General features: G+C 33.2%; 6 protein-coding genes, 2 long non-coding RNA genes, 3 other non-coding genes and 1 pseudogene across 13 annotated transcripts; 6 read left to right on the plus strand and 6 right to left on the minus strand.

Annotated features, from left to right (window-relative positions):
• The first annotated feature begins 7,097 nt into the window (after nt 1-7,097).
• Nucleotides 7,098-7,200, plus strand: LOC146910651 (U6 spliceosomal RNA). Its single transcript, XR_015020889.1, has one exon. It is a non-coding gene; the product is annotated as a U6 spliceosomal RNA (small nuclear RNA).
• Nucleotides 7,201-9,158: 1,958 nt separating this feature from the next.
• LOC146910652 (wall-associated receptor kinase-like 15) lies at nt 9,159-10,434 on the plus strand (annotated as a pseudogene).
• A 1,330-nt stretch (nt 10,435-11,764) lies between these two features.
• PP2-A15 (phloem protein 2-A15) lies at nt 11,765-14,793 on the minus strand. Its single transcript, XM_085731088.1, has 3 exons — nt 14,399-14,793; nt 14,191-14,309; nt 11,765-12,478 (listed from the first exon to the last, which is right to left on the minus strand). The coding sequence occupies exons 1-3, from the start codon at nt 14,705-14,707 to the stop codon at nt 12,016-12,018; spliced, it is 891 nt and encodes a 296-aa protein (XP_085587214.1). The 5' UTR covers nt 14,708-14,793; the 3' UTR covers nt 11,765-12,015.
• On the minus strand, nt 12,639-12,898 carry LOC146910654 (uncharacterized). The gene is made up of 2 exons (XR_015020707.1): nt 12,778-12,898; nt 12,639-12,742 (listed from the first exon to the last, which is right to left on the minus strand). It is a non-coding gene; the product is annotated as an uncharacterized LOC146910654 (long non-coding RNA).
• Nucleotides 14,794-19,996: 5,203 nt separating the features above from the next.
• LOC146910655 (uncharacterized) lies at nt 19,997-21,887 on the plus strand. The gene has a single exon (XM_085731089.1). The coding sequence runs from the start codon at nt 20,346-20,348 to the stop codon at nt 21,723-21,725; it is 1,380 nt and encodes a 459-aa protein (XP_085587215.1). The 5' UTR covers nt 19,997-20,345; the 3' UTR covers nt 21,726-21,887.
• Nucleotides 21,888-22,118: 231 nt separating this feature from the next.
• Nucleotides 22,119-22,191, minus strand: TRNAR-UCU (transfer RNA arginine (anticodon UCU)). The gene has a single exon. It is a non-coding gene; the product is annotated as a tRNA-Arg (tRNA).
• A 2,027-nt stretch (nt 22,192-24,218) lies between these two features.
• LOC146910657 (putative FCP1 homology domain-containing protein C1271.03c) lies at nt 24,219-25,806 on the plus strand. Its single transcript, XM_085725769.1, has 6 exons — nt 24,219-24,567; nt 24,669-24,750; nt 24,854-24,923; nt 25,038-25,211; nt 25,293-25,353; nt 25,449-25,806. The coding sequence occupies exons 1-6, from the start codon at nt 24,291-24,293 to the stop codon at nt 25,625-25,627; spliced, it is 843 nt and encodes a 280-aa protein (XP_085581895.1). The 5' UTR covers nt 24,219-24,290; the 3' UTR covers nt 25,628-25,806.
• A 1,103-nt stretch (nt 25,807-26,909) lies between these two features.
• Nucleotides 26,910-35,218, minus strand: LOC146910658 (pyruvate kinase 1, cytosolic). Of its 2 annotated transcripts, XM_085731090.1 has the most exons (17): nt 35,044-35,218; nt 34,859-34,955; nt 34,258-34,355; nt 33,955-34,110; nt 33,719-33,796; nt 33,155-33,286; nt 32,959-33,039; nt 32,764-32,835; nt 32,566-32,655; nt 31,499-31,643; nt 30,532-30,620; nt 29,636-29,731; nt 29,239-29,306; nt 28,954-29,053; nt 28,328-28,372; nt 27,688-27,747; nt 26,910-27,368 (listed from the first exon to the last, which is right to left on the minus strand). In XM_085731090.1, exons 1-17 carry the CDS (start codon nt 35,110-35,112, stop codon nt 27,216-27,218), a joined length of 1,629 nt encoding a protein of 542 aa, XP_085587216.1. In that variant the 5' UTR covers nt 35,113-35,218; the 3' UTR covers nt 26,910-27,215. The 2 variants fall into 2 exon arrangements, with proteins under 2 accessions (XP_085587216.1, XP_085587217.1); XM_085731091.1 differs by lacking the exon at nt 28,328-28,372.
• A 4,939-nt stretch (nt 35,219-40,157) lies between these two features.
• Nucleotides 40,158-43,022, minus strand: LOC146910659 (leucine-rich repeat receptor-like protein kinase PXC1). Its single transcript, XM_085731093.1, has 2 exons — nt 41,617-43,022; nt 40,158-41,014 (listed from the first exon to the last, which is right to left on the minus strand). Exons 1-2 carry the CDS (start codon nt 42,995-42,997, stop codon nt 40,332-40,334), a joined length of 2,064 nt encoding a protein of 687 aa, XP_085587219.1. The 5' UTR covers nt 42,998-43,022; the 3' UTR covers nt 40,158-40,331.
• An 8,581-nt stretch (nt 43,023-51,603) lies between these two features.
• LOC146910660 (uncharacterized) lies at nt 51,604-54,139 on the plus strand. 2 transcript variants are annotated; one of them, XR_015018995.1, is made up of 5 exons: nt 51,604-51,765; nt 52,620-52,699; nt 53,212-53,315; nt 53,415-53,526; nt 53,644-54,139. It is a non-coding gene; the product is annotated as an uncharacterized LOC146910660 (long non-coding RNA). The 2 variants fall into 2 exon arrangements; XR_015018994.1 differs by having other exon boundaries at nt 53,438-53,526.
• A 12,710-nt stretch (nt 54,140-66,849) lies between these two features.
• Nucleotides 66,850-69,838, plus strand: LOC146910661 (cytochrome P450 76A2-like). Its single transcript, XM_085723878.1, has 2 exons — nt 66,850-67,837; nt 69,088-69,838. Exons 1-2 carry the CDS (start codon nt 66,917-66,919, stop codon nt 69,709-69,711), a joined length of 1,545 nt encoding a protein of 514 aa, XP_085580004.1. The 5' UTR covers nt 66,850-66,916; the 3' UTR covers nt 69,712-69,838.
• A 1,257-nt stretch (nt 69,839-71,095) lies between these two features.
• Nucleotides 71,096-71,169, minus strand: TRNAV-AAC (transfer RNA valine (anticodon AAC)). The gene has a single exon. It is a non-coding gene; the product is annotated as a tRNA-Val (tRNA).
• Nucleotides 71,170-71,391: the final 222 nt, after the last annotated feature.

A 71,391-nucleotide genomic window follows, 5' to 3' on the forward strand; every position in this document is an offset into this window, starting at 1 on the left:
CAACATTTTTAATTGAAGATGTGTTCTAATGTCCAACACAACAATGACATTTGTGATTCTATTGAAATATGTCATTTTCTCAATAGAAAAAAATTGTTGTCAATGTGTCAGTGTCGTATATCATATTTGTGTATGTGCTTTATAGTAAAACAATTTATTAAAAGAAATTTTGATTTGAAAGTATAAGTTAAATATTTATCAAAGTAATAACATATCATTCTCAATTAAAAAAAACTCTAAGATAAGGACACTTGTTAATATTTTTGTTAGAATAATTCTGTAATTGACGTTTGGTTCGAGGGAAAAATTAATCATATGAAGAGGTTGATTTTAGAACTTAAGCTCATGAAGATAAACAACTCAATGTGAAACTCTTAAAATTATCCATTTTAATGTGAAACTCTTAACATTATCACCCGCATTAAAACCAATGTTTACGAAAATTTTCACTCTATCATTCTCGATGGTAGTCCTTTATTTATTTATTCTTTCTTCGGTTTCACTTACATATAGGTTGGCCTTTATGTGACTCAACTCAATGAAAATATCAATTATAAGGACATTGATTAATCAATGAAAAAAGTCCAACGCAAAAGATTAGTTTATTAAAAGAGAGTAAAATGATAGGTCAAATACAAACATTGATTAACCAAGTGACCGAACATAAATGATTAATAGGATCCACTATAAAACAAATCATTAGGGATAACCCGAGTTCGATTTTTGGACCTCATATTATTATGATCCATTCTCCTTAGAACCAGGTTTTCACCTAAAAATATACAGCATTGATAATTTTAAATGCTAAATCTAAGGCTCCCTTATAGATGCATGGAGAGGGGTTGAATCCATATTAGGTGCAAATGAGTCCAATTAAACGTTGCACTCATACCCATTAATGAATTTGCAGCCGCCGCATAAACCAAAATTTTGTGAGAAAGGTGATTGCAGAATCCAATATCTAATGGTGGATCAATCGAAGCTTGATTTTTGATTCATGTCCCATAATAACAACGCCACATAGTTTAATTTTACAGGTAGAGCCTCAGTTCTGTTCTGGCATACGGATAGGGCTAAAAATAATGAAACACTGAGCGTAATTCAAATGGGAAGATTCATCAGACAGTGCCATTAATTACTCCTTCAAAATGCCCCGAAATCCTTCTATACCATTTTTTCCAAGTTTTTATGGTTAAACTTTCTCTTGTTTTATCTTATACTCCATCCGTTTCAAAATGATTGTCGTTTTAGGTGTTTACACACATATTAAGAAATGTAATGATTAAAAGAAAGAGAATGATTATTTTACCAAATTATCCTTATTAACTATTGGTTAGTTTTAAAAGTAATACTTTGGAAGTAGTGTGCAGAGTATTAATTGGAGGGTACAATTGGAAAGAAAAAGTTATTATTGCATTGGAAACTAAAAGTGACATTCATTTTGAAACAAATTTTTTTGGCTAAAGCGACACTCATTTTAAAACGGAGGGAGTATTACTCAGTTTTTTTTCCTTTCCGGAGAATAATGAAACACACATTGAAAATATCAAATGGAAGGATTAGAAATATGTTTTGAATTTTGATGCTTTGTTCTACATCATTGACCTCACCAAGTAATCTTGGAGGAAAACAGTGTTTCTTTAAGGGGTGTCAAGTATATGACAGAATTTTTTTTTTGAAGAAGCTAAAATGGAATATATTACTGAATGCCTGAAGATTTCAGTACAAAGAATGCTAAAAACCGAGCTGAAAGAGGGTATATGACAGAATTTACCTTTCATTTTGAAAAGTTTCCATGATACCTTAGCAGATTAAAGGACTTTTTTTGGTAGAATGACAGAAGAAAAATAAGAAAAGGAAAAAAATCTTAAAAACAAGGCTCGGAATGGTGCATCAAGCTTCAACACTGACTTCAACTACGATGGAGGAGCATGCCAAAAGTCACACCTAATCTTGAAAAGTGTCCGAGCTTGGCTAAGAAATATGCACAATGATTGCACATGTTGGAAAGAAATGTTAGGAATATGCTCCTTTAACCCAAAAATCTTCACCAACAAAGAATGAGAGTGATCTCGATCTTAAAGAAGACGGAGGACTTCTAAAGAATCTGTTTCGCAAATAACTCGTTGAATAGAGTTGTTCATTACCAACATCAGATCAAACCATGGTAAACCTCAAATAGCTCAGAAAAAGGACTTTTGATTCCATACAAAAATTAAAAGATTTTAGCATAATTTTTTTAACTAATAAATTAATTGTATATTTTTTTAATAAATCAACAAGCTATTTGCAAACTCTCGTTTTCAGAAACTTGATCATTTCTCTTTCAAGATTTTTTTTTTGATTATTTCATTAAATTATGACTATTATACTAATTTTTTTATATTTTTCTTAAAAATAGTTGGACTCAGACTTTCATGTAAAATAATAAAAAAAATCTGTAAATAACATTTCATATGACACGATAATATGGAATGATTAATATTGTAAAATTATGAGAAATAATGTCGCTAAATTTTTTGGTTTCAACTTAAAATATTATTTATTTTTGCAATTTAATTAATAACATGTAAATAATTAATTCACCTAGTTGTATGTCACATAATTTAAAATATGACACATTATTGTTTTTAAATCAAACAATTTGAGGGAGGGACCCAAATCGAGTGATTTTAAAATAGAGGGGCTAATTTTGTATGTCACATAATTTAAAATATGACACATTATTGTTTTTAAATCAAACAATTTGAGGGAGGGACCCAAATCGAGTGATTTTAAAATAGAGGGGCTAATTTCACGAGTGCGTGAAAATAAGGGGACTAAAATTGTAGTTAAGTCATTTATTTATTACAATTGCAAAATATTAAATAGTTTATTTTGCACACGTAACCCAAAAATTCTCTTCATTTTATGAATAGCTCTCTCCCTTTTCTTCATTAAATTTGCCCCTTCGTTTCTTTAATTTAGGCTTATAGTATAATCTCTCTATCTTATCAATTCAGGATTTTGATTCTTCTATTTTATTTTTCATGATTTTCATCCCGGTTCATATTATTTTTGCAAATTTGACCCCTGTATTTTATTACTTGTAAGGTAAAATCAATTCTAATATAAATAATAAATTAAACATATATATTGAAAAAAATAAAATAAACAAATGCATTTCCAAAGTTTTTGAAAATCATATATAGTGACAGGAAAGGTGGGATTAACTGCACCAATCACGCCATTTAATATGTTCCCAATTCACACGTACATTAACATTATATTTACCCTTTCAATTGGAGACAAATGTAAGTAACATATCTAGTTAGAGCTTAACTAGATTCCCAACATGTTTTGCTCAAAATCAAGCAAAATTTTATTTTCTTCGTGTTGTAATTTTCGTGTCATGGAAGAAATAGAAAGATCGAGAGCTCAGCCTGAGATATTTAAGTACGTCTACCTTAGATAGGTAGTAGAGAGAGCTTGGTCCCTCCTGAATTTAGGCCATGGAATGGAGCCACACATTTTAACCTATACTATAGACTATATATATGCCAATGCCACGAGAGATAGCAAATTCTGATGGAATAAATTTATACACACGTCAAAATTTAGCTTTGACCTTTTTATTAAGATCTAGAAATATACGTGGTCCTATACTTTGGTTGCTTGATAATTTTAATTAGCATTGAAAAAATGTAAACTTTATGTACATGTATAGGGTAAAACAGAAGGGTAAGTGTAGGGTAACAACTATATGTGAGTCCACGCAAACGGCGCCGAACACGGTCGTGGACCCCTGCCTCATCCTGGGGGGTACCTGCTTTCTAGTACTTAATAACCCTCATCCAAATACCACAGGTATAGAAGTGGTTCATTATACACAAGAATTTAATCCTCCTAAGAACGGTACTTGATTTGTAATTCTAATATCTATATGCATAGATCATGATCCTATACTAAAATAGTTCTTTATCACTAGAGCCTACTTTATAAATTACATTTACAACTCTAAAGTGTTGGGTTGGTGTGTGAAACATGTTTTGGACGTCGATACTTTTTAGATTTGTCTTAAATACGTGGTGTGGCGTCCAATTAAAAAAAAAGAGTAGATGTTTGCTAGATATACATATTAACTCTTAAATACACGTTAAGAGATTGAACTGATGTCTGCTCTTGTTTAGACATTTTTCGGCCACTGATAACCTTGGATTATGTTTTTTTTGTTGTTGATATAAATAGAAAAATGATGACTTTTATCAAATTTTTTGAAATCCATTATCATGGGATTAAGTGCTTGTATAAAAAACACCTATCTTAGGCGAGGGTCACATTCATTAACTTTGTTTTTAGAAGACTAATAAGTTAATCTTGGCTCTCAAATTATATTTTATCATTTCATATATATATAATTGTAATCAATTTACTTTAGTTGTTTATAAAATTATTTTATCATTTTACAAACAATTAATTTTACCTACTTAATTACCATCAAAACAAAAGTTTCTTATTCAGCAGATCAACTCCACAAATTTTCATAAGTTTTGAATATTAATTGATCCTTCGTTACATAACTTTTTTCCTTTTTTTTTTTTACTAAATCAACATATAGTGACTTTGGAGTTTAGACATTATTGTTCGTGAATGTGTGCACTGTCATTATATTCTATAGAGTAATGATGTAACTAAACACAAAATATTTGACACAAATACAACACTATGGGTAGTTTATTACACACGTTGCGGTGTCCGTGTTGGAGTCGGTATGTAATTGTTTCTAGTTTTTTTTTTTTTATTCCTCACTCATCTCTCGTATTGCAAGCATCGAACCAAGGACTTTTTAAGGTTGAGGTAAGAACATCTTACCATGTGATCACTTGGGAGAAGGTTCATCGTGCCTATATTAAATGTTGGGAAGAAACTTAGATGCGTTTCGTTATGTATTTTTCGTATAATTCTTAATTAAATTTATCATTATTGACTTAAATCCACATTTTTCTCAAAGTTTGTTACATCCAAAAAATTATATATGCATTTTTAGTTAAGAACTATACAAAAAACATCTAAAAAAATACACCGAAGTTTTAGTAGTTGAAAGCGAAGAACACGCTAAAGATACACATGAATAGTGCAAAAGATAATGGAAAATTAACAAATCAAATCTTAATTAATCCTAAAATTCCAACAACTTTCTTCCACATATGATCAACGGGTCAAGAATAATATAAGATCTATGGTCTTTAAACTCGTCCATTTTAGAAAGAAAAAAAATATTTGCCAATCTTTGCCCAAATCTACCATAAGCATTAAAAAGCTTTCTGAGTTAAGAAGAGTCCAACGTCTCAACCCCCACCGGTCCTAACGAGGAAAAAGGAAATGCGGTGTAGCCGTTGAATTCAAAAAACTACTCTAAAAGTGTTTGTTGGATTAGTGGGATTATTTCAAACACTACTCACCAATCCGAACGTTACAATTTTTAAGAAAGCATTAGTGTTATTAATATATAAAGACAAATATTAATCAATAAGATGATTAATTTGTCTCAATTAATATTTTCAAAATATAAACTTTTTATAATATTTTGTAATAGATAATATGATCGAAGTTGTGCATTATTATATGTGAAAGTTGAATATAACAATTATTTTGAGCCGAGAGTATTTTAAAAAGTTCATTTAAAAAAATAGTTTAAAAACCGAAGCAACCAACAAAGGTATTGGCCAAAGCTTGTTTTCTTCGTTCTTTATCAATGTCATATGATAAGCCTATATCTGATACAAAAGATATGATAAAAGACTATAGAACAGGTAAATGACTTAAATACATAGAAATTGTGATTACATAAAACTAGTGGGTAGACGCATCATACATGGGCATGCAACTGCAGGAAGAAAAAAACCCAGCAAAAGATGCTATCCTCCACATTCTAGATTATTTTCACAAGTCCCGTAAGTGTATTCATATGGTAACATTCTGCGGTAACATTTGACATGCTAGGGGGCGGTTCAAACCCACAATATCTCTCTTCTGCGCATATAGTGTGCGAGTTTCTCCACCAGGGTCTTTGAAATAAAAATACCGAGATGTTTAATGTACAAATACCGAGATGATTTTTCATACAGAAAAATAACAAAAGGTGGACAATGATAACTTAGGGTGGGAAAGTAGAACTTAACTAGGAATGTCTTTATTTGTGCTTAAACCGTGTGAAATGTTGGTAAACCGAGCCCATAAGAGGAGGAAGCATGGGTCTAAAGCAAGTTCTACTGTGGTCGGCTTGGCAGGGAGACCAAGTCATAGAACAGAGTGGGGCAGTATTTATGTGTTTGCAGAACAATTTTGTATTCTTTAACAAACTTTCGGATAAGTTTTATTCGGAGGCAAGCTTACAATGCTGCTCACCTTTCTAGCCAGAGCAGCATTGTCTTATGCTAGTCGCAAAGTCTGATTATATTCCAATGTATTACTATTATTTTGATGAACGAAAATATGAGTGAAGTTTGTTGCCGTAAGAAAAAGTAATATAATACCTAGCTGTTAACAATATAGAGAACTAGATAAAAGAGAGAATAACACAACAAAGGCCACTAGTGTTTTATTAGATTGTGCAAAACTTCTAAATAGTAAATACTAGTGTTACCCTAAGAGTATATAATGAAATATAAATAAATTAAACTACCTTTAGCCCAATTATAACAAAAGGTCCAATAATCTATTATCAAACATTAACAAAAAAAAATTGTAAAAAAAATAAATAAATTAACAAATTTCTATTGCTTTACATGAAGCTTGAGTTCAACTTTCAAATGTGAGGAAAATCATGATTTCTCTACATTTTCAATTTTTCAAGCACCAAGTTCCATCAGTAAATCTCACAAGGATAGAAACAAAGCAGAACTAGTATTTGGAGGAAGTGATGAGCACCAAGTTCCATCAGTAAATCATAACAATGACGAGGTAAAAAGACAGTGCTAAACTTTGATTCACATTGTGCGAAGCATAACCATTGCTCGCTTCAGTTGTTAAGTGCGTGTTTTTGTTACTTTTGTCCCACATCGCTTAAATATTATGCATATTCAATGTTTATATATCCTCACATAGCACTAAGGATTGTCCCTTCGGGGACATCCGATAAAATTGGAACGATACAGAGAAGATTAGCATGGCCCCTGCGCAAGGATGACACGCACAAATCGAGAAATGGTCCAAATTTTTTTTTCCCTAGATAGTTTTGTTTGTTTCATTTTATTTTACTTTAGTTGAATACTGTTTTGTTTCACGATTAATATGCGTTGATGTTTTTTTTTTATTTCTAGAAATCCCCAAATGGCCAAAATCCTAGATGCCCCTGCGCAAGGATGACACGCACAAATCGAGAAATGGTCCAATTTTTTTTTTCCCTAGATAGTTTTGTTTGTTTCATTTTATTTTACTTTAGTTGAATACTGTTTTGTTTCACGATTAATATGCGTTGATGTTTTTTTTTTATTTCTAGAAATCCCCAAATGGCCAAAATCCTAGATTACTGTTCTTGTTTTTCATCTTTAATTGAATAAGTAATTAAATGCTAAGAATTCTGAATTAATCAGATTATTTCACTGTGTGTTGTTATACATGGATTTGATGAAGGCCAATCAATCTAGGTTGGAAGAATATTTACAGATGCAGTTTCTACTTTCTACTTTCCAGTTAGCACCTGATCCTGAACCTGAGCATACTGTTTCCTTTTTCCAGAATTTTAGTACGTGAAAGGTAAATTCGTCTTTTTTACTGATAGTGCAAGGAAGAATTGTTTTGGTCTAGCCTCTTGCATTTGTATATTTTAATTAGTAATATAGTGTGTGCGTGCGCATGCTGCTTGACTAGAATGAAAGGAAGAGAAACTCTCAAACTCGAGCAAGTTCCATCGGGGCATATTTATGTTGATTTAGATTGTACAGTCAAGATCAGTGAGTGTGGTAACTAGTTTGTCACGCGGTTACTGCAGTGAAACTGGTTCTGTTTACGTGAATCTAGATTCAATGCTTTAACTGCATCGTGCAAATAGACTGGTGTTGTCAAATAGCGGGCATAGCGGCCCTATAGCACTTTTGCATAGAGGGATTTGAATAAACTGATATTTGTCACGACCGTAAATAATCTTGGCCATTAATTAGAGATTTGACTGCTCAAATTACGTTTTTACAAATAGTCGAGATTGGATAATGGTATCATGCAATAATGTAGCCAATCCGATTCAATACGTGTCCTCTGCGATTGTCGATATTTCTTGTTGCCAAAATATTGTGGTTCAATTTATTCAACTGTTCTTTTCCTTGCTATTTTGAACATTATCCAGCTTTTTTTCTGTATTTGTGAATTGACTTTGGTTGACTTTACAATTGATCAATGTTGATTTTTGATTGTAGGTTTGGGAGCCAATATCGATCTTGGGTCATTGGAATGCTAGTCAAAGGAAGCTTATCAGAATGTGCAAGTGGTCTTCACCCTCGTTGCACATTTGTTTCTAGTGGCATGCCTTCAGCTTACAAGATTCACCTTTACAATTCCGGTTGCAAAGCATTCAGAAGCACCCTGTAATGACTCAGAAACAGATTGAAATGGATCACTGTGTTCTTCAATTACTGATAGCAAATAACTCACTCCTGCTCTCCTGGTGTATGGACTAAGGAGGATTAGTGATCACTGTGTTATCGTGGCAATGGAGTTTACAAAGATTGAAGATTCCCTCATGCCTTTTCTATGAGTGGAGTTGGGATTCTAGGGATTTTGCCTCCTTAGATGGTCTTTTTCTGCGTGTTTTTTGGTGGTTTTTGGGCGTTTGTTGCTGGTCTGTGTCGCGGCTCTGTTGCTGTATACTGTGTTCGTCAGTGACAGAGTTTCTGCTGCACAGCTTTTTGTGTTTTTCTATTAGAGTTACGCTATTTCGGGCCCATTGTAGTAGCGTCTTTTTTGTGCCGCTATTGTACGCTTTGTATGATATAAGGAGGTATGAATATGTAAGCTGTTTCAAAACAAAAACAAAAAAACTGCAACCAACACAGAGGAAAAGAACTTCTCACACAGGATAAGGTACAAACGGAGAATAGAACCTAAGTGCGAAAAAGTACATCACACTATAACCCTTTAGCGTTGAGTTAGTTATTTTGATCCTTTGGCTCTTTCATGTTTCCATGGATTCCCGGAACCTTCCTAACCAAAATGATTCCTTGGGGTCCTATCAATCATTGGGGTCCTTATACATCCTTCATTTGGCCCAAGACAAACCTCCTAATCAAGGGGAAGGAGGCCTACAGATTAGATGGTCTCTTCCATCCGAACCTGTATGCAGGACACAATGGGATTGCTCTAGAGACTCGATGTTCCCCTTTTGGTAGAGACGATGCACTCTTTTGCTTTGTAATAGTGATTCTGTTGGGACTCTTTTGCTTTCTTCTCATTGGTCCTGGTCTTTGTCATCATCGCTGTCCTTCAAACGTTTTAAGCAGGTCAAGGAAAGAGAAATTGTGCAGAAATCAAGCGCTGGAGAGGAGAAACCTTATATGATGTTTCAACTGACAGAGTTGAACAAAGTAACAAACTGTTTTTCACACAACAGCATCTTAGGAAGTGGTTGCTTTGGGGAAGTTTACTATGATGAACTAGAAGATGAAACACATGTAGCTGTCAAGAAAGCGAGAGTTGGTAAACTTAAAAGCACCCAACTAGTGCATAATGAGGTTTCAGTTCTTTCACAATGCAATCACAAGAACCTAGTCAAGCTTTATGTAGAATCTGAGCAGCCTTGATGATCTCTAAGTATTTCTCAAATGTGGCCGTCTATGACCTTATTCATGATAGGTATCCCAATTGGAAAAGAGGCTTAAGATTGCTTTACATACAACTGAAGCATTGGCTTACTTGAATTCTTCTTCACACATTCCTATCTACCATAGAGATGTTAAGTCATCATATATTATATACTATTGAACGATAAGTTCAACACAAAAATTTCGGATTTTGTATGCTCCAGATTTGCTAACCCGGTACTTATCCATGTGTCACCTGTGCTCAGGGAACACTGTGGTAGCTGGATCCCAAATACGACTGCAACTGCCGGTTAACCGATAAAAGTGATGTTTATAGCTATGGAGTTGTGCTGCTAGAGTTTTTGACTTCACAGAAAGCAGTAGATTCTTCTCGTGATCATGATGATGTCAACTTTGTAATCCATGTGAGTCTATATGCAATCAATGGTGCTATCATGCAAGTGGTTGATCAATGACTTCATGACCCTTGATAAAATTATTTTGGGTGCTTGCACATGATTTTCTTAGGGAGAAGAAAGTTGAAAGGCCTAATATGAGGGATATTGTTTAACACCTCATATGCATAATTAGGATTGAAGATCAAGAGTGAAGTATATACATAATGTGGTTTCTGCTTGATAATGATAAGTGTATTATATAATAGTAATCCTAGTATTTAATTATTTATGCTGAAAAACTTAATTGTATAAATATCATTTCTCTATTTGGAATGGTTTGTCTTGTCCTCCAAAGTGGTCTTCCTTTTGCAACATGGGAAATTGTTTTCACTTAACTAATAAAATGGAAATTTCATTTGTTATACAACTGGAAATTTCATGCATAATACTAGGAAAGCGTTTTGTTTCCGTTTTTTTTTTTTTTTCGTGAGTTAGTTTTTATCATTATTACCATTTTCGTTTATCTGTTGGTGTTAGTAAAATATTGGCAAGCTACTTACCCAAGGAAAAACCTTGGCTCCTATAATCTTTTATTACTTGTGGAAAACATTTTAACTTGATGATAACTACTTTTAAAAGAGTGGGATAAGTCAAAAGCCATGTCATTAGCTCCTATAATGTGTTTCATAATTGTGTGAAACTTTAATTTTCAATTGATCATGTCTTCACAAATGGATTCGCAGTGATACAAATGCAACCTAACTAGGGGCGACCCATAGTAGTTCTGATATGGATGACTTCGCTTTTCTCTCCATTGAAAGAAGTAAAAAAAAAACAAAAAAAAAAAAATGTGAACATAGTCACTAAGTTGGTAGAGACATTACATTATATATGTAAGAACGGAGGTTCGAATCCCAAATTCCCCACTTATAAATTTATGTTTTTGATCACTATAAATATTTCAGTTTTTGATCACTATAAATATTTCAGTTTGATCACTATAAATATTTCAGTTAAGCCAACTCAAAAGTTAAATATGTTTTTGATCACTATAAATATTTCAGTTTTTCGTTTAGCCCCCTAAATTTTTTCTTAACTTTTAGTCACTCAAAAGTTTTTCATCACTGCTTTTTCACTGCAGTTAAGCCAACTCAAGTGTTTCATTCAAAATTTTGAATTTTTTTTTCCAATCATGTTTAATACATTATAAAATTCTCTCTTGCAAAGTTTTATTTTTTTTGTAATAAGAGATGAATTAAATATAAATAAATTTTTATATTTTTGGTGCTTTAAAATCATAGACATAGATTTTTCGAAGGTGTTTCGCCTTCTACAATGATGTGTTGTTGCTCTAAAAGTTGCATTAATGCACAAGTCATTATTGCAAGGTATAAATGTCCAACGCTCCAACTTGAAAGAAAGAAGGACATGCAGTGCAGCGGTTGAAACTATAGAAAAAGGTAGGAAATTAATCATTTTAGGGTTATGTTCGTTGGATTAATGGGCTAATTTCAGAAACTGATCTACAGACAGCCTTAAAAAGCTCGTTCAAAAAAATTGTTTAAAAAATGGAGCAGACGAAGCAAGCAGGTCTTGGTCAAGCTTGTTTTCTTAATTCTCTATCAATTTCATCTGACAAACCTATAGAACAGCAGGGAAATGACTTAAATACATAGAAATTGTGATTACATAAAACTAATGAGTACACATTCTAAATGATGTCCATCACATCCTAAATTACCTTAACAAAGGTAGCTGTGTAAAAGATCCCAACAAAGTATTCTGGGATATTTGACATCACCAAGGTAAAAAAAAAAAAAAAAAACTCCCTATTCTATGTCTGATCATTTCAAAAAACCGCCTCCCTTGCGGTCTCTCAACTCGCTAGGTATGATAAATACAGAATCTACACAAAGGCCACCTTTTGAATGTGTACAGTCAATCTGTTTCATGGAGAATCTAACTTTTGTTGTAGGTTCTGATCCAGTCACAATAAACTCACCCACCTTGTAATCTACCCAATATCCACGCTTATGATTGCCGTATGTATCATCGTGGACAGTTTCATCCAAGCAGCACTCAGATGATGCTTCCTGACCATCTGAAGTTGACAGCTTAAATATGACTGGCTTTTGATCCCAACCATGGGTCTGGTCATAGCTGCATACGCGCCGACCGAGTCTTTTGGAAAATCGTCCAAGGTGAAGCCTAAAGGAGAGAGTATAATTATCAGCAGGAAATGGAAAATCGACCTCCCCATCCACTTCAAACCACCATATTTGCTGCAAATATGCTACAATGTTGAACCTGAAATGAATGATAATAGAAATGTAATTCAATACGCAGAACAGAATGAAGACAGATTAAGCAATGCAGCTTAAGTCTCAAGCTTAATAGTGCTACTATTACTGGAAAGAAGCACATATAGCTTATAAGCAGTAGATTGGAATAGTTTTACGAATGGGAATGGAAATTTGGACAACTGTCCATAATAAACTACGCAGAGCAGCCAAACCTACATGTTGATGTTTTATTAATAGAACAAACATTTCCTTTTTCTGTGAGATTAACCTGTGTTACACTATAGGCTGTACTGTGAGATTAACCTGTGTTACACTATAGGCTGCATTTTGATGTGAACAAGCCTCTTACAATAATTTGTCTATCTCTGCAACGCGTAGCATCATTTCCAACAAGTTCTGCTAAACTTCGAGAACTCGTGAAGACTTCAGGTGAAATTTGAAAGATGAAAGTATGCATGTTTAAAACTTCATTTAATCTTCTCCCTAGCATTGATAACAAGATGTTTAAAATTAACTTCCTATGACACCAAAAGTCGCAAAGAGAAGCACCTTTAGGAGGCTCAATTATAATTGCCGGTCATCAGTAAAATGTCGCAAACTGCATCTATAGTGAGAAGGCAGTGTAGTTTCTAATATTGGAGATGAATGTAGTACAATTTAAGCATCTTTAACATTCGAGTTTTCAACAACTCTATCATGTTAGTCATCTTTAGCATTCTGATTGACCCAATTAACAGTTCAATTGAATTCTTGAAATCAAGTTCTACAACTCAAACTGAACTAAGTTTCAATCAGCTTCCAGCAATTTAACATTCCCATTGAAAATTAAGTTTACAACTATTAAATAAAGCAGTTAAAAGCACACAACAAAACACATAGAATCAGGGAATTTAAACAAATGAAAGATAGTAATTTATAATGCATATAGAGTAAATATTCCTATGTTTGAACCAGAGAAATATTAGCAAGTCGCTCTTTTTAGCAACTCTTCTTGAAATTGAATGGTTCATTTCCTTAAAAGTCAACATATTTTTTAAAATGTGATCAATTCACAATGTTACTAAGTTGATTTTTCAAAACATGAACCAACCATAAAGACTATATTCAAGAGTGTGTAAAAAAAATGTGTTCCTAGCAATCCTCTTGGATTAAAAGAATTTAACACCAAAGTAATAATCCAATTTCCACTTATCTCAAAATTACAAGCAAAAAACAATCAAAACAAACCAAGCAAACCAATCAGGAATTGTTGAGACTATAACAGGTTAGTCGTGCACAAATTATATAACTTTATGATAGATTACAAGACTTGAAATATTTGGATCTTAGGATGCATTAGGACAAGTTTATTTACAGTTTAGCTAGGCTAATCTTATGTCAAAAGCTCATGTGTAAGTGTAAAATAGTAGCTCATGACATGTTCATAAGCTACTGATTCCAATAATATTTCCATCTTAATTTAACTTATGAAAGCAACTTGCAGCTTAAACAAGATCATATACTACATAAATGTGTATGATAAACACTTATTTAGAAAGTCTTTAATTAATCAGTTTATCCAAAGCCCAAACATGCTCTCAAAAATTACAATTGTAATTAAAAACAAGTATTGGGAAATTATAACTACATCCAACTTTAAATGTGAGAAAAAGCACAACTTCACAAATTGTTATAAATCATAATCATAACTAAATTAAAAAGTTTCAAGAATGTAACCTAGATTCTTCAGTAGGAACCCAAGTCCAGTATCTCCGATCATCAATTCCAGTAATAGACAAACCTTTCGCCGAAATTGACATGCAAACCCTACCAGTAACCCTATCAAGCCACAATTGCTGCAAAAACCTAATTCCATCATCAATAAAAATAAACCGAATGATTTGAAACAATAAACACACAAGCATTCTAAACAGTAAAACCCTACCTTATTACCATCATCAAACGGTAAAGGTTTAGACAGAACAGCGAAAATATCTTTCTTAGAAAGATTCCGACAGCGTAGTTCTTCGGGCATTAACCTTAGAAGATGTTGATAGTTAGAAGGTAACTTAGATTCCCAAACGGAATCAGCGGAAGCAGCGCCGCGAAAAGCGCGATTTAAGCGAGCTAAGTTACAAATCTCGGGAGGAGAAAGATGAAGAAAAACACGAGCAACACAGTTTTCAGGGATGTCGCCGAGACTTGGAGCGATGGTTGAACCGTTGGATCCAAGATTCGACAACGAAGCACCCATAACACGCACGCGAGCGAGTGTGTCACTTTTTCAGACCATAGTAAGAGAAGAACGTTGAATTTGATTGTGATTATTTAGTTGTCGTTGAAATAATTTGGTGGAGAAATGTAAATGTAAAGCTGAGTTGGTATGATTTGGTGTGGTGTGGGAACATGTTATTGGCGTCAACATCAAAGGATTACACGCGTTTCTTGCTTCGCTGTGTATCATATCCATATCCATTTGTCTTTCCAATATAAATATTAGTTTCAATTAATTTAATCTAAGATAACTTGTGCTCTTAGGACATGACTTATTCTAATTACACCCTGTAAACATCCGGTTACACCCATTTTAGACAAAAATACCCTTAATGGGTTATTCTCGTGTTCTGATTTTGCTAATTTATAGATATACTAGTATATACGTCAATTAAATTTACATACTTATGGAAATTGACGTGAACTAAGTTCACGTAGGTATCACTCAGTTTTTATAATTCACATAAGTTATTTCATTGCCGTTCAAAAAAAACATAATTATTCCACTTTACGTTCACCTTCAATTCTTACGTGAACAGTTATTCAATAACTCACCTGTAAGTGTAAGCTACACAATTTTGACATGATTTTTGTCACACCATGTACCTATCACTCCTCCATCAAAAGTAATAAGGCCAATTGAATATGTAATGTAAGTTGTGTTATTTCTAGATTACTCAATTAACTAACGCCAATCGAGTCATGTTCTCCAAAAGAAACTCAATTCACCCATACTTGTTTTATTCCTAAATACAAGTGAACCCAATTATCAGACATTTACGTGAATTGAGTTCACATAATATCTGGAAATTATAATTTTACAGGCAGTATATCAATTGTGCTTTCATACGATTGAAAGACACGCAAAAAAGTATTGATAGAGTATTGATAGAAGACCTTGTGCTTCAATCCTTAACTTGTTTATCAAAATCGTTCACTTTCAATGAATATTTGTGGGAGGTGAAGAGTTACAGAAAGAGATGAAAAATTGATTTTGAATGTCTTTTTATGAACAAGGGCTTTCTCGGTATTATGATTTAATTTTAATAGATTTTGGGTGTAACTAATTTTTTTTGGGGTGTGACTATAAAAAGCCTTAGGACATATGTTAATCATTGATGTCATTCTATTGATGATAAGAATTTATTGAAAAAAATTAACATTAAATATTTTGAGCAATAAATTAACACAATTTTCAATATATAATTTCTATCAGTAAAATTCTTAACATATGTCTTAAGGGCACAAATTATCATTTCCTTTTGCTTAATTATTGGTTTTTATGTCATAGATTTGGATCAATTATGGACCCATAAAATGTTTTAAACAATGTTTGATCAAAAGAATCTTGCACATGCTTAATGTGTAGATAGGAAATGTCTAAATGTTCATTCTATCCGTGATGTTCTTTGTTCATGTTGGAATTAGTAGCTGTTAGGATTAATTAGTATTGGAAGTTGCAGTAATCATGTTCATATTGGAATTAGTAGCTGTTGGTATTAATTAACATTGGAATTAGTGGCTATTAGTCTCAAAAAAATTTAGAGGAAGAATTGTTTTAGATTATTTGTCATTTTTTAATATCAATATTAATATTTTCTCTTCCAAAATATAAACAAAAATTAATCAACAAAAGTTAATGTATATTTGATTCAAAATTTGTACTATTAAATATCCCTCCGTCCCAAATTATAGGCAAAAAAAATCCATTTTCTTTGTCCCAAATTATAAGCAAAAAAGACCAACTTTTATCATATTTGATTATGTTTTTTCAAAAAATTATCTTTTCCAAAGGAAAATTAAATGCAAAGTGCATTCAATTTGCTCTCTTTTTCATTTTCTCAATAACCAATAACCAATGAAAATTGTTTTTACATCTTCCTATAAAACTTATTTCAAAGATAACACAAGAAACTATGTTTCAAACTACTTTTAGTTTTCTTAATAAGTGTGATTTTTTTTTTTTGCATATAATATAGGACGGAGGGAGTATATATCAACTTATGTCGATCCATTTTTAATTATATTTTATTTAGGTCAGAGTGAGTATTTATTATTCATTTTCACTATCTTGCTCTTATATATACATTTCAATCATCTAACTAATTCATTTATTATTAATTAATAAAAGTATTTTTGTAAATAAAATACATTTTATTTTAAAATCAACAATAATAAATGAATTAATCATTCTTTAATAACCGTGTAAAACTCAAAATGAACATCCAATTTGAGATGGATGGAGTAGTCTCTTTATGAATGCGAGTTGTATTTATTTACTTCTGGAAGCGTATTAATATAAAGGGAAATGCTTTATGTCCCGAAATCTTTCTTCACGAAAAATTCACAAATGAGGAACAATAGCATAAAAATCTGGCCAACATGCTTTTTAACTATAACTTGTTGACCTTTACTCTCCAAATTTGATTTATATTAACAATTACGACCGAATTTGTAATTGAGTTTATTTATTTTGATTTAGTGGGAGCATGAGCACATAGATGCATAAAAGCATGGAGACACGTCTAGTAGGCAACCCAAGTTGTGTGGCGGTGGCAAACAATCAATTACCATTACATTTTGATTTTAGGGTAATGTTAATTTGTGCCCTTAGGGCACATGTTAAGAAACCTAAAAGAAGAAACATTCTCTAAAATTTTGTGCATTTAAATGATTAAAAAGTTAAATATTAAATGCAATGCACACATTCCAATAAGTTTTTTTTTTCTATATTTGAATCATTAATTTGTGCCTTTAGGGCACAAGATAACATTTCCCTTGATTTTAATATAGCAAATAAGCTTCCAAGTACTTCTTTCAAAACAAAACAAAAAAGCTTTAAAATATATAATAAAAGTATGTTCGTGAAATTTTCATTGTGTATTTTGTCGCAGTATATAGCACTGCCCTAATATAAATGAACAACCACCTAGGTGCAAATCACTCAAGCATTTCTCATACCCCTTAGGGTTCTTTTAAGTCTCTTAATATGGTATCAAAGTTGGTTCTTTTGTTCGTTAAAGGCCTCTACCTCTGGTCCAATAGAATCCTTAAACTACTTACTAGCACATGTAGCTGACACACAAAATCCTCCCCGTCGCTTGTGACTTGCGTGGAAGCTTCCCGTCGTCGGAAAAATGGTTATGACTGCCCAAAACTACTCGTTGTTGCCTCCTTTATCCATATGACCCAAATCCACCATTTCTGTTGTTGCTTGTTTGTCCTCTTTGTAAGTTTTAATTAGAATGGATCACCCTCAATGTAATTATTGAAAGAGAATGGTTCACACTCGAAATACTTGTTACTCTCTTCGTGGTTTTCCTATAAAGCCAATAATTGTCTCCCATTCTAAAATGGTCAAAAAAAAAAATTCTGAAGTTAAGTACAATTGAAAGTTGCCAGTCATTGAAAGTTAAGTACAATTGAAAGTCTACTTCCGTCGCTGTTCATGACTTTACAACCTCCATATCTCAATTTGGCAACAATCGAAATATTTGGTAATTGATTCAGGTGCCTCTGATCATATTGTTGGTAATCGTTCCTTATTCTCTTTAAGATCTTATCCCAAGTTCCTCACATTATAACTCTGGTGGATGGTTTTAAGGTCACTGCCAAAGGAATCAGTCATATTTTAGTCACTCCTTTTATAACTTTAAAATTTGTTTTGTTTACGCCCGATTGCCCTTTTAATTTGATCCTTCTTAGTCAACTTATCTGCTCTCTAAATTGCTTAATCACCTTCAATATTAGTTCGTTTACTATACAATAACGTGGTAAAAGTCGAATGATCAATTGCTCGCTCCCAATCAAACTTTCGAGAATACCTCTGCGTGACTTAAGTCTACGTGAGTTAACGCACGCAGAGTTTATAACCTACGTGAGTTAACTCATGCAGGATTTATAACTAGCATGACTTAACTCACGCAGCTTAACTTAACGTCTTTTCAGTTGGGAACAAGTAAAAGCAGCTGGGAGAAGAGCAGAATTCTTTGTTTAAAACTTTTGTCTACCTTACATTAGTAATTTATTGACTAAAGCCTAATACCACTATTCTTTTTGTAAATGGGTTTAAAGAGAATGCAAAATCAATGTAAACCACGATTACACCATTAAAATATCGATTACCACTAAGACAATACCAAAGTATGATTAGATTTTCAACGTGTTACTATCTCACTTTTGTAATTTAATTTTTAAAATAAATGATGAAAAGTGGCAAAATAAAAGGCTCATATAAGATGTTTGTGTAAAAAAATTAGTACTCCTTGTGTAACTATCTCAAGAGTCTGCGAGTACTTTACAAAAATCACAGATGTTAAAAATAGTTGTTGGAGCAATAAATTTTTCTATATTTTTCTATGTATAAATAATTTTAGGGAAATGTTAACCAGTGCCTCCGGGGCACTGATTAAGGATCAAATATAATAACATTTGCATTGAGAGGTGTATAATCAGTGCATTAAAAGCTGAAAATGTATTTTTTTTATTTAAAATTTCTTCTTTTGCCTTCCTTAACCAGTGCCCCGGGGCACTGGTTAACATGACCCATAATTTTAATGTTGAGTTTTCATATTTCAAGACAATTAATGGTATTAATAATGAGTATAGTTGGAAAAAATAGTAACCAATACATCTAAAAATCTACAAATGACCTTATACTACTTAGAGACAAACATTTTTTTTAAAGGGTCTTGCTAACAAGTGTCTAAAGGGCACTTGTTAAAGATTCAAAAATAGAAATAATTGATAAGTTTTATGTAAAAAAAAGTCACTTTTTAAATTTTTTTTAAGACAAAGTTTCTTCTTTAGACATTTTTTTTCTTTCTTAACAAATGTTTTGAGGGCACTTAACAAAGTTTCACCTTCAATATTAGCATTTCCTCTATATTATTGACCAAATACATGAAAAGTTGATTTTTGCTTATACGGGAGGAGCATTGTATAATTAGGGACACATGAATGACCAATAGTATTAACATTATTTTGTGGACTGAAATTACGCAAGAGTAATTTTTGGCTTTAACGCTGACTTTTGAAAATAAACACGTATACAAAATCCATCATTGTTCGCGCTTTGAAACGGCGTTTCAGTGGACGTGGTAGTAAAGTAGTAACCTCAACCAGTTTTACACAAAACTTGTGGCTTATTTATTTATTCCAAAACACACACTTACCAAAACTATGTGCTGTTTCCTTTCTCACCACCAACAAAACCAGTTGCTTCACTTCCCTTTATATACATACAACTTTAATACACACTACATATCTTATTCTCCCTCCACATTTTACCTCCAAAAAAAAAAAAACGTTCTATTCCATTTTGCTTTTTCCTCTCTACCATTGACTATACACTTTCCACCACTTCAGTCTTTCAAAAAGCATAACAATAACCACATAACTAAGCAATGCTATATTGTTAATATGTCATGTTACGTTACACCTTCATCTTAGTCTCTTTTTTCACCTTAGTCGTCTAAGTTTTTTTAGTCAATTGTTTCTTCCCCTTTTGAAGTGTATCTTATTCAATTTTTCTAAATTTTAGAGTATCGAGATTGTATAAAAAAAAATTGTTTAGGTAATCTTGCTAGGCATAAACCAATATTTTTGAACTAGTCTTGATGGAATCCAATGGACTAGGTGGTGGAATATTTCCAAACATCAATAATGGATTTCTAGGAGTAGAAAACCCTTCAAAACAACAACAACAACAACAAAACCATCAAAATCAACAAAATCCTCACACTTTGCATCATCACCAAATGGTTTCCTATGATCAACCTCATCAATCAATCAAACAAGGCTACCCTTATTCATCCAAAACCAACAACAACAAACCACAACAAATCAACATCAACCTCAGTGATGAAGATGAACCATGTTTTGGAGCAGATGAAACCTCTGGTGGTGACCCAAAAAGAAAAGGATCACCATGGCATAGAATGAAATGGACAGATACAATGGTAAGACTCTTAATAATGGCTGTTTATTACATTGGTGATGAAGCTGGTACTTCAGAATTAAGTGCTGATAAAAAGAAAGCTAATGGTTTGTTACAAAAGAAAGGGAAATGGAAATCAGTTTCCAAAGGGATGATGGAAAAAGGGTACTATGTTTCACCTCAACAATGTGAAGACAAGTTCAATGATTTGAACAAAAGGTATAAAAGAGTTAATGATATTCTTGGTAAAGGAACAGCTTGTAGAGTTGTTGAAAATCAAACTTTGTTGGATACTATGGATTTGTCCGCAAAGTTGAAAGAAGAAGCTAGAAAACTTTTGAATTCTAAGCATCTTTTCTTTAGAGAAATGTGTGCTTATCATAACAGTTGTGGCCATGGAAACAACAATTTGCAACAACAGTCCTCAACTGAGACTCAACCACTGCAACATCATCATCCACAACAACAGCAACAACAGCAGCAGCAGCAGCAACAATGTTTGCATTCATCAAATGGGGTAGGGAGTTTAGGAATGTTGAAACTGAAAGGTAGAAATGGAGGAGGAGAAGATGAAGAGGATGAAGACGAAGACGATGAATGGGAGGATGATTCTGAAGAGGAAGAAGAAGAATCAGGAGAAGGTGGTGGTTATGGTTCAAAGGGTCATGAAGAAGATGAAAATATTGATCACTTAAGGAAAAAATCAAGAAAAGTTTCATCATTGCCATCACAAGTGATGCAACAGTTGAGTAGTGAAGTGATGAGTGTGTTGCAAGATGGAGTGAAGAGTTGTTGGGAGAAAAAGCAATGGATGAAGAAGAGGGTGGTGCAATTAGGAGAAGAACAGGTAAACTATCATATGGAAGCATTTGAGATTGAAAAACAAAGGTTGAAATGGGTGAAATTTAGTAGTAACAAAGAAAGGGAAATGGAGAGACAAAAACTTGAAAATGAAAGGAAGAGTTTGGAGATTGATAGAATGGTTTTGTTGCTACGTCAAAAAGAGCTTGAATTGCAAAACACTCAGCAGCTGCAACAGCAACAGCATTCTTCTACTTGAGAGAAGAAATTTGTGTGTAAATTTTGTGGTTAGGTGATGTTACAAAGAAGAGGTGCATTAGTGAAAATGGTTATTCATTTTCTTGTGTTATGATCCTCCTAAGCAAAGTTTAATTTTAAAAAGCATTAAGCATGTAATAAATTACAGTTTTTTTCTCTCTTACATACTTCAAGTTTGTAAAACCAATTTGACAAGATTATCCAGTCACATTAGATTCTAGTAGGGATAAAATAAAACTATAATGAGAGTGTGGATATAAAAAAAATGGCAGAACAAGTAATTATTGTTAGCCGGTGCCAAAAGTGAAAATAAAAAGAAAACGAAGAAAAAAAATCGCACACCCGGTGGGACTCGAACCCACGAAAATAAAAAGAAAACGAAGAAAAAAAATCGCACACCCGATGGGACTCGAACCCACAATCGCTTGATTAGAAGTCAAACGCCTTATCCATTAGGCCACGGGTGCTTGTTGCTTGTGTTCCCCCTGTTTATTTATATAGTGTTACAGTATTATAATTAAAGACTAATTTAATAACAAACACCATTTAACACTCTTAACAACTTTGATTAAAATATTTTATTCAGTCACTTGCATCAATTTTTTTAAGGCACATTAATGTATTTAACTGAACAAAGAGCATCAACTTAACCTTGTTAAAATCTTGCATGAGGAAATAATTTCTAGTTCCAAAATTCCTAGTGCTATTTTTCATTACTATCTTTTTGGATTAAGTTCCTTTTATTTTGGCAATTTATTGTACAGTCCATGGTTTTCAAATTCGCCTCAGAGTATGTTTGGTAGAAATATGCTATAAGTTAGCTTATAATTGATAGCTAAAAAACTAGTTTATAACTAATAACTTATAATTGTTAAAGTTAACTTTTTTAAAAATTGTACTATTTGATATAATTAGCAGTTTTAGTGACCGATGAATATAAAATGACAAAACTAAAATAGGACATATGTTTTATATTTAACAGTTTTAGTGACTGATAACTATAAAATGACAAAAGTAAAATAGGACAACATACTTTATATCAGTAAAATAAAATAGGAGTTGGTGGGAATGTGGGTTATAAAGTAAAGGTAAAGGTTAAAAATGGTAAAAACTAAAGCTTCAAGTAGTACTTTAATTAGCATTTGGAAAAAAGCTACAAGCTATAAAACGAGTTTTTTTTTTTTTTGAAAGGATAAAACGAGTTAGTTAGTTTAAACTTTTAGCTTTTTATATGTTAGTGAGAAAAACTTGTTACCAAATATATTTCATTTTATCAAACAAGTTTGTAAGCTAGTATATGTTAGGTTATATGTTAGGCTTACTTGTGATACCAAACATAGTCTTAGTGTGTATACGTACGTACTTTTGATAGTTGGCTATATTTCAAAATCTTTTTCTTTTTTATATTACTCTAACATTCATTTTTTTTTTATTTCGGATAAAATCAATGTGAGTCATATGTATATTAGATTCATTTTTAAAATGTGAGACCTCTATTGAATATATTACCCATGTAAAATAGTGAATATTGAAGAAAATGTTGAAACATGAAAAGTGAGTGTTTTGAACACTCCTCTTGTTTGATTTGATTAAAATACAAACATTTTGGATTTGTGATTCATCTTCTAATTAATTGATTAGATATGATTTATGCAATTAATTGTAAATAATGTATTATTATAATTGGATTAATTTGTATGCGTGTATATATATATATATATATATATATATATATATATATATATATATATATATAGATCCAATCAAATCACATTATATAGTCTTTGGGAAAAATATTTTAGGAATTAACCTAAGACGTTTACTATGTTGTATACTTTTTTTTAACAAAAGACTTAATTGTACTTTTGACCCTCATAGTTTATTCAATTGTTTGATTTTGAACTTTTAACTTTAATTGAGCGATTTTGGTCCCATAGCTTCTCAACTGTGATATTAAAATAAGATTATGTACACATTTTTTTGACCTTTAATTTTTAATTATGTAGTAGCAAACTTTATAAAAATTTGAAATTTTGAAAATAATGATGATACAATTCCAACATGTTATATACAATTTGTCTTTATAATAAGAGTAGAGAAATATGGTCAAAATATATTATGTGAATAATGCACATATTCAAACTTGATCACTTATTTTGAGATGGAATGAGTACTATAGTAGATCAGTGTGACATTATTTTATTTTATTTTACCACTGACGTTAAACTCAAGTAACAAGTGATAGTTTAATGATTTTCCAATGTGAGGTTATTACTAAGTACTAACTATCTTCAATTGGTTCATAAATAGGTGGAGGAACACCTAAGAGATAAAGCAACAAACTGATATTGATCAGACTCACAAGTCACAATCTTAACCGAATAAACAGAAAATAACGAACTAAATAACAAACCGTAACAAACTTAACTGCTATTTCTTACTACTACTAACTCCTAAGGGGTAGTTAATAATATGATGAACTCACAAAGTGCTATTTCTATATAAAGCATACAACTAAGGCACTAAGCATTTTATCATCACCAAATTCATACGAAGTGTATCAAGAATGGAAACAAAGAAAGAGAGTTGCAGTGATGGAAATATCAAAATCAAAGACTCTGAAGCTGATCATGTTGACCATGATGATCACAACCAAGAATTGCGTCTTTCTCTTGAGAAGCTGAATCTTGCACCCAAGAAGAAGAAGAAGTTGCTTATTATGAACCTGAATGGTTTTCTTCTCCACCGATGTATCCACACTTACCATGTCACCGATCATGGATGCTATCCTAATCCCATCCTAAAGTCTCGAACAGCTGATAAAATACATCTTAACTTTCTCCGTAAGTAACATTTGCTTAAACTCAAACATATATACATTTCTGATATTTGGAGATTTCTTTTTATCATATGCTTAATGATTATATTGTAAATTGTGATTCAGTTTTCAAGAGGCCATTTAGTGAAGAATTTATGAAATTCTGCTTAGAAAGATTTGAAGTTGGGATTTGGACTTCTGCAAAGAAGTCAGTAATTAACACTTTTCCCTTTTTATTTTTCTTCTTTATGAATTTGATTGATTATATATATGGTGTTGTTACATTGTTATTTATTACACTTTTCCTTCAGGCATAATGTTGATGGTGCTTTAACTTTTGCTATAGGAGAAGAATCCAAAAATAAGCTGCTATTTGTTTGGGTACATTTTCTTGAAGTGTTCTTTTTTCTTTTTGCAAATTTGTATATAAAAATTCATATCAATAATATATAAATCTTGTTGGTTTATTTTGTGTGTTTCATAAACTTTTTGTAGGATCAAAGTCATTGTTTCGATTGTATTGGTATGAAATCAAAGGAGAAAAAAGAGAAGCCTCTTTTTTTCAAACAACTAAAAAAAGTATGGGAAAATGTCGAGAAAGGAGCCCCATATTCTGCTTCTAATACTTTGATGATTGATGACAAACCATATAAGTCCTTCATTAATCCCGTAATTCAAAACTCATTCTATTTATTTTTATAATATGGTTTTTATTCAAATGTTAACAATTTTCATAACCTCATATTGCAGCCAAATACAGCAATTTTTGTCAAGTCATATGATACAGAGGACAAAGAGGACAATGCACTTGGTGAGTGAGAGCATATCATATGTTTATGTATTTTTATTCTTTTTAGATATTTGGTGCATTTAATTTTATTAATATAAGTTATTTAATTTGTATAGATCCAAATGGTGAACTTTGCAAGTACTTGAAAGGAGTAGCTGAAGCTGAAGATGTTCAATCCTATGTGAAGGATAATGCTTTTGGGCTACCACCACTTACATCAACTCATCCTGATTGGAGTTATTACACCCAAATTTTCACACCACAGTTCCTTAACTATTGGTCTGCTGGCAAATGATGACAACATAGTTCAATGAAGATTAAGGAAATAAAGTAGTGGTTACAATGCTAGTAATAGGGATTTGGTTAAAACCTATGTTTAGGATGAGTACTTTCATTTTTTTCTCTCAATATTTTAGCTACTTTTTGGGCAAAACTCAAAGTTTGCAGTATGGATGTGGTTTAATTTTCTCTTAATTGTTGTTGATGTGAAAAGACTTATGCATGACGGTTTGCATTAAGTTTCTTTTGGTATTATTATGCATGATCTTGTTGTTTATGTGCCACAATGTCGGTTTGATTTGGCATTGGCAGTATAACAAAGAAAAATCAGTTTATTAGATTTGGAATTTTGGGAGAGAAAATAGTGAAATGTTTTATAATAAGAACTTTGAATTAAGGCCATAAAAAATTGTTACATTTTGAAAGTTTTTATTATACATAAAAAGTGAAACAAGGACAAATTGAATTTATTGCAACTGGGTCAAGTACTTTGCTAAAGACAATTGTTTTTTTTTTTAATTTTTTATATCAAAATAAATGGGTAAATAGCAATGCTGTCAAAACTTGATCGGTTTAAACCTTTTCTTCTCAATTCAACTGGTTGAATCGAAAACTTGTCAATCTTATAGAATTATATCAAATCCGGTTGAATCAGGTTGAACTTCAAGTTCAACCGGTTCTTTTAAAGTAAAATAAATAACTTTTAATTTTAATGTTTTATTGGTCATCCTAATCAACAAAGATTGAGGATGGAATCATGATCTATATTCTCGCAGATTTGATCTCCGTTACGACAAAATTGGTTAATACATAGTCCAAGGTTCATCACCATTTGAAGTTAATTTTAACAATACTAGGCCACAAAAGGACCGGTTCTAGAGGAATTCAACATGAGTTTGCGGTCTTTCCAAGTTCAAAAATTTGTTACTTTGATCTTGGCTAGTAAACTAGTAGTGATGTAAAATTTCGGCTATGTTTCCAATTGCATACAATACCGAGTTGATTATAAATTATACATATAGTAATGCTGCTGATACAGTGGTTTTCAAGAGAGGCTGAACCCAAAAGACAGTAACACAAGTACTGTTCTTACTGTAATTTTCTTTGGAAGAGATTATTTTTTCATTATAAGGCAGATTTTTCACGCCCTTTCAATATTAATGGGGATGATTATAGTACAAATAAGTAAGAACAACGCTTATATTAATGTCCCTGAGTGTTTTTCTTCAAGAAAACAAGCCAGATAAAATCCAAACAAATAAATTAGATCGAAAAATAGGATTGGAGTTCCTCTACAATTTTCAGATAATTTTTAAATATATTTAATTCAAGCTAAATGTTCAAATACCAGCTGGTTTCTATTTGGGTTGCAACCCAATCCAGTTCCAAAAAATTGACATCAAGAGCATACTCCCTTTGATTTCAAGTATTGTATCAACCAGTACTAATAATTAGCCTAACATTCATTTTCAAAAGTATAATAACTAGCCACCAAAACCCAGTGGAGATGACTTCAAATCCTGAAAGCAGAATGATCTGCTCCTACCAAAACTTTAGTAAGATGACCGAAACCACAAAAAAGAAAGGTGTTAACTGTGAATCTCTTAATCTTCGAGCTCGATAATCTTAACCACAGATGCATCACCAACTTTCTGGCAAATAACCACTCTATCATGTGGCTTTATAACTCCTGATGCTTTTCCATGATCAAGTGCTACCTTGAGAATAGACTCGTTACTGGCACTTGTTGATTCAGCCTGCACGCGAAGTATGAGATCAATACCTAATTAGTCTCAGATCATCGAATATATGTCATGCAAAATGAAGTTCAATGTTTCCACAGCATATCCTAAGATGTTTTTCTTTGACTTCCTAGGATGCATTCTTAAATAGTATAACAAATGTACAAAACTTATCCCATTATCTACCCAGAAAGACTACAAGGAGCTCTTCAGTCGGAACCCAACCCCCATATTCAGCATCCAATACTCCTTCCATCCCCCCCAAAAGAACAAACCTTAATAACAAAACAGATAAACTCAGTGAAACAAAATTCCCATAAGAAAAAGAACTTACAGGATGTCGAGGATCAGCAAGCATGGGAAAGAGACCTCTAACAATAAGTGATTGCCTTGCCTGTGTAATGAATTATAAGTTGGTAAACAAGATGATCAAAACATAAACAGCATAACATCAATCCTGGTAAGTTTCTAATAACAAAGATAGAACTATGTGTCCATATTCAGGCAAGTCGAGCATCATCATCCAAAGCTGACTACCATTTATGCTTTGCACAGGATACAATTAATAACAGTTGGGAAAACTTGCAGTATAAATAGACTGTAATATGATTGATACATATACGTAAAAATATCTAGATAGTAAATTTTGATTGTAGCATAAATAATAATATTATATAAATATATAGATAGTAGTATAGTAATTACTCCTTCTGTCCCACAATAACTGTCACATTTAACTGTTTCACACAGATAAAGGAAAAAGAACTGTGATTTTACTAAAGTATCCTTATTAACCATTCGTGTATTTTCATTATGAAAAATAACCTATGAATTGTGAGTGACGCACATAGTATTAATTAGATGGTACAATTGGAAGAAAAAAACACTAAATTAAAAGTTGATTGATAGTGAGACTCTTTTTGGGACTTTTTTTCATTGTAAATGTGACAGTTATTATGGGACCGAGGGAGTACATTAGCAGTAAATAAGCTTTCCCACAACTGAGTTGGTAGTTGGTCCTGGAAACAAGAAACAACGGAATAAATTGTTTTTATTTAACAATGTAATGAGCAAAAAAGGATTATTGTGAAAAGTTATGAACTCAATATGCACAATATAAACTGTCTATGCTACAAAGGGTTTTCAGAAAAGTTCATTTGATAGAAAGTTATTCATTAGTCATCCTGCAAAATGTTACTCATTTATCATCAGTGTAAATCTTATTTTATATTTACAACTATGGAGATTTGACTCAATTGTCATAATTCATAAATACCTCCAAAATTGAAATTACCCAATTAAAGTGGAGAGAATTTAACGACATTCAGAAACTCCCTTATCAAATTTAATCCTTAAAATCAGGAAATTTAGATTATATAATGGTTATATCTCAAAGATACAATTCTCCCCAGTGCCAATTTGGGTGGGCTAGTTTATCTTCTTAAAAAAAAAAATCTCAGTTTTTTTTTTGAAGACATAAAAAATCTCAAAGTTATAACATTGATAGAAACCAATCTGTCAAAAATGAGGGAAGCGTTGTTCACATTCATGGAAGCTAACAGAAAATAAGATGTAAATGAGACAAAAGTTAAAAGCTAACCTCAAAAGCTCCACTAAAGCTCCATTTAAGCTGATTTGTCTTAAGCCTGGGTATCACAACAGAGAGAACCGGCATCGTTGGTCTATACTTTGCTATCAATCTGAAAAGTGCACGTGTCAAGGAGATTTGTGAAAATGCAGAGAAGAAAATTTAATATGATATTCATCGATCCGTTGTACTCATTTTCTATGACTTGATCCAATTCAAAAGAAGATATCTAGTTCAATATAATTTCCCTTGATGGTAACTATGAATTATTTATATCAAATTATTTAAAGAAAGTACCTTGCAGCCCTTCCAGATGAAGTGAAGCAAATGATAACAGAAGCCTTCACCTTAATAGCTGCTCGTACCTAAAAATATAGGATTTTCATTTTAGAAGATTCCTTCCATATATGAACTTAAAACAAACACCAACACGGAAAAAAGCAAAAACAGTAGCCAAAAATTATTATTTTTCAGCAGAAGCTCTAGAAATTAAAATGCCTCCCAATGCATGTGGCCCCATCAAAGAAATAGATGAATACAGCCTTAACCCCACAAGTAAAGGGGAAGATATTGAAACTACAACCAGTGAGCACCACATCAATAGACCACAACTACCCTACAACTTACGCCTCACCGTCTCATGCACTAGGAACCACCATTAAACATATCAAGGGCAAGATAAAAAACTAATTACCGCAGAGGATGCTATGGATTCCAAATGGGTCATGGGTTCTCCCACATATTTGACTGTCTTCTTAAAATAAAGGTCTTGATTGAAAACTTTCTCAGCCTGAAACAGAAGGCAGAGACATCAGCAGTATTCTTAATGAAATTTCAAACAGGTCATTCACATAAATCAAAGGATTCATGTAACTAATACCATGCTATGCTATTATGCAAAAAGAAGCACAAATGACAGGAAGGAATTAATATCCAAATAAATAGAAGAATTGAGAACAACTCAGTTTCCTGCAATTTTAGAAGATTTTACACAAATGTTGGTGCATCATATTATTCACAGTGAAACCAAAAATAAACAAGCAACCAATTTACACCATAGACTCCTTAGTCCTGTTTTGCTTGTATATCATGACTAATGAATTAAGTTAGATTAGATAAAGAAAAGGAAAAAAATCATCTGGCTATTGAACTCAAGTCATTCAGACCATAGAATCTTATTCACTCATGAAAATGGAATTTCACTGTTTGATAATAACCTCTTCAGTTACAAGACACATACACATTATATTGTAAAGGAGATGGCAAACAATTATTTGTAAAACGAGAGATACTCAGCAATACCAATGATAGGTAGAAATGCAAAGTAGAGTACTACTGCCTTGACAAAAATATAGACGGAGTCAAAGAGCACATAAACTCAGGAATTTCTCCAGTCAAACAATTGCCAAATTAGAAATGTTTACAAGACTGAAGTTATCAACCACAAAACAGTACGATACCAATTTAAATTATTTAGGCCAAAAGCTCCTAATTCACAGAAATTTTTATCAACAATGTTGCCTGAAGTTGAAATAACAGAACAAATCTTAAGTACCAAACAGATTTAAAGGAACTTCGGAATGCACTTACTTCTGAACAAATCTTGCCAACGGTAGAAATAGTCTCAACAGGATATAACCCACGTAAAGTCTCGGCACCCAGAAGAATTGCATCACTTCCTGTATATTAATAACAGTTCAATAAATATCTATTAACCATTTCTTACAAACCACATAGCAGAACGATTTCTAACAAACCACGTAGCAGAATAAGCACAATTAGAAGAAAACAGCATCATTGAAAAGGGGCAAAAACCAGGGGCAAGAAAAGAATAAATATTTCTTAATAGTTTTTATTAATCAGGAAATGAATGTTGACATGCAAAATGCAAAAAATATGTCAAAAGAACAGCAATATTTCCTGTCTTTGATAATCACCTACAGGCTACCGTTTAACATGCAAACTAACAACAGCGACTCAACAGACAACTTGAGCAGATAGATTGGCACTGATAAAAGTTATGGTATAGTTGAAGTAGAACTGAAGAAAACTCTTGCTATACTGACACCTTATAAGTAACATACTTTATCTAATACTTACTTTTACCCCTCTTTAACTTTCTCACTTTTGACATACACTTCCTGGAATGCCCCATCACACTTTTCTTTGTGCTACACACCACATACATGGCACTTTTCAATTTCTGAAATCAGCTACATTCACTTCTAAGTTTCACACACACACTACACTGTATTTGTAGATTCTATAGTGAGTTGCTTATTTTACACACTATCTACAATATTACAATGTATAAGTCGATAGGACCATGACCAAAAGTCTACAATATTGTACTTCTAATATCTACCCAAAAAATTTCCATAATTTAATAGAGTTGACCATGTTCTAATATGAGATTTTTAAAGTGCTTAAGACTAAACTTTAAGAGAAGAGTGTCTTTGATGAATGATAATTAACTTTACTGGATAACATGCAAACGAGTGTGAACTGAACAGCGTAATACTACATTAACTAGTGGTATCATATGACCAGTACTCACCATCTAAAACAGCATTAGCAACATCGGTGGCTTCCGCACGAGTTGGTCTTAAGTTGTCAGTCATGCTATCCACAACACGTGTGAGCACAGCAGGCTTCCCAGCCATATTACACTTGTAAAGAGCCGACTTTTGGAAGAAAAAGACCTACAAAACCAAATGGTATTTGATTAACATATCAGCAACAAATAGTCTTAGAACTATTAGGTATTTGCCTAAATTAAGATAGTTATGATGGTATGATAGTTGTTTGGGACATTAAAATTAGGTAACAGTTCATTAAGCTTATTCAGATCAAACATGTAAACATCCTGTTCCAATCCAAGAAGTATGTAGCACCACTCCACAAAAGCTTATTTTCTTTCATTGTTCTAGGTTTTTAGGTTTGACATTAAGCCCCCACTTGATGGATGACTATTGAGTATTGATGCATTAACTACTGATATAATAAAAAAAAAAAAATAAAGACAAATGGTTTTCAAAATCGTCACAATATCTATATCATATATAAAACTTCACAGTTAAAAGGGAAATTTGAAATGATTTTGAAGATTAAGTAAATTCAATTGTTTCCAAAACAACCTTATTCAGGTAATTAGAAACTGGGTGTTTAGGAAACTATACGGTATAAAAAATCCCCAGGTACTTGGGATATATTATCCGTCTATTTATTGAAACTTTGTTTGACCTAGAATGAAGCAAGGATACGGACACGGACACCGGACACAACACGGACACGGACACGCCGACACCGCTGATCATTTGAGAAAATTACATAATTCAGTGTAATTACAAGTGTCGGTGTCGGACACGACACATGTCCGACACCGGGACACGGCTAACCCGGGAGTGTCCGTGCTTCATAGGCTAGAACCTAACCTAAAAAGAAGTGGCGGATGACCTAGGCAAGAAAAAGTTGGGACAAAGCGTGTACTTCAATATATTCAATGAACAGATCTTTATATGAATTATTAAGTACACTATCAACATGCCTAAAGCACAACAACACAGGATAAGTAAAAAAAACTTCAAATTACACGCAGAGAGTAATTACTACAAAGAATCTAACCTTCTCTGGTGGAAGATCAATGCCCAAATTCCCACGGGACAGGATGATACCATCAGCTTCTTGTAGAATCTCATCAAAATGGGTCAATCCCTAAAAAGAAACAGATATATAAATGCAGTTGAATCAGCATAGCTGATAAGGATCTAACTAAGAAATAATTTAATTTTGTCCAGTACAGAATTAAGAAATCCAATTCACCTCAACATTTTCAATCTTTGCAAAAATTTGAGTCTGGCTTAGATCACCTAATGTAGATAGGAATTCACGTGCCTGTATTTTAAACACATAAGATATGTTAGTAGAAATCCTGGAACAGAAATAGAAAGAAATTAAATGACCAATTCTGAACTTCAGACGATGAAACCAACACAAAAGATGTGGAACACAAATTACCTGGCGAACATCTTCAGCATGCCTAGTATATGACAATGATAGAAAATCAATTTTGTTTTTTACTCCCCAGGTGCTTATAACCTGCAACGAGAAAAAATTATACTCCAGAACATAAAAGAAACCTACAATCCAGGCAGACAGAAGCTCTACATGTTTGACGGTATGTACTCACTAAAACATGCAAGTGAATAATTACCTCCTTGTCTTTTTCAGTGAGGGTAGGCAAATCAATATGAATTTGAGAAGCATGCAAGGTAAACAATGCCCCAGCCAATGTTGCTGAATTTTTAACAGTACAAACAACGTCCTGCCCTGCAACTTCAGCTACCTGCATAGTTTCAGGTAGAATTCATGTATGTAATGTAAGACTTCATTTCAACTTTTTCTATTCATGCCAGGCTAGGTGGCTAGGCCCATTATATAGATTTAGAAATATCAAATTAGAAAATTTAACTTCAATTATCCAAAATCGCAATATAAATATAAAAGTTATTAACAAATGGCTGATGCAGATTAAAAATATACTTTAGAACACCACAATAACAACATAGAAAGCGACCTATTGGAATAAATTTTTCCTTTCAGATCCAGAAGTCCTAGCTCAACTGGCAAAATGCCGAAATTGTTAGGCCGGATGCCATGACCGAGGTTCGAACCCCGGTACCTCCACTTGTGTGTGTGAGTTTATAATGGCTTTGCCATTTCGTCTATCTACCAAAAAAAAAAAAAAAAAATTTCCTTTCAGATCCACTTATCTTACCTCTAGCCATACAGAAGTAGTTTCACTTCCTGTGAACAAGTATTGACCAACGAAAATGGTGTCTCCCGCCTTCACTGACTGTAAACAGTATGAATAAGATTAAGGTTCAAATTAACACAAACATTGCAATGAAAGCAACAAAGAATGAGTTTATTTTGCGCTAAGCTAAGCATTGGTTGTTGGTAGGGATAACGTGAATCAGGTAAATTCACAGAGGTTTGAAAATTTAAATGAACCTTGGCGAGTCCATCAAAATTGATAGGCAGTATCTCTGAAGAAGCTTCTTGCCCCTGATCAGGAGTCAGAATAACCTGACTATCAGCCAGAAGAGAAATCGATGTCTCGTTTTTGTTAACAACCTGCATCTCAGCACCAACTGTGTCCAGCATAACCTGACAAAGATAACAAAGAAACCAACAAAACACTCAACAAAAGTGAAAACAACAATAGACACACCCACAAAACGTTGACCATAACAAAACAAACAAAAACATGCAAAATACAATGTGTTTAGTTTTAAGCTTTTAGTAACCACTTACAGCACAGAGCTTCTTAGTAGTTTTGATAGAAGTCTTCAAATTCTCCAGAGTCTCTTGGTGATACTCGGAGTCACCCCAAGAGAAATCGAAACGAGCCACTACAACAAACATTACAAAACCACATCAAATAACCGTCTATTAAATGTTGGATTTAACTCATCACTATTAATCAATCCTAATCAACATATCAATAAAAAAACTGAATTTAATCACAACAAGTCACACACTAGATGGTGTAAAACCTTTCGGTGTATGTTTGGATATAAGCTGCAAGTTTGACAAAATCAGTTATTTTGTTGAATCTCCACAACTTGTGCCAAAACCACAGTGGCTCAACGTGATTTTGCCAATCTCTAGGTTAATCTAAACATACGCTTAGCCTATGTTTGGTTCCACATTTGTTTGAAGCCACAAAATTGATTATGGAAGTGTAAAAGTGATTTTTACTCTGAATTATACTGTTCAACTAACATAAATCACTTTACATTGAAGTCAATTTTAAGTAAAATAAATTCTACAAAATAAATTCATTCAAAATCAAATTTTGTTACATGCACTTAGACTAAGAAAACAAACAAACAAACAAGAATAATATATATACCAGACATTCCGGCTTTGAGACAAGAAGAAATAACATCAACAGAACGAGATTTAGGTCCCAAGGTACCAACGATCCTTGTCATTGCAGGAAAAAAGCTCTGAAAATACAAAAATATAATAATAATTTAATAACAATAATGATAATAATAAACGAGAAAGAAAGAGAAGAAGAATAAAGAGAGTTACGGTTTTGGCTGGCTCAAGGATTGAGATCATCCGAATAGGTTCTTCGATAAGCAAGTTACTTGAATGCATTTTTGCTACTTGTTGTTGAATGAAAACCCTAGAACAGGAAAACGCAGCGAGAGAAAGAGAATAAGAAGAACGTTGGATCAGTGCAGTGAATGAATGGGGGCTGCGTGAAGAGACCGAAGGGTGTTTCAATTTAAATACCTAGAAGGTTTCTTGGGAAAGGAGGAATATGCTTCCGCTTTTATATTTTGCTTCTATTCTATTCTATTACCCTTTACCGCTCCCTTGTTTAACAATTTTCTCTCCTCACTTTTCACACACTCCTACTACTTCTAGAATACCCAAACAAGTTTCCTCAATGTTTTTTCTTGGGTATAATAACCCATGTAAATTATTTTATTATTTAAAATTATGTCTATGGATGTTTACGACTTATTATAATAAATCAATGTTATCTTTTTTTAATCATACAACGATATAACATTAACAATAACATTTTCAATAACATTATCAATGTTGAAGAGTATAGTTTCTTTATTTTTTTTATAAGATAATATTGTTACTATTATAGTGGAGTATTTTAATGAGATTTATTTATTTTTTTAACTAATAATTTAAATATTGTTATAAAAAGGATAAAATAGCATATAAAATACTTTAAATGAAGGACAAAATTGGAAAAGAAAAAACTTAGCCCAAACTCTTGTATTTTCTTTATCTATAGTATATACAAAGAAAATATATGATTTTTGACCGACCTTTTCACTTTCAATTATACCCTTAAAAAAATTCGTTGGTGTCATTTGAAAAAAAAAATTATATTACATTGTCATATTATATTTATATTTGAAAAGATAAATATATTACATTATATAAGCATAAAAGTCAGCAATTAAGCATAGTAAAAAAAAACAATTTTAACTTTTACGTTGGCCGAGAAATAACTGTGTATCTTTAAATCGTCTATCTATTGATTTCGACTAACATGATATTTAATTTTAATTGTAAAAAAATACTTATTCGATGTATTTTTTTTTTTTTTGACAAAACTTATTCGATGTATTTGTTAACCTTTATAATTCATTCTTGTATGCTTCTTAAAAAATAATTCATTCTTGTATGCTATTTTTGTTTTTGTTTTGTGTAAACATTCTTGTATATTTCATTTCTATTGAAGAACTTATTCAAATTTTTCATCGAAAGACATAAACAAGTGTGAGGAGTAGAAGAAACTGCTCTCAATAAGATTTGAGAGGTATTGAAGAAAGCTATGGGAGAAGCACATGGTATTAAAGAAAGTAGCCTGCGGTAATTACCTGATTCAAGGATTAAACTGAAATCATAAATGGACGAGAAAGACCAACATTATGGAAGGTTGTGCTATCACTTCAATCACTAAGACCCTATGTTTCATAAACCGTGTATTTGGTTAAGAACAATGATATTTGAACAATCATTTGGTACAACCTATTTGACAACCTTCTTTTTCTCTCTTTTCATTGGTCAAAAACAATGGAGAGAGAAAAAAGAAGAGAGAGACATGGGCGGACCTGAACAAAGCATGGTGTGGCACATGCCACACCAGTTCAAGTCCAATCCTTTTTATTTAAATTTTTTTTTATCGGCTCATTGTATATTTTTACTTATATATTAATACAAACACCTAATTCTTTTTATGTTTATACACGCATCTTTATTTGTACTCATATATTAATACGGGGACATATTTATTTGTGTAATTTATATACGTGTCTATATTTTTACTCATATAAGAGAACCTATTTTTTTTTTAATATTCATGTGTTTATATGTTAACTTATATATTAATACGGGGACCGATTTTTTTTTAATTTATAAACATATCTATATTTTTATTCATATATCAATACAGAGACTTTTTTTTATAATTTCTATGCAATTGCGACTTGCTTCCAAAAAAAGAGCGCAACGCGCTCACTCGTTTGTATGCATATGTATCCTACTAGAGCATTTGACATCTCTTGTAACCTATATAGAAAGAGATGTTCTTAGAATAATTAGTAATGATATGATTTTATTTCATTTTCAACAAATGGAAAGTAGATTATTTTCTTTGTAATTTTAGTTGTTACAACTATTTTTAATATAACTTCTTATTAAATTTAATATTATTTAATTATTTGACCAAAAAAATGTGCCCACTAGTATTGAAAGTCCAGATCCGCCCCTGGAGAGAGAGTAAGAATATAATGTGAGTATGAGAGAGAAAATTGTCACAAAATGGATGTACAAATATCATTTCTCTTTGGTTAAATCATGGTTGTGTCTTTATTTTGTTGAACTATTTACATTTTTTTTAGCAATATTTTGTTGAAGTTATGAAAATGAACTCCGTCAAAATTGTCCTCTAAAGGTGTGTTTGGTTCTGCGGTAGAAAAATTGATTTTTACAGAATTGATTTTGATTGAATTGATTTTGGTAAAAGTGAGTTGAAGCTAAATTGATTTATGTTTGGATATATTGACATAAAAGTGATTCTTATCAATTCATGATGTTTGGATAGTTTGAATCAAAATTGATTTTGAATGTATAATTACTAAAAAGGGTTTTATACTTTTATTACATATATTTAAAATTAGATTTCATTTCTATTTGATAATTATTTAAATTTATTTGTATTATTAATTTAATTAATTATACCTCTCATTTTTTTAATTATTTACAGAATTGTTTTGATTATTATTTATAAATATTAAGTAATTTAACTTAATTCTTTTTTTGGTCAAATTATATAACTTAATATGATGGGTAGATAACTAGATATAATAAAAAGAAGTTCATGAAATCGTGTAGAAATCCATAATGAAAGTTAAAATGGGTGTAGAAACTAGAAACTCACTAAAAAAAATCAACAGCGCCGTCAAAAATTAATTTGCAAAATGACTATCAGAAAAGGAAGTAAGGATAGACATGGAAAACTGAGAGCAGCTTTTGTTAAAATAACAAATCAAATTGAATCAATTCTCACTGTGATTGCAAAAGCTACAAATATGAGCTTATGTATAAATCGATTTTGAGGTCTGAATCAATTTGGAAAATAGTTACCCAAACACATGTCTTTTTTTTAGACTCATGTTTGCCTATCCAAACTCACGTTTGAGGCTCTCAAACGCACAATCAAACGAGGGCTAAAAAAATTTGTCAAAATTGTGGTGATTCATCAAACATGCACAAATTCATTCATGATACTCCCTCCGTCCCATAATACATGACACAGTTGACCCTATTACGCATACCAATGCATAATTTTGAGCTTAAATATCTTGAATAATATATTAGAAAAAATTATGAAAATTTGATATTTTGAAAATACTCATCGAGACGAATCTAACGACATCTTATATGATATTATTTATCTTTGTATATTAGTAGAAAATATGATCAAAGTAAGTTAGGTCAAAATTACACATTTTCAAATGACTCATCTATTGCGTGACGGAGGGAGTAATAATTAAGGAAAATGCTAAAGAGTACCCTTGGGGCATTGGTTGCGGGACGGAGGGAGTAATAATTAAGGAAAATGATAAAGAGTACCCTTGGGGCATTGGTTAAGAGAACAATAATAGAAATATTGTGTTGGAAAGTAGTAAAAAGTGATGAATTCAACTTTTTAAAAGTTTGAAAATTGTAGTTTTCGATGTAAAACTACTATTTTTGGTTTCTTTAACCATTGCCCTGCGATCACTGGTTAGCAAGACCCAATAATTAATAAGTTAAAGAGTCCAATGAAATGTTCCAAAGCTTTTGTCATTCATTTATAATACTTTGTAAAAAAAAAAAAAAAAACTCTTTTGTCTCAAATTATAAATTGTTTTTGTCATTTCGCACATATAAAGAAATATAATTAATTTTGTATGGAAAAATTATATTTTGAGTTGTTTTACAAAATTGTCCTTAATAAATTGTATAGAAAAGATAAATTAAAGAATGAAAGAAATGTGGGTAATAAATAGTTAAAGTATAATATGAAAATTAACATCAATATTTCATTGATATTGTAAAACGACTTATAATTTATGATTTTTTTTCCTTTCCAAAAACAACTTATAATAGATTTCTCCAGCTTCCAAAAGTGGAGCTAATAGCATTACTGAAATAATTTCAGCTGCTCTAATCTCCAAAGCATCTGAAATTCCACAATGTTCAACTTCCTCTAAAATGCAAAAAGAACCGATTATGTTAATTAGGATTACCACTTTAATAAAAACCATAAACTGAGAAAATCAGCAACAATTCATTGCTATGACAGAGTCCAATGAATGTTCCAAAGCTAATATAACTATTGTTTGCAGAAAGATTTGCTCCATAGAATCAACATCAGTGAGATATGGAATCCAAGAAGCTGAACACCTGTCACAACAAAGGACCAAAACCAACAGACTTGTGAAATGTGAATAAAATACCAAGTTGTTTATTTCATTCCATTGTAGCATATTTACTCTTTCTTCCTACATCAAATCAAATCAAATTAAACATAAACTCAAGTTCTTTTTTTATATTTTATTTGGGGTCTGATCTGCTGCAAATTAAGTTCTATTTAAAGCCTTGGTCAATTCATAATATGACCACTTTATTTGCCTTAAGAAATGGTGGGGTCATGAGAAACTATATAAAGGCTTTTCATGTCAGGAATAAATTGAGCAGTTTACGAATTTGACCAGCAAATATGCCCCACAGGCCCACATCATATCATCCGCATTTACTATTTGTTGCAAAATGATTGAATGAATAAAAAAAGGAAAAAGATTTTTAAACAACCAAACCAAATCCAAAGACAAAGATGTAAATTTATTTTGAGGAATGATATTTTGACAACCAATTTTCAACAACTTTTGTGACAACTCTCTTTAATACTCTCATTATACATTTATTCTCTCTCTTCCTTTTTCTCTCTCTATTGTTATTGTCCAATAAGAATTGAAGAAAAAGGTTGTCCCTAAAAAGTTGTTTAAAATTGGATGTCAAAATATCATTCCTCATTTAACCCTCATTTGCCTCTTTCTTTCACTGTACAGGAAGGAACACGACACTGCCAAATATTGGATGTGCTATGTGAGTAGCAGAGTCACTGATTCAACATAGATCATATTATAAGCTATGTCTCAAGACAAGTGCAACAAAGTTATTTCTCAAATATTACAAATAGAAAACATAAATAACAACTCATGCAATTTAAATAACCATGCAATTAGAAGAGGATTAAAGAGAGTTTCATCATCAAGCAATGAATAACACTAGTGCTATTAAGCTAAGCAATCTTCAGTTGTGGCAAGTGAAGGTGAAAGTGAATTGCGAGATTCATCATAATCCTCTCTTAGAGGAGATTGTTCCACCCTAATATCCTCAATCATCTTAACAACTTCCAACATTGTTGGCCTCTTTTCAGGTTGTAACACAACACAAGCTAGTCCAACATTCAGCATTGAAACAAGCTCCTCCTCAATGTTCTTGTACCTCAAAAGTTCTTGATCAAACACCTCTGATGTCCACTCATCCTTCACAACAGATCGAACCCATTTCGGAAGATCAGCTTCTTGTTCCTCAAATTCCACGCAAGGGCGAACTCCTACGGGAGAAGAATACTGAGAGGAAGGAGCTCTTCCTGTCAAAACTTCCAACACCAACACTCCAAAAGCATACACATCTGCCTCTTGTGAAAGCTTCTTTGTTTCCGCCTGTTCTGGAGCTCTGTACCCACCCAGCCTTGCAACCGCGTGAGCAGGGTTTAATAATAGTGACAAACCAAAGTCACCTATGCAAGCAACCCCATTCTTGTCAAGTATCACATTTGATGATTTCACATTTCCATGAGGTATCTTGGCTGCACTATACTCTCCATGAATCCTTGCTAGGCCTCTTGCTGCCCCCAACACCAAGCTTATTCTTGTTGTCCAATCTAACGGAATCCTTCCTGGGCCACGGTTCCCTAATACATTCACAAAGCGACTAGCAAATTAGTAGGCAAAAAACTAATAATAACCAATACATTTTCTACCACGGTTTTAAATTGCTCAACGCAACTGCAATATAAAAGATTTTGCGGTATCTGCAACTCTGCAACTACAATGGCAACTGAAATTTTGATCAATATAAAGGTTTGCAGCACAACATCAACTATAATTTAAAACCCTATCAAGTATCAACTACTTCAAATTTTTTAAAAAAGGTCTTCAATCATGGTTTAGACCACAACATTAAAATTTTTGGGATTAGGATCTGCTGCAATAAACAAAAATTGCAGTTTTTGATCTAGATTGTTAAGTTTGAGATCTTGACAGTTTAGATTACACAATAAAAAAATAAGTTTAAAACATTCTCCATTGTTAATCTGAGGCCGGGCTAATGAGATCGAGATAAAAAAAACTGCATTTTGTCGCACCAAATCCAAATCCAAGTTTTTGATGTCTTAAGGATCGATACCGATCACATTTTAAAACCGTGTTATTCAAAACCATACAATTAATTAGTATTATTAATTATATCACTAAATTGAAAACTCAAAGGTAAATGGCAATAGATTAGACAAACCATGAAGAAGAGCATGCAAGCTTCCATTGGATAGATAATCATAAACCAAAAGCTTTTCTTCCTTAGCATAATAATAAGCTTTAAGTCTAACAACATTAGGATGTCTAAGCTTCCCCACAACATCCATATACTGTTCAAACTGATTCCTATCACAAGGATTAGCATCCTTAAGTCTCTTAACAGCAACAGTACATCCATCATCAAGAACAGCCCTATAAACAGTTCCCAAACTACCCTTCCCAAGCATCTCTGCCGAAGCTCGTAGCAAATCCTCTAACTCAAACTCATTCCTTCTATCAAAAAACACTAATTTACTTCTCTCTGTTTCAGTTGTTGTTCCATCACTATCTCTATCCACACCCCCATTATTACTATTACCACCCCTATAACCTTTTTTCTCACTTCCACTGCTACTTTCACTTTTTCTCTTCCCAATCTCACTATCCATCCCCACCGTTGAATTAGATCTTCCTCCTCTTCCGCAACATTGTGCCACCGTGAAAGAAACCACCACCAGTAACGCCACAGAAACCGCCACCGCAACTGCTACTATTCCCCCAGGGCTCAACATTTTCCGTTTTTTTGAAGGAGTTTCAGATTGAATATTACCATGACTTTTGCTAGGGTTTGAAGGAACAATTTCAGAACTATCATCATCAGAAGGAGGATGAGGAGTTTTTTCGGTGACAGAACACTTCGGCAAAGGCGCTGATCCGCAAAGACCGTCATTGCCGGCGAAGCTTTTGTTACCGAATTTGGTAAACATGGCGTCTGGTAAGTGTCCTTGGAGTTCATTGTTGGTGATGTTCAGTTCTCTGAGATTGATAAGGGAAGAAGAAAGATCGGGAACTTCGCCGGAGAGTTCATTGTTCTGTAACCGGAGAGTGAGTAGATGCTTCAGTTTTGATAATTCTTTGGGAATTTCGCCGTGGATGTTGTTGTCGGAAATGTCGAGTCTGACGAGAAGCCGTAACGAGGATATCTCCCGCGGTATCTCGCCGGAAAAGTCGTTGCCGGAGAGATAGAGAAGTTCAAGATCAGTGCAGTTTAAGAGAGGAACAAGGGTTCCGTTTAAGCGGTTATCGTGTAGGTCAAGGAAGCGTAAGTAGGTTAGCGTTGAGAGAGAATCAACGGGACCTCGGAGATTGAGGGAAGGGAGTGAGAGAGCTATCACTCTGCCGTTTGGAGAGCATTCAACACCGCGCCAGGCCGCGTTGCAGGCTTCCTCGCCCGTCCAGTTATCGACGAGGTAGCCGTGGAAGTCGGTTTGGAGACGGAATTCAGTGAGGGCGTGTGTGTCATTTTGTTGTGTACTTTGTGTTAGAGATGGTGATGTGCAGAGAAATGCTAAGGTTAAGGCTAATGCTAGTGTTGTGTTCATGTTATGGTGTGTGAAGAGAGGGAACAATTGGTGTGTTTTATGTTTTAAATTTAAAGGTGGAGAGTGAAGGTTATGTTATGTTTGAGAATTTGAGTGAGGAACCGAGAGACTAGAGTGTGATATTGTGCGAAATATACAGTAACTTTATGGATGATTAATCTTTACCAGAGAATTTGACTGACCATCTTTAATAGATAATCTCCACTTTCAACCATATTTTTTTCACCGACAAAGCTCGAACTCGAGACCTCACTTAAGAAGTCCAAGTTCAATTCAACTTGAGCTAATCTAATGTTGGTGTAGTGGGTGATGATTGAGAAAAAAGCATTGCATTGCACATGATATTTATTATACGTGTGCTGGTAAGGTAATTAGGATTGGGGGAATATGATGATTAAAGGTGGCAGCTGATTATGGGTTTGGAAGGTGATGGTCGAGTGTATGATTGCTGTTTTCTACTCATAAGAGGAAATGGGATGAGTGACTATATTTTACCTTTTGTCTTGTTTGGCATGTTATGCTAAAGAGGGGAAAAATAATTATGTAGGATAAATTTAGACAACACAATTATACATTAGAACATTGATTAATATAGTATGAATAACATGAATATCATTGAATAATATAATAGACCCTTAGTCAAATGCTTGTCATATATGTCACTGATTTTAATTTTAATAGTATGGTTGGAATAGAGGATGGTAATCCAATTTCAAATATTCATGTGTTCCAGTGATGCATTTGATAAGGTTTAACCATCACTGGTGTCAACATCTAAATTTCAAAATTTTAATTTAATAATTAATTAATACTATGAAAATGTAAAAGGGGTTGACTATTTACAACCATCTAGAAAAAAACTCATCCTGTATAGTTGTAGTGAATCGTCGTTTTCCTACTTACTCCAAAGATTAATAATACATTAATTCCACGCCCTATTAAAGAATGACATATTTCCTTGATAATTTGGTCATGCAGAACCAATTTAAGGCATGAGATCCACAGTACACAGTTATTTCCTTTAAGAAAGTGTGGTGGTTTTCAAAATAATTGAACAGAAAATTTAAATTGGGTTTATTCATGCTACATTACATTTACATGGTATGTCTTTTATTATCTTTTTCTTTTTCGTATTTCCCATTACTGAAATCTTGAGGTTGTGGGGTTGAAAGGAACAAGTGAAACAGAATGGTCCAAAGTTAAACCCTTGCATGCTTTTAAAAAACAACTATCTGAATTTTGGATTCAGAGTTAACTTGAGCCATTAAGTAATGGATTGCATTCCTTAAAAAAAAAAAAAAAAAAAAGTAATGGATTGCATGACTTAGATTTTTGCCCTTTTATCAATAGGTCACTAATGACATACACAATAACTACCATAGTCTTTTTATGTCTGTTCATATTTGGTCCAAATGTTATAACTTAGAAGCGTAAAGTTGAACAAACCAGCATTAATTTAAGAACTAATTTTAAATTTTAATTTCACTATTCATGAAAGCAAAATATCAAGTGCTTTTAAAATTTGGAACGCCAATCTCGCCTCCAAACCCTCTGCTTTATTACTCCTTTTGCTTTAGTGGCAAAACAAATTCGTAATGCAACAACCAGAGAGAAAAAAAGCTGTGAAACAATTATTCCTTCACTTTTTGCGACCATATGCATAATGCATCTGTAACATCCCAGACTGCTTACAGGATTGCCGACTAACCCCACAAACCAACACGAGTCTTTTCAGCACGAGTCTTTTCAGCATGCTTTGTCCTCACTCACATGCTTACCGGAAAACTTCCCGGTAGGTCACCCATCCTAGTACTACTCCAAGCCAAGCACGCTTAACCGTGGAGTTCCTATGGATTGAGCTCCCGAAAAGAAGATGCATCTTGTTGATATGGGTAGTACCTAACAATTCTTATAAGCCTTCCTTCAACCATGTAGTCCCATACCTACACGGCCTCCGGATCCCTCTCATTCCGATGTGTTTCGGTTCCTACTATTGTCGTGGGGGTCCCTTGCGGCTTAAACCGTTCCCCTTAGGTCGGGAACCTTTCGTATCCACCTAGCGGGATATCGAAAGCCACGACGTGGGTGTTACATGCCCACCAGCTTCCGCCTGGTTCGTCCCCGAACCACACCGTACTGGGAGAGGTCTGCTCTGATACCAAGTGTAACATCCCAGACTGCTTACAGGATTGCCGACTAACCCCACAAACCAACACGAGTCTTTTCAGCATGCTTTGTCCTCACTCACATGCTTACCGGGAAACTTCCCGGTAGGTCACCCATCCTAGTACTACTCCAAGCCAAGCACGCTTAACTGTGGAGTTCCTATGGATTGAGCTCCCGAAAAGAAGATGCATCTTGTTGATATGGGTAGTACCTAACAATTCTTATAAGCCTTCCTTCAACCATGTAGTCCCATACCTACACGGCCTCCGGATCCCTCTCATTCCGATGTGTTTCGGTTCCTACTATTGTCGTGGGGGTCCCTTGCGGCTTAAACCGTTCCCCTTAGGTCGGGAACCTTTCGTATCCACCTAGCGGGATATCGAAAGCCACGACGTGGGTGTTACATGAACCATGGTGGTCGAAATGCCACTGCCACATAATGCTAGAAATACATAATTGAGATGGTGATCCAGTACCACACCACCAGTGTACCATCCATTGCCCCCACCTATGTAGTAGCTAACATTATATTTTAGCGAGAAGAAAGAAAGAGTAATTTTAGAAACACAAATAATTTTCACATGTTTCAAGTCTTTATGAAAGAAATTGATTTTAATTTGAAGCTAAAATACAATGCTAGGTCTGTATTATTGATTAGTGTCCATGCCAACTTGATGTTAGTTTTATCATGAAATTTAAGTTAAATTCCAATCTTGTTCCTTGCATTTACATGTTAATCATTGAATTCCATCGCTTATCTTTCTGTATGATATGAAAAAACTTTGCTTGCTATTGACTTAAAGTTGAGAACCTCTTTTTACTTTCCACCACATGAAAAAAGTGAAGAAGCAGTAGACAAACCAAATAATGAACCACTTTAATTAGTTTGGTGATAGCCTCTAAAGTTTGTCCAGGGAATTGATAAATCAAGTTCATCCAGGCTAAATTTATTGGAGGTGATTTTCTAACACGTTTTTTACACTGACGTATTATTTATCTATATCACCATACTTCGTTTCCATTATATTCCCCTTATCATATTTCTTTGTAAGGGGTGAAAGTGGAGGCGTCTAATGGATGTGGTATCAAACAAAATTTTCCCCATTACATAGGGAAGAGTAATAATAGCCTAAATAAAGAAAGTGAGCGATATCATAAATATAATGTAATTTCAAAAGCAGGGAGATTGAGAAAAGTTTTATGTTTTAACTTATGTGAAATTTGTATTTGTGTCTATTTGTGTTCATACATGTGTACTGTTTTATTATCAATTTATGATAAATATTATTTATACAATTATTCTCAGATAACTTTTAGAATAACTTTAGCTCATACTTTCATTGTGTTTTTACTCTCTCTTTCTCCCTCTACTGTTTTCATCCCAAAAAAAAGAGGAAAGAAAAATTTGTTTTAAAAGCTATCACAAAATAATTGTATAAATATCATTTTTCTATGTAATTTTAGAATGAGTATTTGTATTTGTACAAGTTTCACTTGGGTCACGTAGCTTTTGATGACATTGATGGAATTAGTGCATTTGAGATAAGAGAAAATGATTACAATAGAGTATTTATATGAGAGAATGATTGATTAAGAAAGAGATAAAAAGAATGTCACCAAAAACTAATGTCATTTAAGTGCAATATGTGTTTATACACCCTTAATTTTCATACATTCATTCAACATCTCTTTTTCTCTCTATCTCTTTTTCTCTCATGGAAAATGTTTTCTACAACCCCACGAAGGTGTATATACTTTAAAATATAGGGAAAAAAAAGTGACGTGATATATATGATAATTTGTGATTTGACATGAAGAAAGAAGTAAAGAGAAAAATTAGATATTGAATGAGTGCAAGAAACGTAAAAGAGTAGTGATATATGTACATCTATTTCAAGACAACTTTCATTAACCTTGTTTCTTTCTCTTCTTATTGGTTAAAAACAATGGAAAGAGAAAAAGGAAGAGAGATAAAAGGAACAACATGTGAGTATGAGAGGGAAAGTAGTCCAAAAAGTTGTAACAAATAGTTGTACAAATATTATTTCTCAATGTAAAAATGTATATTTATCATTGTTGTATCACTAATCTATTACATCTATAATTTTACTATCTTCTTTTTTCTTCTCTCTCTAATGGTGGTGCATTAGGTTTTTAGTGTCTAAGAATTATTTTCCTTTCGGTAACCTATACCTTCTACTTACTATGTATTAAAAGAAATGTCTCATGTTTTTACATTTTTGCCCTCATGAGGGCAAATTTAGTAATTCTATAATTTTTAGACTTAGGTGAGTGCCACCTCACCAAAAAAAAAACTCACTCAAGATTTTTTTTAATGGGCCAAGCCCAATTCTTTCTCCATTTCTCCTCTTACACCAAAAATTCAACCCTCACCCTCACCACCTTAACCATGCCAAACTTCATCAAACCTTCATGGAATCTTAATGCTCAAGCTCCACATAGGTCATTTGTGATCTCATTTAATACTTTCATAACTTTAACATGTTTTTGTATATATCTAATTTTTTTTGAAGGAGTGTATATATCTATTTTGAAGTTGATAAAAATAACCTCTGTAAAGAATGTTAGTTTATGTCTGATTTTGTGATAGAACCGATGTGGAACATTGTAAGCTTCATCTAGATGATTTTTATTTTTATTCTTGATAAAAAAAATGGAGAATTTTGTAAATTTACAAGGATGGTTTTGTTTCAATTTTCTATAAATATTGTTTTTGGCAATGAATTAGGTAGTTGGTCGGTAAGAATTCTGTGATGTCATTTCCTTCTGGTAGTGTTTAGTTGAAGGTACACTATATTTGTCCTAAGTTTGCACTAATCTCTTTGAATTTTGAAATTGAATCATTCAAATTTAGGCTAAATTGCACTTTTCGACCCCTAAGTTTCAAAAAGTTGCGATTTTGGCCCCCTATTTAAAAAAATGACAATTTTGGCCCCTTTTGTAACACCCCGTTTTCCCATCATAAAAATTTCATAAATAAATCAGAGTTTTTCCAACATAAACGGAATGTCACATTTCTTTTCATAAAATCATAAACGGAATAAATAACTATTTATCCTTCAAAATTCAACAACGTATCATTTAATACTTCGCAGCGGAATTAATCAACATCTAAAATAATCCTTGGCACAAGGGCCTCAACATAAAATCTCATAAAATCTTAGTTCAACAATAATTCTTGAAAACTTCTAAAATAATACGTAAGGAACAATAAGTAACAACAAAATTCCCATCCCGTTACGTATCAGAGCACCTAAGACACACACTTGTGAGGAGTCCACTCACGACCGCAACTAGTCTTGGTTACCTGCAAGTTACCCATACGAAGAGCAACATTTTCAAGCAGAAGGGTTGAGATTTCACAAACAACAATATTAAGCATATAATTCATCAATTACATTTAACAACATAAACATCATCAACATATCATAATAATAATTATGTAACATCATATCATCATCATAAACAACTTCATATTAATCATCGACATCAACTTCATAATCAACTTCGTAAATTAATCTTTAACAACTTGACGACTTTGACTCGACTATGCAACTCTTAACATCTTAAATCATCTTGACAATGCAAATGCATGTGGTACCAATCAGGGCATCAAGCCCCCAACATATTTGAGCGTAAAAAGGCTCTAGGGCATCAAGCCCCCAACATATTTGAGCAAAAGCTCCAGGGCATCAAGCCCCCAAAGCTCCAGGGCATCAAGCCCCCAACATATTTGAGCAATGGCTCAAGGGCATCAAACCCTCAACTTTGAATGAGTATGCATGGACTCAACATCTTACATCTTAAACATCTTGAACATCATGAACATCTTATATGACTCCAATAATTTGGACAACATCTTACAACTTTACAACTTAGACCGACATTTACAACTTTATGACATTAATGGTCAACAACAGCAAAACAGCAACATAGGCAGCATATAACAGTTCTTATATATCATATAATCATTAAAGAATGAATCGCATCAACATGATCATCATAAGTAATACTTAAGGTGCATATTTAACAACATCACATTACTATTAATATTAATCATCTTAATTCAGGTCTTCTGGACAGCTTCTAACATCATCAATAACTTTCATTTCCTACCCCAAGGTCGTCTCATGACTACACGTGCGAAAGGTTCGCAAGGCAACAATTCAAGGCAGCCTACCACTAGTTAGACTCATCACAGCATAGGTTAAATACTCTTAAACACCTTAATTGAACTCATAGTACACAAACTTTGAAGTTTGGAGACAATCCATAAGTTTTGGTTTAACTTAGAAATAGTTATGCCGAATTTTCATAAAGTTTTACTAAGACCCACTTGGAGTATTTTCATCATAACTCAAAATCTAAAAATCATTTTTGAGCCAAACCAAGACCATTAGAAAGCTAACACAATTATCTAAAACTTTCATGTTTACGCCAAAGGCAAATTCAAAAAGGAAAAGGGTGAAAAATGTGAATGTTTTCTAAATTGGCCCGACATAAAATCGGGGGCCGATTTTGACAAATCGGGGGCCGATTTTTGCAGAACTAAAACTGGAAATTCAGCTCAGAAATTGGTGGCCGATTTTGGGCTTCTCAGTAGTTCAAAAATCAGTTTAACAATGCGTTTTTCACTTAAGAATCACTCTTAAATCCCAATTTTCATCAACCCAAATTCCAAAATTGATAGAAACCTCTACCTATGATTATTCTATGAACTGAACACCAACTGGACATGAATTTGATAGACTCCTATTCAACTAACAACCTATAACGACTTCAAACCCTAATTCTCAAATTCTCACAACTCAACCTACAACATGTTAAATCCAATTATCAGAATTACAGACTTAATAATACTGAATGTTAGTCTCACCCTTACCTTAGAATGATAAAATCGCAGCCCCTCTTGTCTTCTCCTCTTCTCTTGACTTTCTCCCTTTTCTCCCAAAAACTGATCGTACGTTAAAACAATTTCTAACCTAATACTCTTCTATTTATAATACTAACTTCTCTTCTTAAATCTAATTAGGTCCAATAACTCTCTTCTTTCTATTTCAGCCCCCAGATCTACTTATTCTAATAATTATATTTCTCCACTAAATATATTCTTCCACTAAATATATTCTTCCACCAAATATATTCTCCCACTAAATATATTCTATTAAATAATAAAATAAAACCACTTAATAAAATATCAACACATCACATATATAAATAAATCATACAATTAGACTCTAACTCAATAAAAATAGATAAATAACAAGGAGGGCGTTACACCTTTCGTCCCAAAATTGCTGAGAAGACGCCACGTGTCCCAAAAAAAGGGCCATAATCGCAACTTTTTGAGAAGATAAGGGGTCAAAAGATCATATTTCCCTTATGTTAGGAAGCCAAAAGAGCATATTTTGCGAAACATAAGGTGTCACTTTTGTCATTTTTTTTTCATAGGGGGTCAAAATCGCAACTTTTTAAAACTTATGGGGTGAAAAGTGTAAAATTTATAATATGCATAAAAGTCTAACGCAGCCCCTAAACGGACGGATATGGTGACTCATGTTCATCAACATGCTTTTATTAAAGATCATTTTACTGGTTTTGGCAAAGATTCTGCTATAATGGGTGGTTGGTAGGTTAATTATATGTAGTTAATTATATTTTACTGATTTTACAAAGTAGTTTGTTGTATGTGGCTAATTTTGCATTTTTATTTTAGAAATCATTTTTCAAGCAATTTTATGGATCTGTGATAAAGTTAGACTATATAACATTAAGGCTTGGTTTCATTAAGGAAAGATTTTAGTGTGCATATCTTGCCATTATTATCTATGACTTAATCATATTATTAATGTTGTTTCTTTGTATTAGACTTATTGTAGGGATTCAAAGTTTAATTTTCAAAAAAAAAGGGATTGATTCATAGGTGAATTAAACTAGAAGTGAATTTCCAATATTGAAGTTTTTGGGTTTGTTGTTTGATGATTTTGTATTTATTGATTTTTTTTGTCTCCGTAATCCTTTTTGAAGAATGTTTTTTTTCTTTTTGGCTTAAGGTTATGATGTCTATTTCGGACCCTTTTTCATGAGTTGGAGAAATGCAAAGACATGTTATTTCCCCTGTTCAAGATGTTGTTTGGATTCATCAGTTTTTGGGTAATTTTTCCATCTTTAATTATTTCTTATTTTGCATGTTTGATTGAAGGCCTCATGAATTTACTTTTACAACTCATGTTCTTTTTGGGTTACAAATGTGTTTTATATTTAGGCTTTGAAATTGTCTCCAAGTCCTATTAAATTCTTCAATGAATCCTTTTATTTAAGTTGTGAATTCAATTCTCTAACACCATTATGCAAGGGATTGAGAAGAGACAAAACAGGGCTCTTGATGTTGTTTTATTTATTTGAATTTTTTGTAGGATATTCTCCGTTCCGAAAGGTAGTACTAACAAACTACTCTCCGTTGCCAACTTCACCGGAATCGCTCTCTTCGCCCTCCTCTGCACGGAGAAGCAATTCAAGGACAAATGGATTGCGTGTCTTTCTCTCGGCGAACAGACTTTCCGTACCAAATCATCCCAACAGTTAGTTCAATTCATCATCATCACTATTATACTTTATGCTTCTTTCATTCTTTTCCTTTTACTTTCTCTCATTTTCTGTATTCATTTTATTTATTTATGCAGAACAGATAAACTAATTTGGAATTCTGTGAGTACTCTTATATCTATACTATTTATTATAGTGTGAAAACTCTCAGCTTCAGGCTTATAATTAAGTATCTAACTCAACCTTGGGTATCTACTAAAAAATGCTCCAATTGACATGTGGTGCAGAGTAAAGGATTGATGATTAAGAGGGTATCTGTGAAAGTCTGTTTAGGCTCAATTTATGTGTAACATAAACAGTTCTGGTAGTATTATGTTATCAGCATAAGTATTAGAATGCACTTATGAAATGTAGCCAAGATCCAACATGGAAAACTAAAGTTCGAATATCAACTAAGAAATTGTTCATATTTAGTGTCCAACAATATCTCGAATAAAATTACTTCGTATGAAAGAACCGGTTTCTCTATTTGCCCATTCAAAGTTCTGCATTCAACCTAAAATATTAGAGTTTACTTATAAAATAAATAAATTATAGGGAATATTTTGTCTTGGCTTGGCTGTTTGGGATAGAGAATATTAAGTTCATGTGATGTGAAATGTTAATATGTTTGCTGATGATTTCTCCCTTCAAATCGGGGCTGAATTGAAACTATTTATCGATTTTTATTTTCTTTCCTCCTTATTGGTGGTAGATTTCAATGTTATGGATTTTTGTGTAGATAAAATTGTAACGTAACTTAAAATGATTATACGATACGATATCATAACTTATTCCACCTCAATGTTTGTTTTGCTTTGATAAGTAATTTCATATTTTGTGTTTGCAGGAAGAGCAAACAAATGGGCAGGTGATGATGGAAAGGGAAATAACACAAAAGAGGAGAATTTTATATATCTTCTAGATTGGGTAAGTTGAACTTCTTTAAATTCTCTATTTTGGATTTCTTTCAATCTTCTTTAGATTAATATATTGTTTTTGGCATGTGCATCAGCTTTGTTCTTTGTGTGCATTGAATTTCATCATGGTCTTAGCTTAGCTTTCTAATATTGTTGTATTTGATAAGTTTCAAGTTTCTATTAACAAGCATCATTTGTTGCATTTTTATCTGTCAAATATCTTCATTTGTTAATCCTAGCATGATGTATGTTAAGATTTTTTAAGCTACCATGTTGCAGTTTTAGAGACTTAAAGCAATAAATATGATGTGTACCACTAAATTCATTAGATTGAAACAATATATGGATTGTGGTGAAGAATGTGAGTTTGAAAAAATTGGATTGAAACAATATATGGATTGTGGGGGAGAATGTGAGTTTGATAAATATGTGCATCCTATTGGATTGACCTGTATAATCTTGCTATGGAACTTTCATAGCTTAAATATCAGGATCTGAGGTAATTTTGTGAAAAATTCACAGGTGTAAGCTTACTTATATGATGGCTACCGGGAAGACATTGGTACCCTTGAGGCTTTCTATAATGCAAATCCCAGAATCGCCAAAAAGCCTGTACCTGACTTCAGGTAAATAAATAGGCTATATACCGTATAATCATCATATTGTCATGTCAATGCACTCTATGAGAGCATCTTGGTCATGGTGTCAATGGATCTTAATTTCAGTTTCTATGATCATTCATCTCCAGTTTACACTCAACCGCGATATTTGCCTCCGTCGAAGATGCTTGATGCTGATATCACTGATAGTGTTATCGGGGAAGGATGTGCGATTAAGGTAAATTGTTTCCGAATCTGTTTGAAGAATGTGAGATTTATACTTTTCTTGAGAAAGATGTCAAATATGATTAAATGGATTAAATTGTGAGAAACTTTAATTTTTTCTATTTCCTAGAATTGCAAAATCTTCCATTCAGTGGTCGGGCTGCGGTCTTGCATTACGTTCAGAAAAACGCAAAAATTCAGAAAATTATGTTCATGAGCTGAAAGAAAGGAAATACATGAAAAACTTGATAAATGGTTTGTGATACTTGATTCATGTGGATTTGGTAAAGTCCCTTTAAGCACATTTATAAAGACTGCAAATTTTTGTTGGATATTTCTTCAGCTGGTACCTCATCTAAATTTTTCTTACCACTTTAGGTTTAGGATCCAAATGAGCCTTAATCTGTCATACTGCATTGGTTTCTTGGACCATGTCAGTACTTGCCGAGGCAATCCTTAGTCCTTATAGAGGTTCTCTTTGCTATTCAGAAGGGAAAACCAGGTGCATTTTCTCCTGGAAGACCAGAGTTCTTGAAAAATTACAAATTAAGCTTGGAGTTCTTGGCTTATCTAGAAGGTAGTAGTCATATCTCCTTTCAGCTAATCTCACTTTTCACCTTGAGAAACAGAAATAAAGAATAAAATGTGGCCTTAATGTGTCAAACAAATTTGTTAATTTAACAGTGTATTTTCTAGATTTATCGATACATGTCTAAGAGTATATATTCACCAATATATGTCATTTAATTCCATGCAAGGCTACTGTACGTCCAGATCTGATGTTGCTTGATAAGTGTTTAAAAGTGATATATTTCATATAGGAGTTTAGGCATTTTAGTGACTTGTTTTGCAAGATTCTCCATGGAAAACTCCAAATATTATGCAAATATGTCATTTATGCTTTTGAGCCTTATTCTACCCTTTTTGTGCAGGAAAATACAAGCAAGGAGCAAGAAACGTCAAAGTTCAAAGTCCTACGCCATTAGCGTGTCCTACGCTATTAGCGTGATGAAGAAATGCCCAAGGTCAGAGAGATACGCCAATGGCGCACCTGGGGCGTGGATCTGGAGCACTCTTGAAGAGTACTCTATTAGCGTATACTGAGCTATTAGCGTACAGGCTCCAGAGAGCTACGCCATTAGCGCACCTGGAGCGAAGCTGGTCATAAAGAAACACGCTATTAGCGTAAAAGCTCCAGAGGACCACGCTATTAGCGTAGCTGGAGCGTAGAAGCAGGGCAAGGCCAACGTGGCACAAGCCCATTGGCCAGATTATAGGCCGACATACCACGCTATTAGCGTAATTTGCACTATTGGCGTAGGTACAAAAACACAGGCCCTTTAAATAGCATTTTTACCTCTCTTTTAGGGCATTCACTATTTTATTGAGATATTTTCATATTCTAAGAGGGAGGTTAGAGCTATTTCAAAGAGAGAAATACAAAGCAAGTGGTTTAGGGGTAGATTCAATTCAAGATCGCTTTGGACACGAAGGATCTTGACATGGAATCTTCATTTCCTTCATCCTTTGCATAGTATACATGTCTATCTGTAGCTATCATCTACTTTGTAGTATTGAGGTAACAAACAAGCTATTATGTAATCTTTTGATCTTTTAATGTATAAGGTTCTAGCTTAATGATTCAATATTGTTGGTATTCTTATGTTTAATGCTTTCAATGAGATTCAAGATGATTTGGACACGAACTCTTGAATCTAGAACTAGAATAACAATCTATCTTAAGTTATATCATTCTTGACAAGTTTGTAAACCTTTGATAATTACTTTTAATCAAGAACTTAATGCTTTCAGATACTTAATCAGGCTGGACACGGTCGATTAAGTTATCCGATCGACTTTGTTATCGTTTAAGGGATTTGGACACGAATGTTTAAACGCTAATTTAGGAATAACGATGTCGCTTTGGACACGAAGGATGTTGTAGAAATGATTGTGATAATATTGGTTATAAAGCTAGAGTCTGTTAATCGATCGAGAGATTGCTGCTGTTATGCTTGCTCGTTATCTTATACCGCAAGCGAAATAGTTTGATCTTCTCCCGTTTTTACTTTTATGTCGTTTAGGAACATAGTTTTACAAACAAACCATTTATACTGATACCTTAATATGAACTATTGTGAAAATGCTTATGATTTAACGCAACTCCCTGTGGAGACGATACACAAAAATACTTATCTTGTTTGATGCAAAAACTACTTCATCAAAATGGCGCCGTTGCCGGGGAGTAGCGGATAATTTCATAAGTATCGAAACAATTTTGTCATGTTAAGCAATTTTGCACAAAAACTGGTTCTTGTAAATTTGTTGTACATATTTACACCTATACTTTCTTTTATGTTACTAACCACTTGGTCAAGCCGATGTGTCCAATCGAGAATTCAAAGGAATCTTAGAAAAGAAGGTCGTGTTGGCATCACGAATAGATTGGTCATTAAAGCTTGATGAGGCATGTGAAAGTCGTGCCACTTGCCGGTTGAACTAGAGCACAAAGCGTTTTGATTTCTTAATTTTGACCAAGAGTAAGTGGGCGAATAGAGGAAGGTTTAAATACAAGAATGCGGAGAAATGCGCGACAAGCGTTGAATCCTCTAAAGTGTACAAGGAGAAGGTGAGCGCTATCATGGCAAGAGGATCGTGAAACAAAACTTTGAGCCCGGACAAATGGTGTTACTGTGTAACTCATGATCTCGGTTAATCCTGGGAAAGTTCAAGTCTATGTGGTCTAATCCGTTTACAATCAAAGAAAAAAGGCCTTATGGAACGGTAGTGTAGAAGTTCCAATGACAAAGTCCGACTGAACGGGGAATGGGTAAAGATTGAAGCCCCACTTTGGTGGTGAAGTTGATCAACAAACGTCGATAATTTCACTAATCGAACCATGCTTTCTTCAAAATGCGTCGAGCTCATGACGTAAAACAAGCTCTTGCTGGGAGGCACACCCAGTTTTGTAAGAATTTTTATGTTCATTGCATATAGTAGTAGTACATAAGCATTGAAAGCAAAAATGAAACAACTTTGAAAAAACTGATCCTGAAGCCTCACGCCAATAGCGTAATTTTCGCTATTAGCGTGGATGCTCCAGAGAGCTGCGCTAATAGCGTAAGTTTGGCGTGGGGGAAAATTTTTTATGGCCCCAGGGGAGTAACTCCCCTTAACTTCCCATAACCCATTCTTTTCCCATTCTCACGGTTTCTTTTCTTCCTTTTCTCACAAACACACACAAATACTTCTCTCTCTCACACACTAACCCTAAAAATCAAACCCATTTCAATTCAAGTCAAGCATTCATTCTCTGCATCAATTTTCTTCTTGCACTTGCTTTCTCTTCATTGATTAACAGGTTTGATCCTCCTTTTCTTTCCTTGTTTCTAATTTAAAAAAATCCATGTTTGGACATGATTAGATGGTTAGGTTAGGGTTAGAGTTTTGATTTGTGAATAGAGATTGTTCTTCATTGATTATAGTTGGAAAAGGAACAAGGATTATAACCCACATGCAACAAACATTCATCTTTTGATTTTGACCCATTTTGTAAAAATTTGAAAAATAAGGGTTTTAAATGTTTTGTGTGCCAATGTTGTGATTTTGATTCCTTTTCATGATTCTATTGTGATTGTTGAGACATAGGATGAAACCTAAGGTTGAAATATGATGGTTTGTGCTTTGAAATTGCAGGAACAAAGATTTTGAAAATTTGAAAATTGCAGGAACGAAGAATTACGCTAATAGCGAAATCTACGCTAATAGCGAAATTTTTCCAAAAAATTTCGCTATTAGCGTGGCAGGCGCTATTAGCGTAGCTCTTCAGACTTGCCCAGATTTTCAAAATTTTTGATGTTTTTAAATGATCAATTCCACTGTGTGCTAATTTTTTTCTATACTATATGTTGGTATTTCATGGTTATTTTGCAGATGGCACCTAAGAACCAAGAAAAAATCACCGGGACCAAGCGTCTTAGAGGCAAAGGTGCCTCCACCTCTGCTACACCCAACATTCCTAACCGTTTTCCCACACCAGCCCACTCTGCCAGGTTCAAAAACATGGCCCAATATAAAACCTGGCATGAGAAAACTTTTGATATCAACCCCGTTGGCCCAAACAATCATTTGTTGCGCATGTTTACCAAGCGTAAATGGGATAAGCTCCTCACCCCTGAAACCGAAATTAACACTGATTTAGTGAGGGAGTTTTATTGTAATGCTGTCCCTGATGCCTCACCCGCCACCATTGATGAAACTTTTTCCTGGACTTCCCATGTGAGAGGGAAGCAAATCCCTTTTGATAGGGATTCGATTAATGCTTTCCTCGACAATGCTTGTGTCCTTGAACCATCTCCTGATCCAACCATACCTCCCCTGTGTACTTATGCTAAGAGAAATGTTAAAGGTAGCTGGAAGTATGAGCAGATAGAGAGGGACATTATGCTGAAGGGTAGGTATTTTGTGAGGAAAGACAACAATGAGGTTAGGCATGCACTAACAAAAGAGATGACCGCATAATCATGTTTAACTTTTCAGTTTCTTGTCCATAATGCCTTACCTAGAGCCCACACTTCTGATGCCCCAAAGGCTGTTATCCCACTTATTTGGTGTATCATCAAAGGAGTGCAGGTCGACATTGCTCGGATAATAGCTAATGAGTTGAAGCAGGTGGCTGTAAAGTGTGCTACAGGTGCCAAGAAGGTTGCTTTGTTCTATCCGGGCCTTATCATGGGTTTGCTAAGGGCCAATGGAGTGACCATTTCTGGGCCCTTTGATGAAGACATTGAGAGCTCCATCAATGACTCTTCCAATCATACCTGGGAGAAGCGAGAGCAAAGGGCAGCCCAGTATCACTTTTCTGATGATGAGGGTGACCCATCTGAGGCAGCTGGTTCTTTTGATTTTTCAGGTTTGCAGACCTTCATGCTGGAGCAACAGATGCACAACCAATATGTGCGGGACCAGAACAGCTTTTTGATGGATCAGAACGAGGCAATTTGGAGGAGCAACCAGGGCATTCATCAGAACCTTTATAATGCTCACATGTATCCGGGAAATGCTGATTACCCGGTTATGACACCTGATCAGTACCAGAGTTATGTTCACTGGCCTGAGGGCAGGCCAGGTCCTTATGTGGGGGTGGCAGATACTGTAGATGATGAGGCTACACCTGATCCTGATAATGCTGGAGGTGAAGATGATGATGTGGAGGAGGATCTTAAGATGGATGATGCTGATGATGATCAGTGATGTGATCATGGGTTTTTAGTGATGTTTTTATTTTCGCTTTCGAACTTATGTTTTCTTTATTTCATGTTGGAACTTATTTAATTTGGTTGTATTTTGTACTCTTCGAGCACTGTGGTTTTTAGTGCTCGACCTGATACTTTAGTACTTTATATTATTATGGTTTAATAACTTAGCTTTTTGGTTTTTAACTTATGCTTTGGATGAAAAAAAAATTGTTTAAATCTTGCTTGTGTCTCTCAAAAGAAAAATTGCTCATGAACAATTAAGTTTAAAGTGCTCCAGGGAGCCATGTTTGAGCAAAAGCAGGTGAGTGATAATGATATTAATTGTGAGAAAGCGCAAAGTCAAGGTATTAGTTTCCCGTTATTCTAGGTTTTTACTAAGAATTTGAAACTTGTACTTTGCACAAAATGTATCTCATTTAATTCTTGTCATAAACATAAATATTTATGAACCACTTAGTACTTAACATAAATGTGAGGTAGCTTCAATCTGTTGTATATATGCTAGAGACCGATAATCACCGTCTAACTTGTTTTAGTTATGTTAAATCAGATAATTATTTTGAATTGTTTGAAAGCATGGAAAGGATCAAGGCACTTTTTGAATTGAGAGTAACCTACTTGACCACATAAAGCCTACCTGTGAGAAGAGTGAGTATCTGATACCCCAATCTGAGCCAAATGAATCAAGTCCTCAAACATGAACTGCCAATATTCATAAGCACAATGCTTGTTGAATTTGCCTAAAATTTTTCAAAAATTCAGTTCATGGTTGAATCTTATAGGACTTTGATATTTTTACTTTGTTGAACCCTTAACCTTTTTGTACTTTGTCAAGCCTTAGGATAGGGGAACATTCAATTAGAGTTTTGTTGTATTCAAGTTGGGGAGAAAAAGGAGGCATTATATGTCAAGTTTGTGGTGAAATTGTTAAAATAACCTGACAACATTGAATCAAAGAAAAAGTTGTACATTTGATAAAGAAAAGAAAAGAAAAGAAAAAGAAGAAAAATAAAGAAAAAAAATCAAAAATAGAATAAGTTGTCAAGGTTATTGGTTTGATTGTTAATCACCAAAGGTTGTAATTATTGGTAGGGAAGATAATGGATTTCAAGTTGTATTACAAAGAATGTTCCTCTTTGATAGGCTTTCTGATCAATTGCCCCACATATGACATTTCTTTTGTAGCCCGGCCAAGTTATAACCCTTGCAAGACCTTTTGATCCATGCTTTTATGCTTTTTGAGACGATATTTGGATGGACACCTAACTTAAATAGGATGTTAGCATGATTGTTGGATGTGTGTTCATTACCTCACTTATTGTTATCATAGTATTGCATTTACTTTTAAAGAAGTGTGTTAGGTGTGGTTCATAGATAGTTATGTTTATGTTTTGAAGTTTATGATGTATAGTTTGTGCTTAGGACATATTTCGCATTCTTAGTTTGCACCTAGAGTAGCGGAGGACTTCATGCTTGCCAACACGATCATATTTGAATCACCATTTGTTTAAATTTTTGTTTTGAATTGTTTGACACCATGTTAAAAACCTTGTCCAAAGCCTTGTTAGTTTCCTTTTCAATTGATTTGTTTGAGGACAAACAAAAAGCCAAGTTGGGAAGAGTTTGATAAGTGTTTAAAAGTGATATATTTCATATAGGAGTTTAGGCATTTTAGTGACTTGTTTTGCAAGATTCTCCATGGAAAACTCCAAATATTATGCAAATATGTCATTTATGCTTTTGAGCCTTATTCTACCCTTTTTGTGCAGGAAAATACAAGCAAGGAGCAAGAAACGTCAAAGTTCAAAGTCCTACGCCATTAGCGTGTCCTACGCTATTAGCGTGATGAAAAAATGCCCAAGGTCAAAGAGATACGCCAATGGCGCACCTGGGGCGTGGATCTGGAGCACTCTTGAAGAGTACGCTATTAGCGTATACTGAGCTATTAGCGTACAGGCTCTAGAGAGCTACGCCATTAGCGCACCTGGAGCGAAGCTGGTCATGAAGAAACACGCTATTAGCGTAAAAGCTCCAGAGGACCACGCTATTAGCGTAGCTGGAGCGTAGAAGCAGGGCAAGGCCTTCGTGGCACAAGCCCATTGGCCAGATTATAGGCCGACATACCACGCTATTAGCGTAATTTGCGCTATTAGCGTAGGTACAAAAACAAGGCCCTTTAAATAGCATTTTTACCTCTCTTTTAGGGCATTCACTATTTTATTGAGATATTTTCATATTCTAAGAGGGAGGTTAGAGCTATTTCAAAGAGAGAAATACAAAGCAAGTGGTTTAGGGGTAGATTCAATTCAAGATCGCTTTGGACACGAAGGATCTTGACATGGAATCTTCATTTCCTTCATCCTTTGCATAGTATACATGTCTATGTGTAGCTATCATCTACTTTGTAGTATTGAGGTAACAAACAAGCTATTATGTAATCTTTTGATCTTTTAATGTATAAGGTTCTAGCTTAATGATTCAATATTGTTGTTATTCTTATGTTTAATGCTTTCAATGAGATTCAAGATGATTTGGACACGAACTCTTGAATCTAGAACTAGAATAACAATCTATCTTAAGTTATATCATTCTTGACAAGTTTGTAAACCTTTGATAATTACTTTTAATCAAGAACTTAATGCTTTCGGATACTTAATCAGGCTGGACACGGTCGATTAAGTTATCCGATCGACTTTGTTATTGTTAAAGGGATTTGGACACGAATGTTTAAACGCTAACTTAGGAATAACGATGTCGCTTTGGACACGAAGGATGTTGTAGAAATGATTGTGATAATATTGGTTATAAAGCTATAGTCTGTTAATCAATCGAGAGATTGCTGCTGTTATGCTTGCTCGTTATCTTATACCGCAAGCGAAATAGTTCGATCTTCTCCCGTTTTTACTTTTATGTCGTTTAGGAACATAGTTTTACAAACAAACCATTTATACTGATACCTTAATATGAACTATTGTGAAAATGCTTATGATTTAACGCAACTCCCTGTGGAGACGATACACAAAAATACTTATCTTGTTTGATGCAAAAACTACTTCATCATTGCTAAATTACGATCTGAAGCAATTTATACCGAGTTCATAAAGCAATGTAATTGAAAACTTAGAGAGTATTTTGCTCTGAGGTGATTCTTATCCTTAAGATGGTCATAACTTCATAAGAATCCCTGAATTATTAGTGATATGGATCTCATGTGTTCAATTGCCTCAGGTTTCAGGAAATAGCAAGGTCTTTAGATTCTGTGCTGACAACATCCAATCCTGTCCCCGTTCAAAATTTAGATCCTAGCGAAGTAAATTATCATGACTTAACGCTAAAATCAAGTGTAACTCAGTTGGAGAGTTTGAGATTGTGCTGGAGAGAAGAAAATGGTTGTGTAGTAACTTGCTGACAGGACATGTCTTTGTTTTTAACAACAACTTGGAGGGCTAGGAAGTAATTAAGACTAATTTTCAAGCAAGAAGAAGAAGAAGGGAATATTAGAAAGAAGAAAAATATGATATGAAGTGAAGAAATGATAGGTAGAGTTTTGAGGGTTTTAATTTTTCTTTGTTTGAAGAAAGAGTTTACGAACATGGTAATGAGTATTCATTTCATCATTGTCAATTTAGAGATACTTTTAATTTCCTACTTGACTGATACTCATTTTGTTCTTCATGAACTCCTATACTCTAGCCTGTATGGTACTTGAATGTATAATATTTTGGACTTACCCTTGACTCTAATCAAAAACTATCTTAACTTGGAAATGTTGTTTCTTTGGTTCATTTTGTGTCATGTGAGTGTAATCGTAATTTGCACATCATTGGTTCCAATTAGTTTAATCTTAATTATTATGTTGTTTTCCTGATCTCATGAACAAAATATATGCTCTTTTCATGAATCAAGACCTGGTAAGGCTTTGATAAATATTTTGATAAATATTTCTAATGTTTGTGCGATATTTTTTAATTTACTCATTTTTCCTTTGGAACAATTTTTTTACAAGATACGTTATTCAACCCGTACGAAGCACGGGTTTGTAACTAGTTTTCTTTGAAAAAAAAAAAGGAAACTATACTTTTGTGTCAAAATCAAACAAGAAACATATACATAATATTTTTTTGGTTTGGGGTAGAAAAAAAAAATCTTCTAAGAAGACTAGTTAAAAAGTTAAAAATTGAAATTTTATACCGAAAACAACCTTTTAACTTCTAAAAAATTGAATACATCATTTTTCAACAAAAGATTTCTTAGTATTTCTTTAATCAATGCTTCTATACTTTTGTGTCAAAATCAAACAAGAAACATATACATAATATTTTTTGGTTTGGGGGTAGAAAAAAAAAATCTTCTAAGAAGACTAGTTAAAAAGTCAAAAATTGAAATTTTATACCGAAAACAACCTTTTAACTTCTAAAAAATTGAATACATCATTTTTCAACAAAAGATTTCTTAGCATTTCTTTAATCAATGCTTTAAAGACATTGATTAACATTTTCTAAAGAATAATTGAGTAGAGATGGAAAACAAGGCAACAAGAGCATTCTAATTTTGTGACCACCTGCTAGACGATGGATTTGACACAAACGTAAGTCATTGTATTATTGTCTTAGATTCTTCGTATATGTTTGAATACACGTTATGTTGTCGCAGCCACGCGATTGAAGGGCTTCATACCGTGAAAACCAGAAGCCTCTATTTCTAGCTTCCATGTAAATGCCTATTTTAAGGTAATTTTGTATTTTGTGATTTCTAAACGCTCATCCAAACACTCACTTTGTTATTTGGGGATTTGGATTCAGTGCTGTTACAGCAGGACACTGTAACAGATTTTGGCCATACGATATCTAATCGACGGCTGAGATTGTTTTACCATGTAAAATTGATGTTTTAATCTGAACCGTCGGATCACAAATCAATGGTTAAGATTCCCTACAGCGTGAAACTGCGTGCTGTTTTTACAGCAGGGAATCCTGGTCCGTTATTTGGCTAATTGATTTGATATGAAGCAAACTGCAGTTCCAAAAACTGAACTCTTGATTAAAAGGATTAGGGGGGATTTCAATTTAGGTATGAAATAAGCTTCTTCAAAAAAAAAAAATTTAGGTATGAAATACTAACTATCGTATATGGTACACTCGGACCCCCACCCCAAATGCATCACAAATTTATCATTCACTTGGAAGATAAATTCACATGGTAAATTCAGAACTTCGAAAATGGATACTAACCTCAGTAAAAATATGGTTAAGTTCACCAAAACAAAATATATGATTAAGTTGGAAACTCTAACAAATCTAATGAAAAATATGGGACCAAATTTAAGGACCTGAATTCAAATCAGCCCATATAAGCCAATGTTAGAAACTGCGGGTAAAGTTTGATTTGTATCTGTATTGTACCTTTTTTTTTAAAGCCAACTAGACTATTTAAATCGACATCGAGGATAATCGAACCTAAGCTTTTAATACACGAACACACTCTAAGATTCTAAGTCAATATCATCTTTTACTCCATTTTCTTAGAGAATGTACCATTTAAAAGAGTTATGCGGCATAAAAGAAATTCTCGCATTTGGCCATGGTTTTTCAAGGCAAAAATAAACCTACAATGTTGAACATGTGCAGTGGCGGAGCCAGGAATTTTATAGAACCCGGACAAAAATTATAGAGCTAGAAATTCTTGTGCGCGCGCGTGTGAAAATATTGAGTTCGCCCAATTTTTTATTTATTTTAAGTGGGTTAATGAGCTATTGGGTTGGGCCAAATATAAAGAAAGTATCGATTGAGTCCGGGCAAGTGCCCGAGGTCGCCCGATGGTGGCTCCACCCCTGAACATGTGAGTGGGGGAATCACCTTGCAAAGCTCCAACAAGCCAACCGAGAGATATTCTTGAAGAGGATGTTGTCAAACCCCTCTAAATTGTTCAGAATTCTAATATTAATGGGTGACTGATGAAGACGAAGAAGATATTAATGTAACTTTAAACATGGTTTTGAAATTTAAGATAAATAATATTGATATATTAATTTTTTTTTTTTTACTTTTTCTACTGTTAGTTTTATTGTTTCCACTGCTAATACAAATTTATGAAAACACTTATTTACAACTCGTGCATCTCACAAGTTGATGATCTAGTTAAAATTATTTCTATTTATCAATTCATTCTTTACTTGAGATTTTAATTATAATTCTATATTTTACAGAATATTCTTATCCATCTAATATATGGGGTATTGATTTATTAATATTTACTCCCTCCATTCCTTTTCTTTTGATGTTTTAGAATTTCAACTATATTCCAAAACTTTTAATGTTTTAGTGAATTTATTATTGTTTTCTCAAGTTTACCCTTGTTGGAAAACACAATAAACTACTTTGGTTTATCACATGTGAATTTAATGATAAATAATGACATTTAAGTAAAACACACACAAATGTTTATATACTTTAATTACTCCTTAAAACTTGTGTCAAAAGCTAAAACATCAAAAGAAAAGGAATGGAGGGAGTAACTATCAACATAGTATTTCGTAACATGACACGATTATTCTAACTTTTGTCTAAGGGACCCAAAAAAAAACACTTATTTATTGTACCCATAGCAAAACTGGCAATTGCACTGATAGTTAAACCTTGCCCTCATGCTAAAAACAAAAGGAACGAGATTAAAATTATAAGACAGCTAGCTCTTTTCTTTTTTTAATAAAAAAACTGAGAGTATAATATAGGTTAGTATAAATATAAATATACCAAACAAATTGAGGATATTTCAGGAAGCCGTGAAGAGATACCCTGGCTACCTGGTACCTATTATATTCAGTTATTGCCTGTGGCATGTGGTTCAAATTTAATTAACTTAAAAAAAAAAAATTGTTATTTAAACACACGAATGTCATCATTGTATTCAGATAATAGTAATATATACTCCTTCCGTTTCAAAATATAAGTAAAAATGAGTCAACATAAGTTGATGTATTTGACACAAATTTTAAACCAAATACATTAATTTTTGTTAATCAATTTTTACTTATATTTTGGGACGGAACGAGTATAAATGAGTGTAGATGTTGGACCTGAGAAGAGAAAAAATGTTGATGTCGGATTTCTGCCAAATAATTTCTGTCATTCAAAATTAACCTGTAGTCCTTGTTATGTAAACGCCTAAACAAAAGAGTATCTGTGTAGGAAAACAAAAAAGAGTAATTATACACTAACCATATGCGTATTTGGTTTTGAAAAATCACGTTTAAAAAGGTAAAATTTGATTGTTTAACAGGTAATTTTTACTGTAACTAAAAAATTAATTCACGGCCATAGGTCAGTTGGGTCTATTGGTTGAACCATAACGTACACAACTACTACGGCCAAGTGATACATTGTATGTTATCAGTAAAAAAAAACTGTGATACATTTATGGTCATAATTTCTTTATGCGAATTGCTTGTTTGGATCATTACTCATTGCTAGGGACATTACATAATATATATACAGAGATCGGAGTTAAAATCATCAAAACCACATTTATTCATGGTAAATTTGTATCCTAATATCATTTTTCTACTTAGTTTTACCGATGCAAAATAATGTGCACTAAACTAGTATAAAAATTGGGTGGCACTTGGGTGCCTTTGGCTTTGGTGCCTTTGAGTGCCTTTAGTTCATTTTAGAGGAGAGAGAATGATAGATGAATAATTAAAATAAATTATTTAGATTAGAGCAAATGAATGGTTTAGAGAGAGATAAGAAGAAAGACACCAAAGACACCGAAGCCAAAGGTACCGACTACCAAAGTGCTCCCCATAAAAATTCTGGTGCTGCCAAATGGGGAAATTGCCTTCGGCGTTTCTCATGGATTCATTCAAACTTGATTTAAATATTAATTGCAGGTCAATTTACAATCAACAAGATTCGTACTGGCTGATATGTTTTAGTAAAATAAAAACAAGATTCGTATTTTAAAAATAACAAGTTTAACTTTTGTGGGACATTTATTTTTTCTTTTCAAAATTGAATTAAAAGAATTAGATTAATAGATTATATATGTGCATCAAACATGTATGCGTTTATGTACCAAGTATAGCCTAGTGATAATACAGGAAATAAAACTAGTAGCTGCAAAATGCAATGAGTTAACAAAGAAACCATGCTATTTCCTTCACAAAATACTCTTCTAATTATTCTCCTTCTCTTTTCTTTCCCTGTGTTCCTCTTCCTCCTCAACCGCCGTGCCAAAATCTCGGCCACCAAGCGCCGTCTTCCACCCGGGCCACCGGGATGGCCCATATTTGGAAACATGTTCCAATTAGGAGAAATGCCTCACCGTACACTCACCAACTTAAGGCAAAAATATGGTCCAGTTTTATGGCTCAAAATAGGTGCTGTAAACACTATGGCAATACTTTCAGCCAAAGAAGCTACAATATTTTTCAAAAACCACGACCACAATTTTTCAGACAGAACCGTAATTGAAACCATGCGTGTCCATAATTACGACAAATCTTCCTTAGCTTTGGCTCCTTATGGTCCCTATTGGCGGCTCATGCGCCGCCTTGTAACCGTCGATATGCTCGTCATGAAACGCATAAACAACACAGCTTCCATACGCCGTAGATGTGTAAACGACATGCTCGCATGGATTGCAAAAGAAGCACGTGAGTTAGAAGCTGGTCGTGGACTTCATTTGTCACGTTTTGTATTTTTCATGAGTTTTAACTTGTTTGGAAATTTAATGTTGTCCCGTGATATGTTTGATATGAAATCTGAGAGTGGTTCCGAGTTTTTCACGGCGGTTATGGGGTTGTTGGAATGGACCGGACATGCCAATGTGTCGGATTTGTTTCCATGGTTAAGGTGGTTGGATCCACAAGGTCTAAGGAGAAAAATGGACAGGGATATGGGAAAAGCTATTGAAATTGCTTCCACGTTTGTGAAAGAGCGTTTGAATTTGGAAGTGGAACGTGATGAGAAATCAAGAGATTTCTTGGATGTCTTGCTTGAGTTCCAAACAAATGAGAATCAAGATGCAGTCAACATCTCAGATAAAAATCTCAACGTTTTCATCTTGGTAAGTAATTTCCTCCCTAAATATAGAAAATTACTTATCCCTTTTTATATAATATATATATTTTTCTAATCCACCATGGTTAAAATCTTTGATAGGAAAATGATATTCTTAGATATCCAAACTCCAATCTACCACTAGAAATCAGAGAAAGAAATAAAGAGAATGAAGTGATATAAAAATGATAAGTTGTAAAAATGATTAGATGAAAGATGAAGAAAAAATAAAGCCTTGAATGAATGTAAAAAATTAAGAGTGTACAAATATTTGATATAAGTTTGAGCATCAAGTTTTATCTCTTATCTCTGAGTATGTTATGAAATTACCATCGAGTTGACATGTTGAACTCTTTAAATTTTTTAATGACTTTAATAATTTTTTTACCAATATATCTCTAATTTTTTTTTGACTAAACCAATATATCTCTAATTATGTTATATCGGTTTTAACCAATTTGTAATAAATAATACTGCTATGATGAAAACATAAATTAATTATTTCATTTTAAAGGGTAAAATTACATTAATTTCTATGATTTTTTTTCAAGGGATTAGTTTCTATCATTTAGTGTCCTACATTTTAATATAGAGTAGTGGTAGTATCATCCAACAAATTATGTCATATACATAGATATACACTTTTAAATGTCATTATTTGTACCCGAAAAACGCCATTATATCGTATAATAGCTTACCAACATATGGTTGGTATAGATAGTAAGGAATTTGGGCACCATAAACAAGTGATAATGAGTTTGATCTCTTATCATTGTGTATGAAAAAGGCTTTCATTTAGCTGTGAATAATCTCTAGTGGGAAATTTGGTGAGCATATTATTGGTGTGTATGTTTCATTCATTATCTTTTTTTATATAAAAAATTGTATTTCTAATTATTGACTACTTAAACGTTAATTAAGGAAAATTTTAAAATATCAATATATAAAATATAGACACAGCTGAAATAGAGTGTATCTATTTTTATTTGGACAAAAATGAATTTCTGATATGTTTGAAAAAGACAGAGAATACTATATAATTTTTTTTTTTGGACAAAAATGAATTTTCTGATATGTTTGAAAATGACATAGGAACAAATTTTGTGTAGAAAACTGAAAATTTAATTAGAGGAATGAGAGAAATTATATTATAGTCCTAATTTACCATGTTACTAGTTGTATAATTAAAATAATTTGATCAATTTTTTTGAGAGGAAATAATTTGATCGGTTACATCTAAAATATTGCGGTTTTCAGGAAATGTTCTTGGCTGGGTCAGAAACAACAAGTAGCACAATTGAATGGGCTATGACAGAACTGTTATGCAACCGTGATTGTATGTTGAAACTCAAAACCGAGCTTAGTTCAGTAATTGGTACCAAAGATGTTGAAGAGAGTGACATAGACAAGCTTCCATACCTACAAGGTGTTGTCAAAGAAACACTAAGGTTACATCCTCCAATTCCACTACTTGTCCCACGAAAAGCAGTACAAGACACAGAATTCATGGGATACTTCGTACCAAAAGACACACAAGTATTTGTGAATACATGGGCAATTGGAAGAGACCCTGATGTTTGGGATGAACCATTGGTTTTCAAACCTGAGAGATTTTGTGATATCAATAATAAGAGTTATAAGAGTGATTATAGAGGACAACATTATGAGTTTATACCATTTGGTGCTGGAAGAAGAATGTGTGCTGGTATACCTTTGGCTCATAGAATTCTTCACCTTGTTTTGGGATCTTTGCTTCATCGATTTGATTGGGAGCTTGATTGCAATGTTACACCCTTAACTATGGATATGAAAGATAGGCTTGGGATTACCATGAGGAAGTTTCAACCATTGCTTGCTGTGCCCAAATCAGTTTGTTCTTGAGAAATTATTTTTAATGTTTTATTTGTATAAATAAATATCAGAATGCTTAATTTGTCAAATAATTGTACCTAAAAACAATTGTACAAGCAAAAAATACATTTGTCAAATAATATATATATTAGCTAAATGAAAATTTTCAAATATTGAAAGTAGATTATTCTATTATTTTTTTTTTTAAGAAAAAATGATGATTCTTAAGAAGGGATTTCTTAATTATTAGGTGAGGTAGCTATATACAAATTCTTAGGGAGTGATTTAGGAAAAGTAAATCTTAAGGAATGATTTATTATGCGTTCTTATAAACCAATCAAATGAGAGTTACTCTTTTGGAGTAGACATTTTGAATGGTCCAAGTTCAATATTATTTTTAGTCGATAACATCATCCATCACTTTTTTTTAAGGAATTCATTCATCACTTATTAAAGTACGTCTTGTTCTAAATCTCTCACTTATCACATAAATCATCATCATAGTGTTAATTTGTAGTACACACCCCATTCTAAACCTCTCACTTATTGAGTTTTTTCACAATGTTGTAACTAATGAAAACAGACATACAGGGCCGGCCTAAGGACCAAGCAACCCAAGCAAGGGCTTTAAGCCTCAAAATATTGGGTGAAAAAAAGGCCTCTAAAAAATTAATTGGGTTATAAGTATATTATATGATAGATAAATTGCAGACATTTGCATAGTTTAACTCACTATCAAAAAGACATCAATTACTCTTGGTCATAAATTCAAATTTTGGTCTCCACAAAATTATTTTTATATAAATATTTTGTTAAAAAATAATAATTTTATAGGCCACATTAAAATTTTTGCTTTAGGCCTCTTAATCTGTTAGGCCTGCCTTGCAGACATGACATCGCATCAATAATATATAAGCAATTAAAACGTAGAACACCTACCTTAAAAGAGAAAAAAAAATTATAGAAAGCTAAAATATGAAAATACATAGATATGATTAGATGATTTTGTCTAACTTGTATAAGTAAGATAGATAGTCTTTTTTTTTTTTTTACAGAGATAGATAGTCTTCTGTCATTCACAAGTTTATTTTTTATTATTTATCAATAAATCTCATCATACTTCATTGATCCAATGATATCAATAATTAAAAATATTAGAATCAATTTGACTACGATTTATAACTGGTGTAATCTGTAAAATCAACAAGGTTTACTTGTGTTCAGCTCATTAAATCATAAAAAAAATGGCTGTAATCTGTAACAAAGATTAATCAATGTTTTGTCTCAAGAAAAAAAAAAAGATAATCAACGTAAATTCAAATCAGGCTGTACAAGACAAAGAGCAAATATGTCATATAATGTGTGTGTGACCAACCCGGATTCCTCCTATTTTCACAAAAGCAATAAGCAAAAATGGCTTCGCCCAGGTTCGAACTGGGGACCTTCAGTGTGTTAGACTGACGTGATAACCGACTACACCACAAAACCCTGTTGAGGTAAGTTCTGAAGATTATTCTCTTGTTCAATAAATTTTTGGAGCACGTACCTATTTTAATGGAAGTAAAGTACAAAGGTATATATAGTTAGTTATATATACAACATACCCTCAGAATACACACTACATAATCACATTCCGTTCCATTAATGAAAGACAACCAAAGATAGAATTTTTTATTTTTATACAGGAATGCTGAAACATGAGTTTTATAC

This window comes from Medicago sativa, chromosome 7, assembly GCF_051527215.1.
Source record: "Medicago sativa cultivar Bolivia chromosome 7, Bolivia_mono, whole genome shotgun sequence".
In the NCBI taxonomy this organism is placed as follows: domain Eukaryota; kingdom Viridiplantae; phylum Streptophyta; class Magnoliopsida; order Fabales; family Fabaceae; genus Medicago; species Medicago sativa.

What these genes read in the sequence shown, in the direction of transcription:
- LOC146910655 (XM_085731089.1), top strand. Translation starts at nt 20,346, where the DNA reads ATGGAATCCAATGGACTAGGTGGTGGAATATTTCCAAACATCAATAAT.
- LOC146910661 (XM_085723878.1), top strand. Translation starts at nt 66,917, where the DNA reads ATGCTATTTCCTTCACAAAATACTCTTCTAATTATTCTCCTTCTCTTT. An exon ending in ATCTCAACGTTTTCATCTTG is followed by an intron (nt 67,838 to 69,087) that starts GTAAGTAATTTC and finishes TGCGGTTTTCAG; the next exon opens with GAAATGTTCTTGGCTGGGTC.
- PP2-A15 (XM_085731088.1), bottom strand. Translation starts at nt 14,707, where the DNA reads ATGGGTGCTTCGTTGTCGAATCTTGGATCCAACGGTTCAACCATCGCT. An exon ending in CGTTTGATGATGGTAATAAG is followed by an intron (nt 14,310 to 14,398) that starts GTAGGGTTTTAC and finishes AGGTTTTTGCAG; the next exon opens with CAATTGTGGCTTGATAGGGT. An exon ending in GTTCCTACTGAAGAATCTAG is followed by an intron (nt 12,479 to 14,190) that starts GTTACATTCTTG and finishes CATTCATTTCAG; the next exon opens with GTTCAACATTGTAGCATATT.
- LOC146910659 (XM_085731093.1), bottom strand. Translation starts at nt 42,997, where the DNA reads ATGAACACAACACTAGCATTAGCCTTAACCTTAGCATTTCTCTGCACA. An exon ending in CTTGCATGCTCTTCTTCATG is followed by an intron (nt 41,015 to 41,616) that starts GTTTGTCTAATC and finishes TGAATGTATTAG; the next exon opens with GGAACCGTGGCCCAGGAAGG.
- LOC146910658 (XM_085731090.1), bottom strand. Translation starts at nt 35,112, where the DNA reads ATGCATTCAAGTAACTTGCTTATCGAAGAACCTATTCGGATGATCTCA. An exon ending in CAAAGATTGAAAATGTTGAG is followed by an intron (nt 32,656 to 32,763) that starts GTGAATTGGATT and finishes GTTTCTTTTTAG; the next exon opens with GGATTGACCCATTTTGATGA. An exon ending in TGCTAATGCTGTTTTAGATG is followed by an intron (nt 30,621 to 31,498) that starts GTGAGTACTGGT and finishes ATTAATATACAG; the next exon opens with GAAGTGATGCAATTCTTCTG.
- LOC146910657 (XM_085725769.1), top strand. Translation starts at nt 24,291, where the DNA reads ATGGAAACAAAGAAAGAGAGTTGCAGTGATGGAAATATCAAAATCAAA. An exon ending in ATTTGGACTTCTGCAAAGAA is followed by an intron (nt 24,751 to 24,853) that starts GTCAGTAATTAA and finishes CTTTTCCTTCAG; the next exon opens with GCATAATGTTGATGGTGCTT. An exon ending in CAAAGAGGACAATGCACTTG is followed by an intron (nt 25,354 to 25,448) that starts GTGAGTGAGAGC and finishes TAATTTGTATAG; the next exon opens with ATCCAAATGGTGAACTTTGC.